Source organism: Lampetra fluviatilis, chromosome 3 (genome assembly GCF_964198595.1).
Source record: "Lampetra fluviatilis chromosome 3, kcLamFluv1.1, whole genome shotgun sequence".
Taxonomy (NCBI): domain Eukaryota; kingdom Metazoa; phylum Chordata; class Hyperoartia; order Petromyzontiformes; family Petromyzontidae; genus Lampetra; species Lampetra fluviatilis.
The window spans coordinates 27,464,232-27,536,320 of record NC_136277.1 but is presented as its reverse complement, the minus strand read 5'-3'; the positions used below and the strand labels follow the sequence as shown (position 1 = coordinate 27,536,320).

At 41.2% G+C, this 72,089-nt stretch overlaps 1 protein-coding gene across 8 annotated transcripts; it reads left to right on the top strand.

Moving 5' to 3' along the window:
- The first annotated feature begins 11,860 nt into the window (after window positions 1–11,860).
- On the top strand, window positions 11,861–33,614 carry LOC144955794 (histone-lysine N-methyltransferase SETDB1-B-like). Of its 8 annotated transcripts, none has more exons than XM_078885969.1 (27): window positions 11,861–11,902; window positions 13,419–13,931; window positions 14,446–14,633; window positions 14,926–14,987; window positions 15,340–15,469; window positions 16,539–16,781; window positions 16,915–17,116; window positions 17,895–17,968; window positions 18,166–18,356; window positions 19,181–19,295; window positions 19,456–19,837; window positions 19,988–20,134; window positions 20,855–20,996; window positions 21,950–22,141; window positions 22,321–22,673; window positions 24,440–24,556; window positions 24,740–24,909; window positions 25,236–25,341; window positions 26,347–26,477; window positions 28,209–28,423; window positions 29,255–29,362; window positions 29,572–29,603; window positions 31,493–31,520; window positions 31,849–32,044; window positions 32,788–33,080; window positions 33,229–33,317; window positions 33,478–33,614. In XM_078885969.1, exons 2-27 carry the CDS (start codon window positions 13,438–13,440, stop codon window positions 33,593–33,595), a joined length of 4,518 nt encoding a protein of 1,505 aa, XP_078742095.1. In that variant the 5' UTR covers window positions 11,861–11,902; window positions 13,419–13,437; the 3' UTR covers window positions 33,596–33,614. The 8 variants fall into 8 exon arrangements, with proteins under 8 accessions (XP_078742095.1, XP_078742089.1, XP_078742096.1 ...); XM_078885963.1 differs by having other exon boundaries at window positions 16,912–17,116; XM_078885964.1 differs by having other exon boundaries at window positions 11,877–11,902; window positions 13,416–13,931; window positions 16,912–17,116.
- The last annotated feature ends 38,475 nt before the right edge of the window (window positions 33,615–72,089 follow it).

The following is a 72,089-nucleotide window of genomic DNA, read 5'->3' as shown; positions in this document are numbered from 1 at the left end:
CTTGGGTGACTAAAGGCAATTATTATTACTACGTGATTTAATTACATAAAGCCTGATTTGGTCACAGTGCTAAAAGGTTCAATAGGCCCATTGTCACATAGAAATCCTTTAAACATTACTACAGTTGCTGTCTGGTTTGTGCTTAAATTACAATGACTGCATCGACACAAAAAGTGTGGAGCGATAACAGTCGTACGTGCACTGGACTATCAACCCGGTGGCCTAAATTTGGTTTCCCGGTCAACGCTAACACCGATGAGTGACATGATAACCAGTCCTGGCCTCCCCTCTTCAACTACGCAAGCTGTCCAGCGTGGCAAAGTCTGGTAAACACAACTACCACCATTGAAAATGGATGTGGAGACCTTCACCCAGCAGTAAGTTGTCAAAGGGTTGTAATTTATTATTTTTTAAGACTCCACAATTACTGTAGTTCCATTTTATTGATTATAATTGTGTGGGAGTGCTACCTGGATAGGATGTCACATGGCTGCCGGTGAGGGGCTCTCAGATGGATGACTGTCACGTGCTTTATTGCAAGAGGACAATTAGGGTATTGTAAGCGCTTTTAAAAAAAGTAATAAACCACAAAGGGAAATCCAATACACTTTGCATAATTGTGACGAAACGGAAACGTTACACAACCTTAACGCAGCAAGAGATTGTTGTCATATGCCTAAACTCATAAACCTGACAGCGTGTTCGTTGATACATACAATAACCTGCATTAGAGTTCTAACAACAGTACTACTTTCTTCATCAGATAATCTTTTCGACAGCTTCTGTGACTGAACTAAACGTCAATTGCATATTTATGATAATGTAAATATAAGGTGTGCAAATGTAAATATTGTGGTGAAACAGCAGAGGCAAACGTTTCACGTGATCGCAGATACCAGGTTTCCAATTAACGTTTTATTTCGAATAAGCACCAATGCCATTTGGAATATTGATACGATGGACAAAAAGTTTAAGTCCATCCAAAAAACACAACCTACTCACGACCAGGATAAACGCGTTTACCAACTTATTTTCAAACACCCTGTTTTGTTTCATCTAATATAATCTTCTTGCTTAATACTGGAAACCCAGTGTAGCGTAATCATAGAATGACCAATAGTAATTATGAAGATCAGGGTTCAAGTTTATATTGTTATCCAGGTGATAATTCAAGAGAACAGGGCAGTGTCACTTGCAAGAGTGACACTGGTTCATCAAAAGCAAAATAAAACTGTGCCAGATGAGAAATGGAAAATATTGCAAGAAGATAAATCGATGTTAAATCATATATCAATGTTAAAGAATAAATTCCCCTAAAGTGTAAGTCAGCTTAGGCAGATTATATTAACAATGATCAAAGTACCATCAAAAACATTATCAAGCCTCAGACACATTAAACAGAGATGTAGGATGACTATTGCATCCATACTTAAAACTGACACAATGTACAGGTATTGTAAATGCATCTTCCGATTTTTGTTTCATATGCATTTAGGATAGTGGTTCTTAACCTTTACTGCAGCCTTGCACCCATTTGGGTCTCATTCGTAAAAAGAATATAATGTTAACACATAGATTTGATGAAACAAAGTAGTTGTACATCCGTGCCCGTGCTTAATTTGTGTTTCGATGAGTTACCTTCTAAAAAAAATCTGGCATGTCTCGTACCCCCAGAAAGGGCATCTCGCACCCCCAGGGGGTGCGTGCACCCCCTTAACTTAAGAATCACTGATTTAGGGTCCGATACACACATTGGTGAATGGCCCTTTCCCCACTTTTGTTGGAAACATGCCTACTCCATCCATTAATAAGTGGAGAAAGTTGCCAACGGAATGCTTTTCAGGAGCTTGTGGTTTGGTCCGCTTGTGTATCCCGTGTACGGACGACCGAACATGACTGAGGACACATTAGGGGGCCATGCTGTCCTCAGTTCAGGCTCTTGAAAAGCAAACGCACGCATATGCAGTAGTCTGAGACTCACGACCTAAATGATACAAGTTAGCAGAAATATCCTCTTCTGTTAAAATTACGACGGAATCGGACTTTCTACAAATATTATGAATCGGGAACTCACTTTTAAGCTAGAAACCACTAACGGCAACAGCAAAACCATATGTACACGCACACACAAAGGTAGTCATTAAAGCAACAACAAAAAAACACTAAGTCTTGTCAAAGTGGAATTATCTACACTATACATCGACCAGCCGCATCGGAGCTAAATACGTTGACTCTACTCACCCGTCGAACTTTGGAATGCACTAAAGTGCTGTTCGGTGCTGGCGTCCAGGGTAAGCCCAAGTCCGGCTGGTCACTTCACGAGACACAGAATCCACCTTTGAAGCCAGCCGCTATGACCCAACGACGACGCGGGCACGCGGATCCAACCAGCGAACCTCCGCTTTGTCGTTTAATGAACAACCATGGCTCATTGTCGACCAAACCCTAGGCTAAACTCTCCACTGTATGCGGATTGTAAGGTGAGATAAGGGACTGAAAGAATGACTGTAAAAAGGACCTTTCTGAATAGGTTTAGACGGAGCGGCGGTGTAGCCCGACACTGACAATTGTTTAAACGCGCCCGTTCCCACTGCCGTTGTCACGAACGCAGAGAAGCCACCGTACGAATCGAACCAGTTGCGCAGTGGGGTTTTTAGCAGCTTGTAAAACTCAAACTCATTATCGTCACGGAATGTGATGACCGCAGTAAATACCTGCCTTCGGTGAGAGGGGGCACACAAACACACGCCCAACTATTTCGCCAAGAGATGTGAAATCAGAAACGCCCGCAACGCTCACCTTTTCCCCCCCTTGCAGACCCAAAGCATGGGTGTGTGCGTGGGGTACGGGGTATTTACTAGAACGCTGCTGCAAGAGCGTTGTATGGTCAAACAAGCCCCACCACCATGACCGGCACAGCGTGGGGAAGAACCCTTCATTCACAGAAGTTTATTTACTAAAAGGCTGTGCATCATTGTTACTTGTTATATTGTAAATGTCATTAAAATATGTAATTTAAACAGATGAGAACCCATTGAGATTGGCGTTACCTAGTTATATAAAGATGGTTGTTATTTTTTTCAATATATATAATTGTCGTGAGTAATTCGTAAATTTGGATTACGGTATTACATAGCAATGACGTTCTCATGCACTGCCCTACTTTTACATGTTGCAGAGAATTGAACATCGGAATTCTCGCGGTGTATGGGAAATTAACTCTTGAACGCAAATTTGCGAAATTTCTAAAATTCTGACATCACTGTTTAACTATGTGGGATGAAACTGTATACATTTTTTTTAAACTTACAAGCTAATGCAACTTTACCTCAAGCTGGGAGTTGCTAAATTACACAACTTTATGAAACTTCCACCAATTTGTTTTTGCTTCGAGTCTGCAAGTGCTGATATATAAAGCTGGTTGACTTGCAAAATGTTGCATCCAATAGTTAATGCATGTTTTTCCCACTGCTCCGTTAAATTGGGTCGTTGGTCCGGTAAAACTGAATAAATCTACCCATGGATAACACTGTTGGAAGGTCCACGTAAAAGTGAATCAACCTATAAGCCTTTAAGACTTCCTACATGCATCCTCTATGGTGTTTAAAATATTCTAAGCTACAATTACTTTTTTGCTGACATAACTTGTGAAAACCACACAACATTTTGTGGAATTTACCATTTGGGTATTTGGCTATGAACGCGAGATCGCATTAAAACGAGTTATTTTATTGAAATCAGCAACCCCACAAAAACTGATTAGATTGTTGTTGCAGTAGTTTATTTATGACATAATTATAATTTACAACTGTCACATAATATTCAGTATGGTATTTTTATATTTCTTGTGCTCAAATGCTATACCCAGTTCTGACTTCTGATAATTTTTCATACTCAAAAGGTCACGTAAATAAATTAACAAACCCTGCTTTTAAAATGCTACCATTAATTCTCATTTTCACCACAATGTAATAAGTGCATTTTTAAGAGTTTGCAGCATTGTGGTGCGATAATACTATTTTCCTTTACATTTTATATCGCCATTTCAAAAATCCTCCCGAAAATGACACCATCATTATATAATAAGGTATACATGTAATTACCACTGTAAAGTAGTACATGTAAACTCACCTTGGTCGGACTGCTCTTGTGAATACTGCTGCTTTGTAGTTAGTGGAACGTTGTCACCAAAAAACGAAGTTGCAGTGACTCCTGTTTTTTTATACCCAGCATCTGCACGCCTTTATGACCGGATGATGTGGGCGTTTGAAGGAAGATCTGAGTGTTTGAACATGATTTGGGTAAGAAGGAGGGCACTGGTTCAAAACTCATGCAGTACGAAACTGTCAAATTCACGTTCTTCTTTGTTGAAATAAAAAAGGCAAGAATGTTGCGGTTTCTTGGGAGATTTCACAACTGCTAATAACCGAGAACTTCCACATCAATAGCTGCAAAATGTCTTAAAAGTTAAAACGAAAGGGTACTACGGAGCCTTTGTGTCTAATTCAGTGAAAGTGCAATGATGCCTGAAGTCAAGCAAGGAAATACTGTAATTTCCAAAACTGGTTCGCAAGTAGTAAATTATATTTCTATTAAAAAAAACTGCATCTACCTATAATTCATGAGATTTAAATAGACAATGCTATCACCATAATTGGTTTCTTTAAGGTAAGATCTTATAAGTGTAAAGTCAATAGAGCTATATACATATATATACAATTGTTAACAATTTGGTTGCTTTCAACATAATGGTTTTCTGAAAAACAATCGGCTCATTTGCCCACGTGAGAACTTGATTTGTTTGGCTTCGTCAAGTGTTGGAGAGTTTATACAGTATTTCTCATCAACACGATACCTATATAATCTAACTAAAAACAACCTATTATGAATCAGTGCTATAACAACTATATTGATACTAAACCGTTAAACGATAATGAAAGCTTAGTCCAAATACTCGGATTAAAAAGAGAAAGGACAGTACAATGCAACGCACATTATTTCTTCCAATGCCAACGCATTACATCGGGCCAAGTCAAAGTTGAGAAAACACTGCATACAATGCAAATCAGAGAATGTTATGAGAACAACGGTCAAATTCGTCAGCACCAATGGCAAAAATGCACGTGGGTGCAGACACATGAATGCTTTGTGGTTTAAAGGCGACGAGGATATTACCTTTGCGTGTTACCTGTGACGTCCGCTACCTTGCTGGAATGTGGTTGGGTTAGCAGTTGATCCTGAGGGGATAACGTCCCACCACAACTAGGAACCGCAGAGGCTTCACTGTGGCCCCAGGGATGATTGTGGTGGCAGATAGCGAAGGTCTTTGTGGACCGTGTATCCTGTTTGTGTGGCCCCTTGCTGCTCTGTATAAGTGATTATTTTGTACAGATGCAAACATCAAAGAGATTTCGATTTAAAGCTTTCGTGACTGCAGGGATTCATCTTCTTGGTTCTTTCGGTAAAGTCACGTAGAATGGAAATAATAAAAAGAAAACATAATAAAATAATTCTCACGACGTTTCGGCCACAACGCAAGTAGCCGTCCTCAGGTGGAGAACAGGTCTGTCGAGGACGGCTGCTTGCATTGTGGCCGAAACGTCGTGAGAATGATTTTATTATGTTTTATTTTTATTATTTTATTATTTCTATTCTACGTAACCTTACCGAAAGAAACAAGAAGATCAAAGAGATTGTAATTACACTGAAGGCAGAGGGATGTGGGAAGGTGGGAGGGGGCATGGCAGCCACTCTTCAGCTTTCTGTATAATTGAACAAACATTTGTTGATATTGCGTTGGCAGTGGTTCAAAAGCACAAATAACCAAAAAATACTCAACACGTTAATTCATAATACTGCCTTAAAATAAAAAAAAGTAGGTGATGCTTTGGGCGATGTCCCTTCTTCATGACATGTTCTTTTAAACCAATGATATTGACGAACATGTTGCACTTTAAGAAAATGTCTCTCCACCAAATTGGTTCCCGCACCCTACTGGAGAGATTCGGTGCACTCCTCACCCGAGTTCCCATGGCGAGATGTTAACTATCTCACCTGGTATACAGGAGGTTGCGGGTTCAATCCCGACCCTGACAACTGTATATTTAGAGTTGGCATGTTCTCTCAGTGGTCACGTGGATTTTTCTTCGGGTCATCCGGATTTTCCCTCCACATTTAAAAACATGCGTTAGTGTATTTGGCTGCTATAAATTCCCACGTGATAAGCCACTTCATTGAGCTATAATTTGTGGCCAGATTGCTTCTAAAAAAAGAGCTATATAGCTCTGTGGGCCATACCTGGTAAAATAAAAATTAACCCGTAAAAACAAAGTTTTTCACTATAAATCCTTTATATGCGTGTTCAATGGGCCACAACCCAGCCCACATTGGTCTTTGAAACGGGCGGCTAGAGTCCTCTCGTCCTCTGGCTTGAGATGGCTGCCACCTATGGGTCAGATGATTGCCTGCCACCATTAAGCAATTGGTAATTAAATATAAAAAAATGTTTTCTAAAAAGTGTAAAATTTTGGAGAAAAAAAAATCACGAAAATAAATTGTCACGCACAACGAGTCTGTGTGCAAAATGTCAGCTCGATTGGATCACGGGAAGTGGGTTAAAAAACGACCGAAAGATTTGCACGGTCGTAAGCGCGCAAGCAAGCAAGCAAGTGAACTTAATATAAAGGATTTAAAAATGGTTCAGTTTAGAACAAATTGATATTGAAAGTGGAATGATTCTATGCAACACCCCTATCTCTTGTGATTGAACGACTTTTTGTGATTCAGAATAATAATTAAATTCAATAACTACTGATTGTTTTACAATGTTGAATGTAGCAGCATGCAGTTGCTGCGAGAGGTAAGTGAACCAACGCCATTAAAACACATTCGGATAAAAAATGAATTATTATGCACGAAATTTGATGCACTATCACGAGCCCAAGATCTGATATTGCAGTCGTTGATTAATCGATGAGCCATTAACCTGCGAGTGGATACCCCACCATGGCTGACCAAAACAATTATGGGCACGATATTAGTAACTAAATTCATATTGTTACATTTTCAGTAGAACTACCAATCCATTTCACATGTGCAACAGCTACAAGGTCAGTGATATTTTACTAAGCTTTTGTAAGTACTACATTGGATTGCACTTGACTCGCTGACTGAAGGTTGTAAGATAAAATCCTGGTGGGCATTCACTGCTAGATGAGTGTTTCCTTGCCGTGTCAATGATGGCGGTTATTTGACCATACTTGACCATGTTGGTCATTGCGGATGGGTGAAGGGGGGGGGGGAGTCCAAAACTGGTTCGAATAACACTAGCCACTGGTGTTAGTTAGCTATGGTTATCCCAGGTCACCGTGTTTGTAGCGCAGTGCACCAGCTACTATCTCACCACTTCACCTGCCCATCATCCCTCTTCAGTTGCTAAAACAGGTACCACTTTACAAGAAGCGACCAGTGGTTAGCTCATGGAGATACTGATCACTGCAGCAGAAATGCAGAATATTCAATGCTGCGTCAACAGGTTATTTTAGAAATGAAAATCATTGTGGTTGCATTTCGTGAACAGCTGTTTATCAGTAACCAACAGAAAAACCTCGTGAGTGAAGTTAAGAGATTGACGCAATCTTTAGAAATGTCAGCACAAAATAATTTGTATCATGGGTTTTTTCGGTGGATACTGTGACTCATTTGCATTTAATTCAAGTTTGACGCATGAAGAAAACATTTTTTGGTCACAAATAGTTTCCCCCCCCCCACACAGATGAAACTAAAATAGATGTACGTAATTTAAGCGTGAGTGTATACAAAACTTTAGAAAAGATCAGTGTGCGGTTAGGATTTTCGGTTTTGCATCTCCAAAACTTTAACCTGTTCATTAGCGATGGTGAGCGATAACCTTAATCAGCTTCACCTGTTGAGTGTTCTGAACATGAACTGTCATAAAACAACTCACATGGTTGAATAATACTGCCTTAAATAGAAAAAAAAATCTATAATAGACGTTTAGGGCAATGCCTCTTCTTCGTAGCAAGTCATAAGACTGGTCAAATAGCGTCAGCAATCCCCCCAAAAATGTGCCATTTTTTCGAGCCAGTCTAATGAAAAAATTAAGCCAAGCATACATGTCACTCATTACCTGAACTGTCTTATGTGCAAGTAAAAACAAAGGCCTTTGTTTAGCACTATGCACTCTAGATGTATGCACACATCCGGCAATGCTAATAAGACGCAGCCACACCGGACGCCCACCAGATTTACAGGCGGCCATATGCATTCCTCGAATGCTTAGAATGTACATTGCGAAAGTCATCATCTTTTGTGTTCCACCTGTAAGTAGCGTGAACAAAATCAATGTCCAAAATCATTATACAAAGGTGAACATTTGAAGTCATTAACATCAGTTCAACCAGTGGCATGGACTTACTGTAACAGTCTACACTTTTCAAATTAGAGGAATGGAAACCAAAACTGACCTGCAGGGTTCCATGTCTGGATCAGGGACGTGCGGGCAGGGGAGGCAGGGGAGGCAGAGCCTCGGCTGTCATACTCCAATGAAAATAGCTGTTATGAAAAGTAAAAAAAAAAGAATAATCAAATCAAATAAATGTTAAGATTTTCCCACTGATCTGTGTTATAAATGTAATTTATGTACGATTCCAATCATTTTAATAGTCAAGATCGCCAAATTTGCGGAGCTCCGCTGCAAATACAGGGAGAGACGAGAGGTGAGGCATCGATGAGCTCAGCCTCCCCTCTGATTGCGCAACCCCTCAGTAACTGGATGGAGGGCGGGCAATCAGCGCGTGCCTGTTACTATCTCAGTATGTCACCAATGTAATGTTTGTAGACCCCTTCATTTCATGTCCTCGCCTTCCATACTCCAGGTAACTTATTTCATGTATGTGTATAAAGATATTTAGGCTCGCTGGTCTCGTCATAAAACTGCAATGAAAAAGCACCAGGGGAGGCAGCTATCACATCTGCCTCATTGAGGGGGACTTGTCTAACACGCCCCCCTCAGCGAGGCCACACCTCCTCAGCGAAGCCACGCCTCCTCAGTGTGTGAATCTGGCTCTGACACGAGCCAGTCCCTCCCCAGCCATTGACCTCACCGCACGTCACTGGTCTGGTAATCATTGAACAGTCACTGGACGACTCGTTACAGTTGTATTTGCAACTTGGGAAACCCCCATAACATATTCGTGTTATGCTATCTCAATAATTGCCAAAGGAAAACAGACGTGTTTTCTTCTAGTTAAAGAGGTGATATGCAGGGGATTGTACATACCATGAGTTTTGGTTTTCTTATATATATTTCGTTTTTTTATGATTAGCCACTGATTGTATTAACAGCGTCTAGGCATCACCGATCGATTGGCTGCTAAAAATGCGTTTCATTTTTATTTCGTTGGCTAATATGTCATGGTGCGTTTCTATGGTTATTGGCTAAACCAGGGGTGGTGAACCTTTGTTTCTGCCAAGGTCCATTTGGATATTTATAGCATCATTCGCGGGCCATACAAAATTATCAACTTAAAATTTGCCTGTTATATTTGGTCAAACATTTAATTAACTCACCCCTAATGTGATGGCTGGAACGGCTTCGCTTTGGCGAGGCGTGTGATGTTAGCTGTTAGCTGATGATGTTGCTACTCGCAACTGCTTTTCCAGGTTTGCTCCGAGATTGATTGAATTTCGAGTCCCGCCTGCGGTTGCCTTGGCAGGGCCACACCAAATGATTTCGCGGGCCGTATCCGGACGTTCCCTACCCCTGGACTAAACAGTTCCAGCATCTTCAGCCATGAACCACTGCCTCCCCCCAGGATGTCGCTGTCAGTCTCTCACGCATATCATTGCTCCATTTTCGTGAATTATTTACGAAAATGAAGCAGCTGCACTTCGACCGTATGAAGTATACATTTACATGCAATGCACGTCATGCTCGCGGTCAATTTCATTTTAAATATATTGAACAATAATTTCCAGCTCTTTGTCAATCCACTCCTGCATGAAGGCATCTGGTCCATCATATGCGATGTCAGTTGTGGTTTCTTTTACTATACTTCACTACAATTGTCAGTCTTGGTTTGGCGATTTGGCCCGAGGGTGGCGAGGGAGATAGGATGTTAAGGATCGATTCAGATATCACTCGGCACTAACGTTTCGCATGGCCAGGAATCGAACTCGGGTTTCCATATTCCACTCCCCCTTACTCCCTAACGTTAAAAATAGGAGGTTGTACAAGTAGTGGATGCACACCAGCTCATTTCATCGCTCCATCTCCACAGTGGACGTAACACAGAGGAGTTATTTCCCTTGGTTGCCACTACCATTCATTTAAAGAATAAAACATCGCATTACATTCGCACTAAACTAAAATATCGATTCACACACGTGTAGGGTCTCGAAATGACTCACACCGACATGGAGTAACAGGTCACCTGCTTACACTTTATTCATCCTACTCTCGTACCCGTTGTCGGCACTCCTACGACTGCCTTCCACCGTCACCACACACACCGCTTCTCCAACTACCCGCTCTCACCTTCTCTCTCCTATCTCACCGCTGCCCTCTCCTACGCTGCCCGTACCCACTAACCCGTCTGCCCCAGGCGGGGGGTTCAGCCAACACCCGCCCAGCGACGGCATGAGGGGGGCACGGTCCCGTTGCCGGCTCATGACACGCCAACAGCGAGATGTCTTCTCTCTTGGTCCCCAAACTACTCCACTTTGCTCACGCACACTCCCGCTTGTATACCCCTCCTCATTCCGAGTCCTCACGTGCTCCCCACTTAAGCTGTCGCCTGCACGGCACCTCTCGCACTCATTAATCCCTAATCATCGCCCCCATCTCCCGGCTCTCCGGCACCAACCTCATGCTCCAACGCGCACACCTGCTCGTCCTCGATTGCACCCGCTCAACTGCGCGCACTGCGTACATCTCTACTCTACACACGCACTACTTACACATACACAGGTTTTGGCAGCGTAATCAAATTCATTGACGTTTAATTGATCAATATCTTCCAAGCCTAAATACCGGTATTTTGATACACAAATTGGGGGTGCATCTTATTCTCCAGTGCGTCTTGTAGTCAGGATAGATATGCAGAAACTGTCTCCACCATTATATCTGACTGCACATAAACAAATATATTGTTTACACAACACATCGGCCCAATGGCCTTTTGGGAGTGCATCATATAAGCAGCATCGATTCAACTATTGGAGAATGTATTATTGGTTCTTTCGGTAAAGTCACGTAGAAGGGAAATAATAAAATACTAAAAATAAAACAATAAAATTCTCACGACGTTTGGATTGCAACACAAGCAATCATCACAGCAAGAACATTTCCTTGCTGTGACTTTACCGAAAGAACCAAGAATATGAATCCCTGCAGTCACGAAAGTTTTAAATCAAGACAATTCGTTTGTTTAAAAAATAACAAATACGTGGAGAGACAAGTGTGTGAATGAGACAAATTGTCTACGTATCTATTTTGTTATTTATATTCTCGACCACGACGCTAATGATGAGTATTTTGTTGATAATCGGCAGTACATTATTAAGGAAGTTTTTTTTTTATCGAGCGCTCGACAATTTCAAAATTTCTACACTCCCGATTACGGTCCCATGCGAGGGGGCGGGGTCAACATAGGAGGCGGGGTCTACAGAGGGGGCGTGGTTAAAGCTACCTTTGGATTCCATACAGCGCATAGACAGCGAACTCCACTGGCACCGCTCATGATTGGTTCAGAGTTTCGGCTCGTGCCAAATCTTGCCAATCGCGCGCCAACCCCGGCCAGGGTCTCTCCTATACGTTGTACGATTTGTGAACGTGTTTTCGTCGAGAGGGCCGAACAAAGGCGGGAAACCCCAGGCCGCGGTATTTTGTTGTACGCGCTCGGGAATTATAGTTTCGTGTTCTTTGTTATTTATCATCGTAGCACGCAATGTTAGAGCGGGAGGAGGGGGGTGTGTGTTACGAGACGGGTATTTAGCGTCGTAACGACTGCCCCTCCCCGGCTTTGATTTTGCCCGAAAGCAGGTTTGTTGGCCCGACCCGGCCTCTTCAGGTCTTCCGTTCTCGGTAGGGATTCTAGGCAAGCCCCACGCTGTGACCTCGGGCCTACTTGCCCCACTCACCTCCTCCGGCAACGTGAAAATTTAATCATTTGTGCCCTCAGATCGGTGCTGTAATGTGGCAAAAATGCGTGTTGTTATTTGTGACCGATGTCCCATTTATCGACAGGCGTTGCGTGGGAATGTGTTGAATTCAGTGAGTCCAGCTAGGGGGATAGAATGTATTTTGCACGATTGTATATTCAGTATTGTACTGTGTTACTGTGTTTGTACGTGGCCTTGAAGTGCACGTAGCCTGGCACAAGCGCGCTGTGGTGGCTTCACCGCTTGGTGGCGAATTGCGATTAATCTACGTTGTGGGATAAGTACGCGTGGTATTTATTCATGCGATGTACACGTGTTTGTTTTGAGAATGCCCAATCTGTATGTGCACGTGTACCTAATGAGTTGTGCGCCTTTTGGCGTCATCTGGTCCAACACCATGTGAGACTAGGCTCTAAGGAAAGCTGTCTAGGGTGTGGACCAATCAATTTCAAGGACAGTGCATACATTATCAGAGTTATGTTTTTTGTTTGCATTATGACTGCAGGTATTGTGGTCTATGCAAACATAACTCCTTGTAAAAAAAAGGTGTCAGTTTTGTTGTCAGATAAAGGGGTAAAAAAACTATTATCAATGTGTGTCTAATTTAACACACGTGTGGGCATGGCCGAGGGGCTGCGTTCTAATTACGCAGAAAGGACAGAAAGCTGGGACTCGGCGTAAATAATGGAGCCTATGCATATAGCTAAATTAATGTCTGTCCATACGTAGGCGTGAGATGAAACTGCAAACATTGCAGGACAATGCGATGATGGTTTCAGGAGACATTCAGCTCGCTGACAACATAACCAAGAGGATAATAAACTACTACATTGTCTTGCACTCCTGTTTGCAATTCAAATTTCATCAGTATAAACGTAACTACATTCATGTATTTGCTGTTATGTGTTTTATTTCCGGTATGTATAAGGGAAACCGAGTGTTTTGCGTTAGATACTGATGCAACGCGAAAATGTGTTTTTGGTTACCATTTTTTGTTTTGGAACAAAGAGAGACTTATCCAGAAAGGGCAACATTTCGACTTACACCAGGAAAGTCCTCTGGAAAAGTTGGCATATTGTTTTGTTCCTCGGTGATGATTTCTTCGACGTGATTATGAAAATATTGGGTTGTGTATGCAGATGGTGTGCTTTAAGTGTCCATGAGTATACGTTGAATCAACGGCACGTTTGTTGTGTGTTCTGTTGGGATCTCTTAATTTGTATGTTGTGAAGCAGGTTGTTGATAAACTTTACCATGGCCTTGGAGGACGAGACTGGTAAGGATGTCATGGAAGAAGCGTTGGAAATGGCTGACAAGGGTGAGGATACGGAGACGTCGTTGGCTGAACCTCAAGCTGAGAGTTCGCAGCCAAACATGAACGCAAGCCCTTGCACTCCTGAAATTGGTGACGTTCCTCATGGCAGTCCCATGCAAGTAGAGGAACAATCGATGTCGGCAAAAAGTGACATATGTGAGAGGATTGAGGATGATAACGCCGACGAAGCTGCAGAAGCCGCAGCAGGGACTCAAAATGGCGAGAGGACAGAGACGGAAGAGGATCCCGACAACGGGTTAGGGGAGGACCTTGTGGTGTCTATGGAGGAGATGGAGTTACTCGTGGACAAACACCTTGCGGAATACGCCGATTTCCACAAGCAATGCATGACGTTGCAGGAGGTGCAGCTTTTGCTGTCCCAGCGAGAGGAGAATGTGGCTAACATTGACCACATCTTCAGTGGCTTTAAAATGTAAGAATAGCGTTGAATTGTGTGTTATTTCCCTTTGCTCGATCAGAACTTGGCGGCCACATGCCTTTTGCATGCCTACGCTTCATGGATGCTCACCATTGTATGTTGGATAGGCGCGTTTGCAGATGAGTACTCATACCTGTCAATCCATATGGTTTACCCGTATTCTTGTACAGGGAAATTGAGTTTTCAGGTCCATACGGTGTACAGTCGTTTCAATACGGCCACATTTTTTTGTCTATTTGTTTGTGTTTCTCCGTTGTGATGAAACTGTAGGATGAACGTTGAGATTTATAAGGGCACGGGGTGACCAGTATTTGGTCTGATAAGAAAGCCACTGATAATGGGTTGACAGGTAGGTATGAGTACTTCTGGCATCAAACTTGGCTGACTGTTGGACAGTTGTATGAGTGATCCAACAGGAGAAGCCCCATTGCACCAATGGACATACGTTAAATATACATATTATATCTTAATGTCGACTGCTTGCTAAGACATATATTTTGATCTTTAGGACTGTGAACCATATACAAGGACAAGTGAGAGAGCTGTATATAAAACTAGGGCTTAATTTTGACGAAGTGGAATCCCTTGCTGATGCTGCCATTGAAATAGCTACCACAACTGGCAAAGAGACATCGAATGACATCATTGAAATCCTGGATGATGAGGATGAGGATGCTGAGGCTAACAGTGAAACAGGTTGGTCACTGCATGCATGTTTATTTTGTTACAATTTATAGTTTTTGTTCTTTACGCATTATTTTTTCCTGTACCTCTGACTCGTTTTGTTCTGATATTCCACTTTAATGTTCTGTGCTGATGCACCACGGATCTCCCTTGCAGGCTAGCTGGGTCACTGGATAAACGGAACTTTCAGTTTAAACAAATAAACAGATTTTTTTTAGATTGTGCTAATAATGGCATGAACGTGAAAGACACTGCAATGTACAGACACTTAATAGTATATTATTTATGTACGGTTTGTATACAGGAGGCTCAAATGTTAAGGACTCCAATCGGGGCAAAACTATCAAGGATCTGAATGAAGAGGAGGTATTTATTTTATTTTTGCCTCAGATATGCATAAATGCATATCATGTGAAACATTGTGCAGTATTTGTCGGCAATTAAAATGCTCAGTCATTAATCAGTACAGTCGTGTTTTGTGACAAAGCGTGTATCTAGTAATTTAGTATTTTTTGTAAACGAACCAATGTGTAATTAAAATGTAATTGTGTAACCTCATTTTTTAGTTCCACAGTCAACATTCAGTTGCAATCTGCAGTCAGTTGTATGATTTTAATTTACATTACTTGATGCAATTATCTTTTTGTACATTTATATTAAAAAAAATCATATTTATGAGCTCTTAACTACAGTTGTAACGTTTGGAATATTTCCACAGGTGAAAGCCATTATGATGGTCATTAGAGATTCTATGAAGGAGGTACAATGTTGCCTCTCCACTATAAAGGAAATGCGTGTAAAAGAAGATGCCCATTCTTCCATGTGGCGAGATTCCACGCAAAAAAAAGGTACATATGCTTTTTAGAGCTCTTCATCAATCATGTCTGACCATACTTCATCATACTCGTCACTGCATAGTATATTAAATATACTATTCTTTTTGATGTTGGATAAAAGGTGAAGTAACAGCCCAGCAATACCTTGCTCAAGCCACTGCTTGAGCAATATCGCTGCACTCGGAGGTCTACAGACTACTACCCACGTTTCCCTGACTTGTCAATGTATTGTGTACCGATTCGTACTGCTTGGGTGGACAGAGGCAAGGGGGATTTTTTTTAAGTTGCCCAGTGTTTCAACTGCTATGCCAGGATATCGAACTGACGAGCACTATAATAGAGGTTTTTTTGGGGTTAGATCGCGTCGTTGAAACCCGCCACCACCCGTTCGGATAGCTATCGACTTAGTGCTGCGTGGAAGCGAATCCTCAAATAAAACATTGTTTAAATGCATGCCTATACAAGGCACCATAATTAAATAGGGATTACCGTTGGTACGGCTATTTTAATATACACATGGGACAAGAAGGACAGATCAAAGGGCTCGTATAATGCGCATGCATAATGTACATTGGCTCATTAATCCCCTCCCCCACTTTGCGCAAGAGCGCAGAAGTGTGGTCACCACATCTACGCCTCTATAAGGAACGAAACAGGTGGACTTCTCCAGGAAACTGGCTGTCGCCTGATGAAGCTAGTTGTAATTACTGGCGAAACGTCATACTCAGATTGTAAATGTTGTGGCTTGGCTCTCCAACACACTGGTGTGCTGTACTAGTGACGAATTGGCAGGTGCTGTTTATGTGACAACCCTTACTAGTTGGCTGTGTCGGGTGTTGGTGGGTTTTACGCGATCTAACCCAAAAAAGCCTCGATTATGGATGATATTGGTCGCGAAAGCCTACGTGTTAAATTGACGACCACTATATTGCAAGTCCATTGCGCTAAACAGTACACCATGGCAGATGATTGCTCATACTTCACATGGTATATTCAATCGAATGTCCATTTGCAAATCTTTTCACTTGTGATGTCATTCCATTTCTTAAAGGGCAGATGTTTTCGTTGGTTTTGTTTTCAGCTAATGCCGACACTCAACTCGAGGTAAACAGTGCTGCTTCCTTGACGGGGAGCCAGTCTCAGCCTTCATCGCCCACGGAGCCCGGAGCAGATAACGAAGCTGGCAGCATCCGACCAGAGCAGCGCTTCGAGTCTGGGCAGCCCACGGCAGTTGGTGATGAGATTTTGCTGGGCATGCGCGTCCTTGGCAAGAAGCGGACGAAGACATGGCATCGTGGCATTCTTGTAGCCATCGTCTCATCCGGTATCTATCCCAACACTTCAGTTTGATTAAGTACAATTGAAAAAGCACTTCAAAATGTGTAATTCGTTTTGCATGAATTGTGCTTGATTTACAGTTAATCACTTTTTTGTTTGCTTTATGTCAATACGAGAAGCCAGCGGCTTCAAGTACAAAGTTAAATTTGACAGCAAGGGGAAGAGCTTGCTGTCAGGAAATCACATAGCGTACGATCGTCATCCGGAATCCGAGAGCCTTGTTGTCGGCAGTAGAGTTGTGGCAAAATACAAAGACGGCACCTCGGTGTGGCTGTACGCGGGCATTGTGGCTGAGACGCCGCACAGAACCAACAAGTACAGGTAATTATAATCAATCGGCTTGTGTTTTGCATGGTTAACAATGGTAATGCTGGAATACCTCTGCTGTTGCAGAGTGGTAGAATATTGCATGTATTATTCGAAGAGTTTGTAAGTGTACAATGAATGCATCAAATCACGTGTCTTAGAATCTAAATGTTTTTTTTCAAGTTGTGTATATTGTATACAATGCGTAAATCCTCCCAACTGCTTGAAGTCATTTTCAGCACTCTTAAAAAAGTGGTGCGTATTCAATCACAACTGCCCTTAATTACAACAATTGATTGAATTGAGGGGGCAAATTGTTACCCTTGCTCTGGGAAATGTGATTGTAATATGAAACGTAATACAGTATACATTTAACGTTTACAAAGTAATGAGTGACGTTCTGTTTTGCAAGCTAATCACAGCATTGGTTGGATATATTTTATTGACAGTGCACATCGACTTGGAATTGACGCGACTGCACAGCACGACACGCATCTTTTATGCGGATGGCACACCAGATTTCAGTTTTTTTCATTTTGCGGCCAGTGAAATTGTTTTATAAATGTCAGCAGAATCAGTAAGCAAAAGGGGATGAGCACAAGTTTTGTTTATTGTAACAGAAACTCGGTGATGTGATATAAATGCAATTAATGGTGAATTGGACTGTTTAATGTGTAAATAGTTTAGATCTTTAGAATCTAAACAATGCAAATATTCAATACAATCAAAAATTTGCAATGTTTGTGCATTTTCTGGATGTGAAGTTTAATTGTATATTCATACATTGTTACAGGTTTCTCATTTTTTTCGATGATGGATATGCAAGCTACGTCACACTTTTAGAATTATACGAAGTATGCAGACAGTGTAAGTTCTATCATGCTTGACAATCAACACTAACATTATCTTTCTATATGCCTCTGCATCAACCTTTATCACATGTCATTCTTACAACTAAAAGTGTCATCTCTATCACATTGTTGACTGGTGATTTCTGAGAGATGATTGTACCTTTTTTCTTGTTTTGTGGTGTTGCGATAATGAATCTTGAATTTCACATGTAGTAACCAACAGTTGGGAAGACGTGGATGATCGTGCAAGCAGGGAATTTATGGAGGATTACATCAAGTCATACCCAAACCGCCCCATGGTTCTCCTGAAGCCTGGACAGAACATCAAGACTGAGTGGGAGGGCACATGGTGGAAGTCTCGTATTGAAGAGGTTGATGGCAGCCTCGTTAAAATCGTATTCCTGGTGAGAATTGCAAGCTGGAAGACCTCGCTATGCCATGGATATGGTTTTAGCGTACTTTATCTGACTGATATTCTTGGTTCTTTCGGTAAAGTTACGTAGAAGGGAAATAATAAAATAATATTGTTGTTTTATATTTATATTTTTTCCCTTCTACGTGACTTTACCGAAAGAACCAAGAATATTAATCCCTGCAGTCACGAAAGCTTTAAATCAAAATTTATCTGACTGGTTAATGAGATTGCTGGTGAGGGGTGGGCCCAGGAACGGATAAGGTGGTATTACATGTCATCTATACTGTATTAGTTGTGACTGGGAAATCAAACTTCGGCCGGTTCATAGCGCAGTGCTATAACCACTGCACCACTGCTCTTCTGTTTGCTAATATTAAGTGATTACCATGGTCATATATATTTTATCATGTACAGTCGACCCTCAATATTTGTGGGGATTTTATAATTGCGGTTTTGTGTATTCACGGCAAATTTATTGGAGTGTTATTGGAAATTTGCGGGGTTGTGTTTTAATTATTCACGGCCGTGAAATACCTGACAAGTTGTACTGTACAAATGCATGAGAGCGGTGTGGATCATGAAAGCGGCGTGAGGTGCCATGGTGACGAGATGTTAACTCCCTCGCCTGGTATGCAGGAGGTCATGGATTCGATCCCAACCCTGATGCATGTATGTTTGGAGTTTTGATGTTCTCATTTACATTGTCCAGTTCAGCCTTTTTTATTTTTATATATCTTAAATGTGTACGTGCAATGAAGATTGAACGTGAAAATACTTGGCAGAAACTCTCAAGTTCGTGTCATTTCTTTCTAGATTGATGAGCGCTGCGAATGGATCTACAGAGGCTCCACAAGGCTGGAGCCCATGCATACCCTTAAACACTACCACACTGAAAAGAAACCCGGACAACGGATGAGACCCACTACTGGTCAGTCCCAGAAACTTCACTGGCCACCAAAGCCATTCCAAAATAATGATTGTTGGTATAATTTGCTCACGATTTACAATTAGTAGTTTCAATTACAGCATTGAATGTTGAGCTAGATTTGTAACTGTGCACATGGTTAATGCATTGTTTTTTTTTGCAGCTGGACGAAACAAGGGTGGTCCTGTTGTTCAGTACCCTCAGCAGGAGCCCCAGCAGCAGCACACCAAACCCCAAACTCCAGCTAGTGCTTTGGGTTCCCCAATCCAGGCACCTTTCATATCTCATACGGTGTCGCTGAGCTCCCAATTTGCAATACAGGATGCACAAACGTGGATACCTCCAATAGACAAAACAAGTCCTCCACAGAGACTGGGAAGACCACCTTTATTCCCATCTTCCACGAATTTTAATTTTTCAATGCCCAGTCCTTCAGCCCAGTTCCCCACAAGTCCCAGCAGCTCTGCAGTGCTTCAACCCGGTGCCCAGATGTCACAGAGTGGCGGTTTCCAACCATATGGAAAGCCTACCTTGAGCAGGCAGAGGTGCGCTAATACAGTTCTTATTGGTTGCTACCGGTTACAGTTTTTTTTACTTAATCTAATATAACATTGCAATTGTGCAAAATAATACATTGTAATTATGCAATCGTTAAATACCTGTCATATGATTGCTCTGTTTGATTTGTCTTATAGCTCCAGCCATTCGGAATCGTCTTTGAATTCGGCCAACCGTAAGCAGGTGGCCAAGAAAAGCACTACCTTCCGCCAGGTGACCACATCCACCAGAATTACTGACTCCGATATCAGCTGGCCTGCCACAAACTACAGCTACATGCCACGGTGAGTTACTCACATCTGTGACCATAGCTATCAAAATATTGAGTCAGATTTTTAATAGTTTTTTACTGTTACGCTACATGCATGTATTGTATATGGGAGGAGCAGTGATACAATGATTAATGCAATGGATTGTGAACTTGGTGACCTGATTTCGACTGGGCCACAGCTAACATCAGTGGTGAATTATATCTGAACATAATTCTAGGTTTTTGTTTTCGCTACATTGACCCCACCTGAAGAAGGACGCTTGTATTGCGCCCGAAACGTCGTGATTTTATTTTAGTTGTTTTCATTCTATTTTATTTCATTCATTAATTTTTTTACCTACGTGATTTTACCAAAAAAAAAAACAAAGTATGATATCTGAACAGTTCTTAAAGCCCAACTATAACTGACCGGCAAGTTGTGGAAGTATTTTACAAACGAACATCAAGACCGACATGGCACGGGGAGGTTGTCATTCATTTGATTAATAAATGAATGTATATATGGGATATATTTGAGTCAAATGACCTTGGGAACCACTTGTGCTACATTCACCACAATGAAAAAAAACATTACTTTTGAATTTACCCGCAACCAAGACTTGTAACAATTCATAAAATCGAGAGTTGGTTCGGTGAGCAAATCGTTACTTGGGAGCTCATGTTGCACTCTGCCTGCCTGTCAAAACAAATGACTTCAGATGTATCGTTCTAAGGCCGTTCTCATATTTTGCAGCCCAGTGGATTTAACAGGACCCCCTGCCCGTAGCTCTGCAGGGGAGCGTGTTGTTCGCGGGCATTCCGAGTACGTGCAGGAAGACATCTCGCATAATGTGGGAGAGTCGCAGATGTACATGCCCACCAATAGCAAAATGGAAGTGAGTATTCTATTATTTTTTTAATATTTTACCTACGTGACTTTACCAAAAAAACCTAATAGTATGGATCCTTGCAGTCACGAAAGCTTCAAATCTAGAATGAGTATTTTTTGTTTCGTTAGCTATAAACTAAAATGTATATTACATGAAATCGTCCTGCAACGCACCTGATCTTGTCAGATCTTGGGAGCAAAGTGTGCTTGGATAGTGTTGGATTGGCAACTACTGGACATAACAGGTTTCATAGGATACTGTGGGGCTACGTTGTGGGTAGCAGAGGGCAGTTAAGATTAAGTATGGTCTAACAACTCCCACGACTCACATGGTGCATCGAGGCCCTCGCTCAGCATTGGATTGACAAAAGGCTTGTACTGTACATGTTTATATTACTTGAAACCTGAAATGTGTGCGTTACGTACGTATATGAATGTGTATGTGCTTCAGTATTCGCGGGGACACGTTCATGGAGAATGGTGGGAATTTCTTATAAATAAATATGAATACTTAAAGAGAAAAATAAAAATAGAGTTAGGCGGCATAACATATTATGTTTAAACGTCAACATATAAACTATATATTCATGAATACATATATTGTACAGTAATACCTCGTATACAAAAGAATATGTTTTTGCCTTTCTGTCAATAGGTGTTAAGATGGTCAAACACCAAGTAGATACCTTTTGAAAGGAATCGGGTCTGCATTAACAATGTGCATTTGTGGTAAAACATGCAAACAAACATGCTCTGGTAATATATGTATAGTTTTTTTACTGATAGGCCTACACTAGAGACAGCCGAAAAAAATCTAATAGCGCGGCAATAAATTTGTCGCCAATGTGTCAAACCCTGATTAGAAAGCCCGCAAATATTGAGAGTTTACTGTATTCTTGATTAGGGGTTAAAAGTACATCTTCACTGATGTCGTGGTTTCCTTCTATCGTGTCTCTTCAGGCTCTGGCAACATACCCAATATACAAGGCGCCGAAAGAGAAGCTGTTGTACGTTCCACACGCATGTGGCCAGAGCTGCTTGAGGAGTTTACGGCCAGCCAACCTCGACAAGTACAAGGGCAGGAACCCACTCCTAGTTCCACTCCTTTATGACTTTAGGCGACTCAGCGCACGCCGGAAGATCAACCGCAAGGTTTGGAATGCAATTTTGCAGTGACTCATCCTCAGTTATTTCCTCCACTAACAGTTACTTGTTGGCTTATTTACTGCTCGTTGACTATATTACGATCCATGTATTTGTAAGACTGCGTCGCTGTTGTTGCAAAGAGCCGCTCTTGGTGGCCACGTGTCTAACTTTCCATTTTTACACAGGCGCCGTTCCACATGATGTACAAGGCGCCGTGTGGCCGCAGCCTGCGCTGCATGATGGAGGTGCAGCGCTACCTGTTTGAGACGTACGCCAACTTCCTCTTCCTCGAGCAGTTTTGCTTCGACCCGTACGTGATGGCAGAGCGGCGCATCAGCACCGTGAAGCCGCTGTACTGCGTTCGCGACATCACAAACGGCGTGGAGGATGTGCCCGTGTCGTGCGTGAACGAGATCGATTCGGAGCCGCCGCCGGACGCCGCGTACAGCAAAGTGCGCATCCCCGAGCATGGAGTCTTCATCAACACGAGCTCCGAGTTCCTCGTGTGCTGCAGCTGCACCGACGGCTGTCAAGACAAGTGAGCACCCCGCACTACACACTTGTTGTTGTTGCATTGTGCAAACAATTAGTCACTCAAATGTGCATGCATGAACAACAGCCCTTTCAAATCACATTATTTGTGCATACTGTGGTGTTGCTGTGTGGTTTGTACACAATTGATAATTTGCAAGTCATTTTCATACTTAGCAAATGTGGACTGTGACGTCTGCAAACTTAGCTTGCTAATTTTCTAATAACGTTATGGGCTTCTTTATAATCTATAGTGAAGTAGAGGAGGGGGGGGGGTTGTTTACATACCCACCATATCAACCAGGGGAGTTGCTGGCTTTGAACCACAAACCTTTGCAAAAAACGACGACCAATGCCCTACTGCTTGGTAGCCCCTTTTTCAGTTGCTTGCTGGATGAGGGCCTGCGCATGCCATACTTGTCATGGGCTTAGTTGGACCATTAACCATGCTGGTCACTGCGGGTTAGTGAAGGCTCGGAGCATACAAGTCCAGTATAACAATGGATTTTGCAGCACTTCCCCCTCCTGCCTACCACTTAACCCCATAGCCTTTAATACCTGCTTTGCATGGTGGTTTCATATCCCATCACTGTCTAGGCCTTACCCTGTCTCTATTTGTCTATTTAAGATATCAATTGATTCACATTTTCAATCTCATTTTGCATTTACTTGAAGCCAGTCAAGAGGACATTGAGACGAAGTCTATCAAGGGAGACCTATGTCACAAAACAATATACAGGCAGACCTCGCTTAGCGCAACCCTGTAGAATGCTGATTCGTAATAGTGCTCTTTGTCCTGGTGAACATGTTTTCAAAATATTAAAACAAATCTATTAAGTGCTTATGAGTGAGAACATGCAGCAGTGCTGGCCGAGGAAACGCACCCATTCCCATCATTCACTCAGCCAATGAGAGTGATGTATGCTCAGAGCCTCACCCCCTTTGATACGATTATCACGATTCGTAGTCATGATTACATACAAAACATTTTTTTATTTTCAACGTAATTACAGTACAAGTGAAAACTCATGAGACCAGAGTAGTTTCAGGCTCCACCTAAAATTAACCTCATGACAGAAATGTAGACTAAAGGCATCACTAAGATCACAGAAGTCCTGGAACCCTTGCCTGAGTGACCCGGATTGGGAGTGCAGCATTTCCTACTTCGTCTCCCACCGCTAATTCGATGAGCGCTCACTTCTCCAGGAACGCATCTTGAGCGCTAAGTGAGGTCTGCCTCTCGTACATTTGATTAAATATCGAAAAGGGTATACAGCAGCAACATTAACAAATACAAAACAAACTTTTTACTTTTACGTAACATCAAGAAATGAAAATAAGCAGTAGAACGTTTTAAATGTAACTTAACCTATGGTCATATAAAATAAGAAATGAGGTATGAGGCATTATTCAAACGCACTTATATTCAGATTGTCCAAGCAGTGAGTCCAATTGTTCATTTAAAATCTGGTTCCGAGGGTTTGTTTTATAAATTTGAGGTTCCTGAGTGTTGTTACCTTCATGCCTTTTTCAGGCTCAGACTTTTAATGGATTACATTGTCACAAGTGACCAGTACATTTAATGTGAAAATTGTGTTTAGTTTGGCTTTAGGAATATCATATCGGCTGTATCCAAAGCTTCTGCTTGCTTGAACTTGTTGGTGAAATATTTGTTCAAATAGATAATTTAATTTTCTTGCACTGTTATTTGTTGGCAAGATCAGAGCTGTGCCCTTTGCCAGGTGATCTTGTAACCTGTTATTTTGGCATCAGGTCCAAGTGTGCATGCCAGCAGCTCACGATGGATGCAACTGGCTGCAGCCCAGGAGGCCAGACCAACCCGGATGCTGGATACCACAACAAGAGGCTTGAAGAGTGCTTGCCAACAGGGTAATAAAGCATGAGCACCCTGCCATGGGAATGTTATGTTTTATGCCTACTTGCGGGTGCGGTGTCATCACACAAGTGATTTGTACGTATGTGCGATACCTTGTGCCCCTGACAGGATGCATAGCGGACCTCTGCACAGTTGCACTTTAATGTTACCCCCCCTTATGTGCCTTTATGCGTCAGGATTTATGAGTGCAACAAGCAGTGCAAGTGCAACGTGCGGATGTGCCAGAACCGCCTGGTACAGCATGGCCTGCAGGTGCGGCTGCAGCTCTTTAAGACTCAAAACAAGGGCTGGGGCATCCGCTGCTTGGATGACATCAGCAAAGGATCCTACGTTTGCATCTATGCAGGTATATATTTGGTGATTTCCTTGAGTCTTTTTGCTGTCATGAGAATATAAGCTTGTGTTTTTTTTACATTTGCTGTCTGAAAGATGAGTTGTTTTGGGTTTTTAATAACAATTGGTTGTTACCACTTAATTTCCTTTTTAATACATGAATCGTATACTGCAAATCGGATCAACGTAGTGCAAATTTTGAGATTTTAATTTCGCCTTGCTGTTTATCAGAATGTATGGTGTGAAATTGTCACATTTCACTGCTTGGAAATGGATTTGGGTGCATGAACTGAGCCAAAGCAGGAATTGTTATTCATATTTTTGTATTGTCCTTTGAAGGCAAGATCCTTACAGACGACACTGCCGACAAAGAGGGGCTGGAGATGGGTGACGAGTATTTTGCCAACCTTGACTACATTGAGAGTGTGGAGCGACACAAGGATGGGTACGCATAGCTATGGCTTTCGGTACTAATAACGTATCAGAGAGGTACCAGCCCACTATAGTCTTGCAAAATATTGCAACACATGTAGGTTTGCTCTTTATTACGGCATGTCTTGAATCTTGACATGGAAATACATTTCATACCTAGTCACAAAGGTATTTTAGTGCCTTTATAAATCCTACTGAATTTGATTTCAGAGGTTAAACTTCATAACCGAATGTTGACGTCTATTTTGAGTACATCTGCCATTAATTAAAACAGGAAAACAGTGTAACTTTAATATTTGAGATGTTAGGGGCAGATAGTAGGGTTACATAAATTTTTACTTACTTAAAAATAACCAATGTTGCCTTGTAAACTGAAAAAATGTATATCAAACTAATGTTGTGTACAGTGACTTAAGAATCGTGGCAATGGTGTTTGAGGAGAGGTCATTTCCCTAATGTCAGCTTATTACACGTGTTTAGTTTCACATGGCAGTGCTTGTCAATAAAGATGATGATCTTAAATATTATGATCAAAGCTTAAACGTGTCAGGATGTAAAATGACACTAAATTTAAAAGCTTGTGTATTGCATAAAAATTGCTTGTGGGAAAAAATCATGTAATGCAGATTAAAGTGAGCTCAATTTGACTGCAATAGTTGCTATCAATTGTCACTGGCAATTATTTCTGCCACCATTTTATATTGCAAAACATTCCTCGAGTCAGTAACTGGAATGGTAACTTCTACTCGCAACAGAGAGCACATGACGACACGAGGTTGTGTGCTTTTGCAGCGAAAATACATTGCTCATCAAACTTTACAAACAGTTTTTATTGACCGAATAGAAATCCATCGCTCTATGCCATTGCCATACCAGGTTCACAGCAGCTTGTACTTAATGTGCTGCTGCCAGTGATGATTGCTGGAAACGATTGCCCCAAATATGCCAGAGCGGGTCATGACCCTATTAAGGTTTGGACACCCCAAAGTACGGAGAGGTGACATCTTCGCGTGTGCAGGTACGAGAGTGAGGCGCTGGCATCCAGTGAAAGCAGCGGCGTCAATGTGAAGGGGGGCGACGATGATGAGGGCAGTGACGACAGCGAGAGCTTCTGCAGTAACGACCACCCTGAGTACAGGAGCCCCAGGGGTATGTTGCATGGCACCTTGCCACCAGACCTGATGTTTACTTGTGGCTATCGCTATCAAGCTGGACTGCATACTCGTTTTAAAATCTTTACTCAACATGTTAAGCACGTATCACATCACATTTACACCATATATTTTGTTGTTGAAAAGTTCATCATCTCTTGAGCGTTGATCAAACACTGCTACTCAATCTTAATGCTATTTATTTAGGAAGTTGTCACTCCGTCTCTGTACTTATTTTCAGAAGGGTCCCATATTGGGATATTTGGCCATTACCACTGAGTGTTTTGCATGTGGGATGACACTGAAGTCCTGAAAGAAAACCGCCACATATAATGGGTTAACACTCAAAGGTCTGTACAGTTCATTGATGTAATGCCATTTTCTGGCTACCTGAGGTCAACAGGTTTGAGAATTTCTAAAATTAGCATAATCTTTCCAAGCCTTTTTTCTAGTTTGCGAAATTAGAGGCATTTGTTACTCTCCTTGCTTTGTGGGAAATTAAATAGGGGTCATCCCCACGGAGAGATGAACAGCTTTTACACAATAGAATATGGATTTACATCGCGCGTGAATGCAGCTGCATCCCATGATGCTGTATAAATCCATTGGGATGAAGATGTTCAACCACTGGCTCAGTGCTGCCAAATGAGTTGAGTGCCACTCCATTAGTAGTTTGATAACTAATTCGCCTTATAGTGTGCAACATTTGCATACGGCAACATAATTTGAGCTACGTATATCAGCATTTGCAACGTCCTGTTTGCTTATACTGTCTTAAAAAATATTTACATCCTTTTGTCAATCTACTGTTGGATGAGTAGTTCCATGTCAGTCAAGTTGGGGTTATTTGATCATACTTAAACGTGCTGATTAGTGCAAATTTGGATCTCATTGCTGTTAATGATGATATTTGATTATCTTTATTCATTTCCGTATTAAACACTTCTCTCCACTCATCTTATAAGTTTAAGCTGACTTTGAATTTTAAACATTAACTTCATCCTGTTTTAGAGTTGTGTTTTTCCATTCTCCATCCATGAATATTTTCCCTATTGTATTCACCCTCCGCCCCGCCTCTCAGCTCTATATATATAAGGACTTGTTTCAGCAGCCTGTTTGTCTATCCCACCTGAGGACGATTGCTTGTGTGGCGATCGAAACGTCGTGATCTATTTTTTTTTCTACCTACGTGACTTTACCGAAAGAACCAAAGAGTATGGATTCCTGCAGTCACGAAAGCTTCAAATCAAGATTCACCCTCATATCTTCAATAACCTTTACCCAAGCTGCCTACCTCATCAATCGTAATGAAAAAAAATGTAATTGTGAAAACTTGAATGTGAAATCTAAATCTCGGATTATTCATATATTTGTGTTGATATTTACATTTTCTGTAATGCCTATGAAAAATTACTAGGAATGTGCCCAATCTTGTCAGATCTCAGAAGCAAATTTCTGTTTAGCCTGAAAAGTACATAGATTGTGACCATTGTGCACATCAGGCTGTAGGCTGCTGCCAGGCTACGTTATAGACAGCAGAGGGCAATGCAGTAAAATCCATTGTGCTGCACTTTCTATGCCCCCGCATCTATGCTGCTCCTGTTTTTACTGATCCGCAATGACCAATTCCCCTTGAGCTGCACAGCATGAGAAGGCCCTCACCCAGCAGTGTATTGATTAAAAGGGGCTACACACATGTAATTGTCCATTGTCTTGGCAATATGAACAGCCCGTGACAAAGAACGTGAGCGCGACCGGGACCGGGTTGGTCGAAACAGCAGCGGTGGCTCCAGCAACGTCCCAATGGCATTTGTGCGGAAGCTGCAGAAGAAGCAAAAGCAGAGCACGACAACACCGCCGGACGGCTCGGACGCCACGCCATTTTGCAGCTCGTCGCCCGCACCCCCAACGCCGCCCGTAAACTCGGAGACAGCCAAGCACAAGGTGGGAGTCCACATTGTGTGCAGTGTCTAGTAATTTTTTTAATTTTACCAGATAAGGCCCATGGAGCTATATCGCTCTTTTTTTCAGAAGTAACCTGGCCGCAAATGATAGCTCAACAAAGCGACTTGGTACGTGGAAATTTATAGCAGGCACTTACTTCATCTTAAACGCATGTTGATTCTAAATGTGGAGGGTAAAACCGGAGGATCCGGAGAAAAATCCACGCGGCCACGGGGAGAAGATGCAAACTCCAAATATACAGGTGTCGGGGTCAGGATCGAACCCACGACATCCTGCATACCAGGGGAGGGAGTGAACATCTCGCCACCATGGCACTGCATTTCGTAGCATGCCAATGTGGCGAGTGGTGGGTGGCAGGATAAAATATATAAATAACCATCTTTGCTTAAAGAGAACGCATGCTGTGGATTGAAGCTACACTGTCCATGTTGAGCTGTTTTGTCAGCCCACTGCTGGATGAGGCCCTCCCATCCGGATCATGGTGTTTATTTCACCATACCTCACCACGTTGGTTAATGTGGGTTGGTGAAAGTGAGATGCTAAGACGTTAGAGCACAGTATTGTTGTATAACAGTTGATTTCGTCAAACTAAAATAAGTCGCTTGCAAAGAGAGAACGCTTTCCAACTTTTGCCTGATATGGCAACAACCTAATTTGTTATACTAATTTCTAAATATTGGTATTGATTAATTCGTGTGTGGCGGTATATACTGTCAATTGGGCGTTGAATGTATTTTGTTTATTTTCTTTGCTGTTTATAGTTGTGAGATTTAAATATGTATTTAGAGTGTGGTGTGTTCTCTTCTGTAGGTAGCGTCGTGGCTAAGTGCCAACCAACTTGATGCTCTGACGGTGCAAGACTCTGACAGTCGTTCTTCCTTCAAAAATGTAGAAGACTTAACCAAGGATTCCAGCAAGGTCAGTCCCCTATGGGTGTTTAGTTCTTAAACAAATTTTGATCAAATCTCTTGATTTTGTGATAATAGGAGAGTATGGGGTTGCTGAAAATGTGAGTTACTCTTGGGTTATAATAAACAAAAATCCTTAAGGGTCATTTTACCATTGGTGGTAGTGTTGTAATTACAGTTTGGCTGTGTTCTTTAATTGCTTTTCATCTCTGATTTCAGACTGCCGAACCGAAACAACTTTCTGCTCCACAGTAAGTATTTGGTGTTAGAAATATAATTTCAAAATGAAACGGTGCATTGAGAACTCGTTGCTGACAGCTTATTCATTGCATCATTAATGTAGATAAAATAATAATTGCAGACCTTTGTCAGTCGACTTCTGGATGAAGGTCTACCCATGCCTTTGAGCCATTGTAGATGTTTGACCATTTTTAAATCCTTTATATTAAGTTCGCTTGCTTGCTTAGGACCGTGCAAATCTTTCGGTCGTTTTTTAACCCACTTCCCGTGATCCAATCGAGCTGACATTTTCCACACAGACTCGTTGTGCGTGACAATTAATGTTTGTGAAAATTTTTTTCCAAAATGTTACACTTTTTAGGACAAAAATATTATATTTAATTACCAATTGCTTAATGGTGCAATGCAATAATCTGACCCATAGGTGGCAGCCATTTCAAGCCAGAGGACGAGAGGACTCTAGCCGCCACGCATATAAAGGATTTATAGTGAAAAACTTTGTTTTTACGGGTTATACTTATTCACCACTCTGGTCAGTGCGGGTTGGTGAAGAGGAGCCGGGACCCGTTCAGATATTGCATGTTACTAATATTAGCCGTGGCTGGGAATGAAACACAGATCCACCAGGTTTATAGCGAATTGCACGAACCCCTTAACACTTACTGATATTATTTAGGCTTGTTAGATATAACAACAATAACATCATTTGGATTAAATTATTCGTATAATTATAATTAACAGTGGGAAAAGGATATTTAAGTCATGTAATCTATTGTAACATTCTGTGTTCATGTTCTTAGCTTTGTTGTGCTATAAAAAATGCACGCGTTTGAAAGATGCAGTAAATTTTAATGTTAATCAGGAAACGGTTAAATACAAACACCATTGAATAAGCCCTTTGTAAATTGTACATTTTAAGGTCTCATTTGAATACCATTATTGAACTGGTCCTGGGTCACCTAGGTCTATGCAGCCTCAAATGAGCACATGGTGTGGTGTGTAAACATCACCACTTCGGAGACAAAGGCGGTCGGGCTTGGTGTTGGCCACCCACCCCCTCATGTGCCGTGCCTACCTTCATAGGTTCTCGCTTAACAGCACTTGCCCCAACAGTCTGTCAAGTCCATATGGGGGGAGCTTTGCCTTTGTAACTGATAGACAACGTATGGCTTCACGGTGGCACCACCATACTGCTTAATTTGAATAATCATCTCATTGAAACATTTGTTTAGGGTTTCAGCTTGTCCATAAATATTGGTTTGTTATGTGTCTTGTTTTATGAAGTGACTTATGCTGGATTAAATTTCGATTTAAAGCTTTCGTGACTGCAGGGATTCATCTTCTTGGTTCTTTCGGTAAAGTCACGTAGAAGGGAAGTAATAAAATAATAAAAACAAAACATAATAAAATAATTCTCACGACGTTTCGGCCACAACGCAAGCAGCCGTCCTCAGGTGAAGAAGAGGTCTGTCGGAAAGACAGCGTCCATTCAGACCATTCAGACGCTGTCTTTCTGACAGACCTGTTCTTCACCTGAGGACGGCTGCTTGCGTTGTGGCCGAAACGTCGTGAGAATTATTTTATTATGTTTTGTTTTTATTATTTTATTACTTCCCTTATGCTGGCTTGTTTATTTATTGTGATGGTTCCGTGAGGGTGTAACAAATCAGAAGTCAATGGCATCTTAAGACCACAGTGCAGGTTGGAATATATATATGAGGTCATAATTTTGATATGCTTAATGGGAATTATAATATACAATAGAAAATATAATAGGCCGCCAGTGGATTATAAACAGATTATACGATGGTGATGAATGGTGTTTTTTCACTTTGTGTTGAATATAATTTTGAACAAATGTTTTGTATAGCTGACTGACACGTTTTTTTGTATTTCTCAGCTACAGAGCAGTGGATCCCAAAGATGATGTGAGAAATTGTATTTTAATTGTCTTTGTCTCAATTATGTTTACATGATTACACTCTGATGAGGATGAAAGCTTTCATGACATTGCAGTTGCATTAATCTACTGTACAGTTATTGTCAAGGCCAAGAGGTCACCACATTCGTAGATTAATGTCTCATCACGTATGCCAGAATGTTGTCACATTTTTCATGAACCACACCACTAAACTTCTTTGACATTTTATTAACTCTTGCATTCTTAAAACGCATGCACACAGAGTGCGCACATTGGAAATTCACATGCTGCAAGTTAATTAAGTTCCAATTTCTGGCCCATGTGACGTGATGCAGGAGATTATGATTCTGTCGAGCAGCTCTGAGTGTGAATTTCAAGGAAGCGTTGGAGTGAACAGGACTCAGCGGGCAGGAGGGGGCGGTATTACACCACTATCCAATGGTCTCCTGCAGAAGGGCTCCACCAATGCTGTGCCAACTTTAAACAGTGATGATGTGCAGACAATCTCATCTGGCACAGACAGTGACTTGGGTGAGTTGATGTTGGGAGAGGTGGGGGTAATGTCTAATGGTTTCTGTGCTGGTGTGGTCTGCATACTTATTGCCGTCTTCAGAACGTGCATCGGCTGTTGGACTAAAATATTATTTTTATGTGATGAAATGGACCCCTGTCTATTTTGTGACCAAATGGACTGACATTGCTTTACTTATCTACCATTATATTTTGTGCATCGGAAAACTGTCTTGGCCGTGAGAGCATATTGTTCTCCCTTTATTTGTTTATTTGTAATATATGCAGATCTTGGTAATGTAACATTACATTTGTTTACTCAAAACGCCTTGATCTGATTTTCAATACTTTCAAAAGTTTGACCAGTTCCTTTTTTCAATGCAATTTTTTTCGTATCGAATAGGGATTGAATTTATTCACCTACTTCATGGCTAATGGGTGTGCACCTCTGATTAGCACCGTTGGCTACGTATGGTGCGAAAGAAGTTCAACATACATATGTACCCAGAGCACTGGGTTCGATCAAATTGAATATGCTTTGTGGGAAATCGACAATTATTCTCTTATAGAAAATGTCCCCTGCATTAGATAATTTCCACCACCAGCCGAAGGTTGCCAACATAGATAATTATATATATATATAATTGCCCGTCACCCCATGTTTGTTCGCGCAAAGCACCACCGACTTGGACTTTGAAAGTAACATCAGCCGTAATTTATTGTTCACCAATTGAGTCTCATTTAAATTTTCTCTTTGCCGGCAGATCGTCCGCTGAAGCGGCAGGTCGCCGTGAAGCGAGGGTTTGCGTTCAAGACGACGGCACGCGGTGTCGCCGTCAAGTCTACGGGGATGCGACGTGAGCTGGGGCGGGGGCCGGTGTTGACACAGGCCGGGCCCGGGCAGAAGGGGGGCGGCCCTTCCGGTGGCGGGGGCTCCGGCACGGGCGAAGGCGGCAACCAGCCGGAGAAGAAGAGCACGCGCGAGTTTTTTGATGGCGAGGACTCGTGCTACATCATCGATGCGAAACTCATTGGAAATCTTGGCCGATACCTCAATGTTAGCACACGTTGTGTTGCATTTTACATTTTGTGGATGCGTTGAAACCTTGCGTTGTCACCTTGCGTTGTCTTGTTACGTGTTTTTATGCTCGGTCATATTTGGAATGTGTTCCAGTATTAATTAGTTGTATTTTTTTGCCTTCCAGCATAGCTGCAGTCCAAACCTTTTTGTACAAAATGTATTTGTGGACACCCATGATCTGCGCTTCCCCTGGGTTGCCTTCTTTGCCAGCAAGTAAGTAGACATCGCCATCTGCAGCACTTTAATGCAGCCTTTATTCTCCGATTCTCTTAAATTATGTAAAATGCCTTATCATGGCCAGGCCTGCTGCTTTTCTGTTACAATAAAAAAAATTTTTAATCCTTTTTTTCTTCCATTGTGTTCCACGATACAGGCGCATTCGGGCAGGCACAGAGCTGACATGGGATTACAGCTATGAAGTGGGCAGCGTGCCAGGTAAAGAGCTCCTCTGCTACTGTGGCTCCACTGAATGCAGAGGAAGGCTGTTGTAATGCTTGAAAAAAACCCCAAGCTCGTCTCACAGACAACCACAATGGCCCCTGTAAGTATGGGGGCCCATGCTGTTTAATTTTCTTCCTTTCAACCTCGACTCTCGGTGCCACTGTTCTGACATCGCTTTCTCTCCACGGTTGTGATTGCTTGACATAACTGTAAACTATTACAATAGAACAAATGAAATGCTTAAGAACCGTTAAAGTTTCCCATTTTTTTATACCTTGGTTATTTCGACAAACACATGCATCATGTCTGCATACTTTACTTTTGAGCACATTAAATCTTTGGACACCTGTTACCATTTCAGAACTGAAGTAAACCTTGGAACACATTTGACATGTTTTATGAATATTTAAATTCCTGTAAATGTTGTGTTTTGACCTAGTTTTAAAATTTTTAATGCTGTATAATGCTTGTGCAGCTATTGGATTGAGTGATTTTTTTTTATTATTTCTTTTGTAATGAGATGTAAAACCCCAAAAAGAAGTTGTTATTTGTTATGCATTGCCAATGAAATCTAATTGGGTATTGACACGGCTGTTGCATATATTATGGTAAATTAATTATTCCACTTGAAACGTGACTTTTGGTTTTATAATTTGTAGTTACGATGTACGGAAATGTTGCTTGAAATAAACGTTTAACGTCCAGTATTTTTTTACAGTTGGGTGTTCATTTTTTTATTTTCTTTATTATGCCTTGGAATGTTGTGGAAATGTGTACTTTAGTATTATAAGGTAATCCATCTGTACAGAGCTTTCATTGACATGTTATGCATTTTGTATAAAAAACTAACGTGAGAATTGGGATTTGTTTTAGAGTTTTTTTTAATTAAGTTTAAGCTCAAATCCTTTATTGTAATTTTTTTTCTTTTTCCTCTTTGACATCGGTGAATTTTCAGTTTTCCTTCTTGCAATGTTACATTCACGAATGTGCAAAATCTTATTCATGAACCTAGCAGCTGATCTTTATTCATCGGCGCATTTCTAATGCAGACTGCAAAGTGCAAAACAAATTGCTTCCATTAAACATACGTCGCGAACACAGAAATATGAGTCGGCCAATGATAAAAAGTCATGCACAGTTTTTTTAATATTGCTCTTTGGTGTTAGAAATACACCAATATCAGAATCCCAGTTGTGTATCCGTCAACTGCTATGATATTGACGACATTTTCTGTTCAAGTGAATACTCTATATGATTGCTGATGTGAAAATGTTTATCATTAGTTGTAAAGCCTAAGCCATCTTTAAAATACTTTTAGAGTCATTCCTCTCGCATGCCTTTTTTGGGATCGGGCTAAAGGTCTTAAAGCATCCCCCCTCAATATTGCGGCACTGGTATAGTTCTAGGATGTGCGAATGTCCCACCTAATACCAATGCCTCCAAAAAAACATCTGATTGAAGACCCCCCCAAAAAACACCCTTCAGGTCTTACCCCAGAAACAATGGTCCCCATTGAACCATTTCGGAACATTGCATGAGAGATGCGGTCATCTTTTACACCCCTGGAAGATGGGAACGCACACAATGTGACCGCGGACACTAATCAAACTGGACCATGTTGTAAATCAGTGCCCATTTCTATCGTTTGCTGGTGGCATTGCAGACCTACAACAAGCCACTTCATAAGCTGTCCACGTGTTCATTAATCTTGACTTGGTTATTTTATTGTTGCCAATCACCTCTACTTATGCAAGTAGAAGAAGACCTGTGTAACAAACTACCGTAATTAAAATAACAGTACTTTTTTTTAAGACTGATCACGTGCCTCTTATCCAATATTTACAGCACATTTTTTTGTCCCGTTTATACGTTTCATTTATATTTATGCACAGTTCACTTTGTGTTGTACAGATTAAACAAAAAAAAATATCCAAATGTGAAAAAAATGTTAAACTCTGATGTTTTCCTGGATAAATTGGATTTGTTGGCAGTTGACTTCAATGGGCTTTCATGTGATTATAATGTAAGTGTACTGTAAAGGTATATGCTTTTGCAAGCTTAAAAATATAGAAATTACTTAGACAACCATAGTTTGTTATATAACCAAAATCTGCTGTGTTCAGTAAAAAAATACTGAACAGATGTACATGCTGAGACCAGTATTTAAATTGAGACTTTTACCGTACAACACTACAGTGTACTCTTAACATTTTGTAACCCACCAGCGTTTTTAATTATATTGCTTGATTAATCCATGTTCACGTGATTAATCAAATACAAGTGCCATTGTGCGCTAGCCATTAAAACACCTCAAGCACAAAGCCTGGCACTTGTCCCAAATGAAGTGGCGTTGGGGATTTGTGCAATTATGACTTGGGCCAGTGATAGTGTGCCACGTGGGTGCTAAAAGATGATAAATACTCTGCAGTGAAATATAAAAGGTTGTTATGATTGGTTTTGCCCCTGATGGGCAGAGCTGAGATGTATGGATTTTTTTTCCTTCTCTTTCCAACTGCTGGATCCCAGGAGTAGCTAGTTTTTACTTTTCTGCCCCATCAGAACTCAATCCCATTTACTCTGTTTGAAATGTAAAATTTTAAGGGTTATAGAATTGATCTAACCACTCACTTGGTGCTCCTAGAGCCGGTGTGGTAATATCTAACAATGCTCTATTGCTGATTGTGTGCTGATAATGTACATACTGTAACTTATATCTTTTTCAGTAAATAACTTGGAAGGATTTTGTGTGTACATGAATTTTATTTGATTTAATATATAGTTTATTTCATGAGTTTGTGTTGGGATTTAAATTACTCCGTTTTCATGGTATATCTTGCAGTGAAAATTGTAAGCATTCAATCGAACTTTTCTAATTGTAAGGTAATGTTTATGTAGTTTTTTTTAAAGGATAAAGGAATCCTGGTGATGGCCTGATTCTCCCAACTTGTTACAAATAAATTTTGATTTAAAGCTTTCGTGACTGCAGGGATTCATATTCTTGGTTCTTTCGGTAAAGTCACGTAGAAGGGACTTTACCGAAAGAACCAAGAATATTGTTACAAATAGTTTATTAAAAGTAGTGATTTCCTCCAAGTGGAAAGTGACTAACTCCATGGAGATTTGCAAAGTTTGCTTGGTAATTATTGCCCTTCTACTATGGGGGATTCCCACCGCATATTCTCACCACAGTTTATTTTCCTGGATACATCTGGTGCAGGGCTAAGATTTCTGTTTCACATCTGCCACCTCGGAGTGGCGGCATTGGCATTTTGGGCGACAGATTGTCAAATTAATCTTAATTTTAGAACTTTCGTGACTGCAGGAATTATTATTTGGTTCTTTCGGTTAAGTCACGTCTAAAGATAAAATAATAAATTAAATTAAATAATAGAATACGACGTTTCGATTGCAACACAAGCAATCATCATCAGGTATAATGAAATAGCGACATAAAATCTAACCAGAAAACTATAGACAGACATATTAGCAGACAGATATCACCAAGATACATAGAGAGAGCAACACAGGTAACAGAGAGAGGTGGTCGTCTCTGTGGGGTGGCCTTAAATAGACAGAGGAGGGCGGATGCAGAGAGAGGGAGGGGGGTTAGAGAAAAAATTAGCATATCAATGAGTGGACAACAAAACGTGGTGCTGCAAGTGCGATGACACGGCAAGCAAGCCTGAAAATCAGGAGAAGGACACACTAAAATTAAATAACCTAGTAAAATATCGAAATGTAATGTAATACAACACAGAGAAGACCCTCTGTGTTGTATTACATTACATTTCGATATTTTACTAGGTTATTTAATTTTAGTGTGTCCTCCTGATTTTCAGGCTTGCTTGCCGTGTCATCGCACTTGCAGCACCACGTTTTGTTGTCCACTCATTGATATGCTAATTTTTTCTCTAACCCCCCTCCCTCTCTCTGCATCCGCCCTCCTCTGTCTATTTAAGGCCACCCCACAGAGACGACCACCTCTCTCTGTTACCTGTGTTGCTCTCTCTATGTATCTTGGTGATATCTGTCTGCTAATATGTCTGTCTATAGTTTTCTGGTTAGATTTTATGTCGCTATTTCATTATACCTGATGATGATTGCTTGTGTTGCAATCGAAACGTCGTATTCTATTATTTAATTTAATTTATTATTTTATCTTTAGACGTGACTTAACCGAAAGAACCAAATAATAATGTCAAATTAATGTTCAGCATTGGGCGATTTGTGACCCAAGGTTAACACTGGTCAACACACTTTTTCTGGAATAAGGTATTCCAACTGTTTTAAGGTAATTTTGGGGTGCTGATTCCAAATCTGGCATCAGTTTTTGTCTATCACATCAGGTTTTTGAGATATCAAACATTGCATTTTCAATAAAAACTGCAGAAGAAAAAAATTAAATAAATGTGGATATCTACATAAATGATATTATAAACACACTATCCTAAAAATACAGCACCATATTTTAACACTAAAGCAGTCACTGACTCGCAACAACTTGCAATCATAAGTGACAGTTAATTTCGGGTAAAATCGATGAAAATGGGGTATGCCGATAGGATAAAAATGAGAAGTGATAGAGCAAATCTGAGATCAGATTTGGAATCAGCACCCTGAAATTAGTCTAAAACAGCTGCAAAAGTCCAGGCCAGAATCTTTTTTGTTGTTGTTGACCAGTGTAATAGAATCTTCAGGTGGCGACATTGGAATCGTTGTGTACAGCACTGAACTAATGTTTGCTGCTATGCGGGAGGGTGGTAGATAGTTGTTTTTGGGAAGAGACGGATGACGAAATGCGATTCTCATTCAGAGCTGTATTTGCCAGTACAGTGGTAAGTGAATTTTAATTACTTGCCTAATACTTGCATATCTTTGTGGTGGATGCAAGACATTGTGTATTATGAAGATGTACTCATTTGGGTCTTTCGAATGTGGTACAACCCGAAGACAAATAGTTTTTATAGCACAACTGCAACAACCTACGCAGTATTTAAACATGTTTTTGCGCCATATTGGTTCACTGGCCATGAGCTGGCCAAATATTTGGATCGGCAAGAACAGAAAATCCTGCTGTGGTGTAACACGAGCACCTATCTGCCCTGTGCAGCCCTTGTTGCAGCCACATTTTTTTCCGCCTGACACTTTGTCATCTGCATTTCCAGCCACAATTGAATTTCCCCTTTAGATCCACTTCTAATTTACGATTGTGGCAATGTAAATGTGTGGGGGGAAATCTGCGAAATGGTTAATGTGTTGGATTTCATAATATATGATAGGCAAGCAATTCTTCCATTTAAAATAAATGTGCTTGAATCGCATGGTTGCTAGGGTGAGCAGACTTACACATTTAAGAAGTGCATTGCTAAAAATTTGTGTTGGTAATATGTGGAAAACTGGATGTTAATAATGGTTACATGGCTGGGTGTGTTATCTATCAGGCAATGGTAAATAGTGCAAAAAAATCAGCTGCGAACACATTGAAAGCCACATACAATAGACAGACACATCTGGTTAGGAAAAAAACTGCCATTCTGGAGGCGCATGATTAATGTTGCTGGTTTGTTTTGCAAGTCACTGCAATAGAAAATGTATTTATACTATTCATGTTTTATTGCAACTTGCAAGAGATTTTATACAATTATTTCTGAAAAGGTCGTACTAGTATGCAATTCAAATTTTCCACAATTTATGCAAATTCCCATTCGTTGCAGAGGTTGAGCCTGGTAATACACATACAGCAAACCATTCCCTATCGCGTGTTTAGCTATCGCGGTTTCGCGTCGAATTTATTAAGGTACAGTTCGCTAATCTCACCCTTATGGCCCGACCATTCGCTGTTGACCGTATATGAACCACCCAGCCCCACCCCTCCCACCCCCCACCCAGCCCCTGCCCACCCTCTCCACCCAGCCCCTACCCACCCTCCCCACCCAGCCCCTACCCACCCTCCCCACCCAGCCCCTCCCCACCCTCCCCTCCCTACCCAGCCTCTCCCTGCACGACGGACACAATAAACCCTGTGGGCTGGTGTAACCAGGAGGTTCCTACCAGTATCAGAATCTTTATAAATGGAGGAATCCGATGAGCTATGAAGCTCTTTTTCACTGATGCACAGGAAATGAGCCTGCCGGTCATCACAGGGACACGCGTGTAATGCCACCGCTCTGATGTATAGCTGTGCAGTCTGTTGTGTAAGACTGGGTGCATAAAAATGAATGATGGTCAATGCAATTCAGCATAATGTGCACGCGCCTTTCTGCTCTGCTAACTAAAATAAATTGCTGTCATTGCCATGCATTCGTTACAAATCCTGGTGAAATTTACATTATTTCAAAAAAAAAGTCCTTGAAGATGTTCATTGTCCGAGGAAAAATTAGGCTCTTTTAAATAGGTATATATTGATCTAATTGTATATTACATACGTGAAGAAAAGCATTTTGACATTTAATGTCATCGTTTTTTTAAGTGCATGAGCCGAACAATTTTTGCTGTATTTTAGTGTTCTACAGTTTTTTTGTTAAACAAAGCTGTTGAATCATACCCTATGTACAAATAATATTTTGAGCAATGTAAATTACCTTCTACATCATGTGACCTCCTTTGCCAGTACCAAAATATGAGAATAGGTTTTCCCTTTTCTGGTAACAAAACAGGTGTTAAGATGTTAAAACACCAAACTGAAACCTTTTTACAAGGAATCATGTCTGCATTAACCACAATATTTGTGGTCAGAATGCAAACAAAAAACGTACTCTGATAATATATGCATTGTCCTTGAAAATGATTGGCCCACACCAGAGACAGCTTTCTTTGCAGCCTCATCTCAAAACGGTGTTAGACCAGAGGACACCAAAATGGTGAGACGTGACATCACAACAGTCTAATCCTAATGTTAATTTAAGCTGAGATATTCCTCTAAGTATGGCTTCTCATGTGTATTTCAGTTAAAACAATTAAGCAGGGAGAGTGAGTTTGAGACAATGATAGACAGCAGACAGGCAAGCGAAGATGAAGGTGCAGGGGAGGGGGAGGAGCTTGGACCTCGCCCAAATCAGCCAAATATTAATGTCATACCTAGTCAAACCCTTTCAAATAGGACACTCTACTTTCAGGAGAAATTGTTTAAAGATTATACTTGGCTCCATTACAGCCCCTCCTTAAAGGGGGCCCTCTGTTTCTATTGTGCTAAATACTTTGCAACACAAAAGCTTGCGGCGAAAGCAGATTCAGCTTTTGTCAAGACTGGCTTTAAAAATTTGAAGAAGGCACTGGAGAAATGTAGTGCGCATGAAGACAGCCAGTGTCACAAATTAGCTGTGATGACTCGGATTCAGGAACCAAAACCTGTTAATGTGCAACTTTCACGTGAGCTTGAAAGACAGCAGCAACAAGTGAGAAGAAATGTTATGAAGATTGTTGGGGGTGTGAAGTACTTGGTACGGCAAGGTCTGGCTTTTCGATGCGTTGATAAGGAGAGTGGGAATTTCAGCCAGCTTCTAAAGTACAAGGCAGAGGGTGATGCAGAGTGGACCACCTGGCTGAAAGGTCACTTTTATTTCACCAGTGCCCAAATGCAAAACGAAATATGAAGCTGGTGGGCAGTACAATCGTTAAAGAAATTGTGTCGGAAATAACATCACTACCAGTGGTCCAGTTCGCACTTATCATTGATGGCACCCAGGATATATCAGGCGTTGAGCAGAAGTAAATATGTTTGCGCTTGGTAGATGCAGATCAACAACCAAAGGAATAATTCCTGGGACTCTACGAAGTGTCATCAACGACGGAAAAATATAGCCAAGATGGCATGTGATGTGATGATGCGTCTTGGCCTTCCTCTGTCCCATCTTCGAGGACAAACTTATGACGGTGCCGCAAATATGGCTGGACGATTGCAGGGGGTGCAAGCCATTTTAAAGAAAGAACAACCGCTGGCTATGTATTGTCACTGTGGTCCACACTGCGTGAACTTAGTTGCACATGCTGCCTGTGTAGCCTCTCCACTGGTAAGAGAATCAATGGGTCTGGTGCATGAATTTAATCAATCTGGCAAGTTCAAGGTGGTTTTTCAGGAAATCGCAAAATCAGCATTGTTTCACCTCGTTGAAACCTCTCTGTCCCACCTCTCTGACCCCTCTCCCAAGAAGTGGGGGTCATATCCAGTGCCGGATGAAGCTAGTGCGGGGCCTGTAGCATATGTTATAAAGGGGCCCTAAATTGAAAAAAAATATTAAAACACATTTTTAAGCTTGATTTGAAGCTTTCGTGACAGCAAGAATCCATACTCTGGTTCTTTCGGTAAAGTCACGTAGATAGAAAATCAATAGATCACGACGTTTCGATCGCAACACGAGCAACCGTCATCAGGTGAAACAAACACAGCAGGAGGACTGCTGACGTAGGAGAAAGAGCTGCTGCAACAAGAGTTTATATAGGATTTTTGGTGGGCCCAACCCAAGGGTAAGTGGGCGGAGCTAGAGAAGGAATTTGTACGTCAATCTTGATTAGGAGCTGTAAATATGAGAGATTAGCAGAGGTGGGACAAAGTCATTGTTATGCAAGTCCAAGTCGAGTCGCAAGTCATCAAATTCATGACTCGAGTCTGACTCGAGTCCAAGTCACATGACTCGAGTCCACATCTCATAGGTGGGACAAAGTCATTGTTATGCAAGTCCAAGTCGAGTCGCAAGTCATCAAATTCATGACTCGAGTCTGACTCGAGTCCAAGTCACATGACTCGAGTCCACACCTCTGGAGATTAGCATGTCAATGTGAGACGGCCCAGCCACTAGAGGCGTGCCAATGAGAATATTATCATGTCAATGTCAGAGAGCCGGGCAACAGGCACAAAAAAAACCCTAAGAGCAAGAGGTACACATGATAAGAGAGAGACACACGGAGAGTCGGAAATAACAGCTGACATCGGCAAGTAGGATGGAAACATCACAGTCAGTTAAGACTTTACTTGGTTAATAACGTCCTTCCAATGATTTCTCAGTTTGTACCCATCTTCTCGGTTGAAGTTGTGTCTGTGTTTATATATCTGGATGGCTTCATGAACCAATCTTTGATGATAGCCGGTGGATTTGCACAGTATTTTCGTCTTGGAAAAATCAATTTCGTGTGTGCCCACAGCGTTAAAACAATGATCCGCAACGGCCGATGTATTGGTCCTACTGTGCTTCAGATCTGCCTTGTGTTCGCGACATCACGTAACGCCAAGATTGGAGCCAATTGTGAAAAACAAAAAATGGAATGGCCTTTCGTCTCCTTGAGTTCTTTTACACAATGATGCGTTGGTGCCAACTGGATTTTCATTAGCACCAATATTGTGAATAGTGGTTTTTACTCGTAAGTTCTGACATATGTAAGTATGCATGGTGCTGAGGACATACGAGCCCAGCGCTGTTGCATCGTTCTTGGCTACAAGCCGCAGAATCTTGTTTTCATTATTTCACTTACAGAGCTGCAGAGCCTGTAACGGAGAATACGACCGGGGCTGGTTGTAAACGGATTTCGATCAGATGTTGTTTCTCAGCAAATATGACATAGTACAAACCGGCAAGTTTAATATGTTATCAACTTTCTGTTAGGATGTTTTTTTATTACTTTAAAAACCTTTTTTTCAAACTTGAGAAATGTATATTCTTTGGGTCTTTCGGTAAAGTCACGGAGATAGGTTCAAAGAAAATAACAAAAAACTATGAAGTTTCGATCGCAACACAAGCGTCCGTCATCAGATAGATGAGGTTAGCTTCTAAAGGCAACTGTTTATTAAGGTTTGAAATGGGCGTAGGAAAAGGATGGCAAGCTACCATTCTTGGATGTTTTAATCGAAAGGAGACCAGATGGCTCAATGGGACACTGTCTACAGGAAAGCCACCCATACGGATGCATATCTAAATCCTGACTCCCACCACCATCCTTCTCAGAATAATTCCCTCATCAAAACTCTGCACCATAGAGCTCGATGTATTTCCGACCATCATCACCTAGCCAGTGAACTGGAACACGTACACCAAGTCCTCAAGATGAATGGATATTCAGACTACGCAATCCGTAAAACTATCACCCCAACAGTTGGGAAAGAACCATCAGAGGACACAATCAAAACCATCATACATAGCAGGGGTCACCAAAAAGATCTCCAAAATAATGAGCAAACACAACATCCAGGTTCGATTTAACACAGTACATCAGATTTGTGATCTGATCCCATCTGTGAAGGATGTGATCCCTGACATGCAATTACCCCGGCGTCTGCAAACTAAGCTGTGTCTGCGGCAGTAGTTACATTGGGGAAACTAAGCGACATGTCTCGGACCGTGTTCGTGAACACAAGGCGGATCTGAAACACGGTAGGACCAATACCTCGGCCGTGGCTGTTCATTGTTTTAATGCGGTGGGCTCACACAAAATGTATTTCTCTAAGACGAAGGTTCTTTGCAAACCCACTGGCTATCAGCAAGGATTCGTTCATGAAGCCATCCATATATATAGACACAGACACAATTTCAATCGAGAAGATGGGTATAAACTGAGCAATCATTGGCAGGACGTTATCAACCAGTTTAAGTCATAACTGGCTGTGATGTTCCCATCCTACCATCTTCCGATGTTAGTTATTTTTCGCTCTCTGATTTTACATTCACAGGTTAAATTTCTCACACTAACACAGCCACCTCGCTCGCCGAGCTCGAGGTTGCTGCTCTGTGATCTCCCATTAACACGCTCATCTCTCACATTAACATGCTCATCTCTCACATTAACATTCTCATCTCTCACATTAACATGCTCATCTCTCACATTAACATGCTAATCTCTCACATTAACATGCTCATCTCTCACATTAACACTCATCTCTCACATTAACAGGTTAATCTCTCACATTAACATGCTCATCTCTCACATTAACATGCTCATCTCTCACATTAACATGCTCATCTCTCACATTAACATGCTCATCTCTCACATTAACATGCTCATCTCTCACTTTAACAGGCTAATCTCTCACATTAACATGCTAATCTCTCACATTAACATGCTAACCTCTCACATTAACTTGCTAATCTCTCACATTAACATGCTAATCTCTCACATTAACATGCTCATCGCTCACATTAACATAGCCACCTCGGCGATCTCCCATTAACATGCTAATCTCTCACATTAACATTCTCATCTCTCACTTTAACAGGCTAATCTCTTACATTAACATGCTCATCTCTCACATTAACACGCTCATCTCTCACATTAACACGCTCATCTCTCACATTAACATAGCCACCTCGGCGATCTCCCATTAACATGCTAATCTCTCACATTAACATGCTCATCTCTCACATTAACATGCTCATCTCTCACATTAACATTCTCATCTCTCACTTTAACAGGCTAATCTCTTACATTAACATGCTCATCTCTCACATTAACATGCTAATATCTCACATTAACATGCTCATCTCTCACATTAACATGCTCATCTCTCACATTAATAGGCTAATCTCTCACATTAACATGCTAATCTCTCACATTAACATGCTCATCTCTCACATTAACATGCTAATATCTCACATTAACATGCTCATCTCTCACATTAACATGCTCATCTCTCACATTAACATTCTCATCTCTCACATTAACAGGCTAATCTCTCACATTAACATGTTAATCTCTCACATTAACATGCTCATCTCTCACATTAACATGCTAATATCTCACATTAACATGCTCATCTCTCACATTAACATGCTAATCTCTCACATTAACATGCTCATCTCTCACATTAACATGCTCATCTCTCACATTAACATTCTCATCTCTCACATTAACAGGCTAATCTCTCACATTAACATGTTAATCTCTCACATTAACATGCTCATCTCTCACATTAACATTCTCATCTCTCACATTAACATGCTCATCTCTCACATTAACATTCTCATCTCTCACATTAACATGCTAATCTCTCACATTAACGTGCTCATCTCACATTAACATGCTCATCTCTCACATTAACATGCTCATCTCTCACATTAACATGCTCATCTCTCACATTAACATGCTCATCTCTCACATTAACATGCTCATCTCTCACATTAACATGCTCATCTCTCACATTAACATGCTCATCTCTCACATTAACATGCTCATCTCTCACATTAACATTCTCATCTCTCACTTTAACAGGCTAATCTCTTACATTAACATGCTCATCTCTCACATTAACATGCTCATCTCTCACATTAACATGCTCATCTCTCACATTAACATGCTCATCTCTCACATTAACATGCTCATCTCTCACATTAACATGCTAATATCTCACATTAACATGCTCATCTCTCACATTAACATGCTAATCTCTCACATTAACATGCTCATCTCTCACATTAACATGCTCATCTCTCACATTAACATGCTAATATCTCACATTAACATGCTCATCTCTCACATTAACATGCTCATCTCTCACATTAACATGCTCATCTCTCACATTAACATGCTAATCTCTCACATTAACATGCTCATCTCTCACATTAACATGCTCATCTCTCACATTAACATGCTCATCTCTCACATTAACATGCTAATCTCTCACATTAACATGCTCATCTCTCACATTAACATTCTCATCTCTCACATTAACATGCTCATCTCTCACATTAACATGCTCATCTCTCACATTAACATTCTCATCTCTCACATTAACATTCTCATCTCTCACATTAACATGCTCATCTCTCACATTAACATTCTCATCTCTCACATTAACATAGCCACCTCAGGGCGCTGGCCGTGGAGTCCGCTCAACGATCTCACATTAACATGCTAATTGTTACTTGGCAGCCCTTTGCTTGGTGGAAAACCCACCACCGTCGCGGTCGCTGCCCACCATTTACATTCAAATTGGCTGCTGACATTTGGGCTATGCCCATGTCAAACCTTTATAAACAGTTTGCCTTTAGAAGCTAACCCCCTCTTCCTGATGACGAACGCTTGTGTTGCGATGGAAACGTCGTAGTTTTTTGTTATTGCCTTTTAACCTATCTACGTGACTTTACCGAAAGACCCGAAGAATATTAATTCCTGCAGTCATGAAAGCTTTAAGTCAAGATTGAGAAATGTAATTCAATTCGAGTCCCTTATGGGGCCTTATATTTTAAGCAGCATATAATTGGAATGTAAATTTAGTGAAACATTTTAATCTGCTCTATTGATGTCAAGAAACCGCAATGAATATTGAAAGTATATTTTACCACGTAAAACAGTGCAATTATATTTTGTTATGCTTCATTGCCTGCTGTGAATTTTTGAATATTAGCTTAGAGAAAGTGCTCAACTGAAGTGAGTTGAAAATAAAATCTGACTTTAAGCTGATAGATTGCACCACTTGCTTGCTTTTCGGTCAACCAAGTGGGCATTGCGAATCTGAGATTAGAATACAGGGTGCAGGGGCTTGTTCCCATCTGCATCCATTTGTAAGACAGACCAGCCCGCCAGAAAAATAACTATGTACCGCTTATACCATTAATTGCTGATTATAGAATCATTGGTGTAAGCAGAAGTTTTACACTGTGCCTGCGATGCGCGTTTGTTGCCCACATGGGATGACTATTATTTACAAGTCCTGGACGTGCACCATGGCGCTAAGCTGTGCCACTGTCTGGTTGGTGATTAGTGTTGGGCTGGGGAATCGGAGCTGAAAAATCTGTTCACAAGCTGATAAGCAAAAGGGAAGCAATTTGTAACAACGAGACAGTCTTTAATTATACACACTGAACAGCACAGTTAGGGTGAATAATTCACATTTTAACACAGTACCGTTTTGTGGAAAGTCAAGTGTAGCAGTCCTTTGAATATACTGGGCCCTGTCAAGGGAACGCGGAATTTCCACCAGTGGTATTACAACCACCAATAAAGACATACATCAACGCATTGCCCATAGGAGCAATTAAGGGAATTTAAACTGGAAAATAACTGCGGATTTGATTTGATTATTGTACAAAAATACTTCATTACAGCCTCCGCAGCATATTGCTTGGCTGATATAACATTTTTTAAATTAAGTTTGTTGACAAAGTGAATGTGGCTTTAGTCATCTTGGCTGGTAATGGAATCTGTGAGATCTGTGTTACGTTAGGCATGGGTATTCCCGATAAAAATGATAATTTCTAACGTGTGAATTATGCCAACTTAAACATATTGTAGATGTGGATTACAGTCAGACCATTTTCTTTATCACATGATATTGCTGTAAGAGCTAATGTATGAATGGTTTTTTGCACGTACATTTTTTTTAAATATATATCTGCATTTATTTTGTCAAAATACAATATTTAAAAAATGCTTATTCCGTATGGAACACATTGTAATTAGCATATCTGCAGTTGTGTATAATCTTAGCTCGAGCAATGTGCATTTATTTATTTTGTGTCTTTCGTGGTTAGATTAAAATGACACTAAAACCCATTTAATAACCTCCAGCCACATCCTTGACATAGCATAAATATTAGTGGGATTTATTACTTTGTCTTACAATTTACACATCCCCTTCACAGTTATAACTGTAATTATGACAGAAGTAAGCCTTGCCCTGGCCTGCCTTAACTGTCTGCACAATGACACTGTTGACATGCTGTATCCATATTCATTTTAATTCATTGGGTTACTCTGAGCCAAGCGACGCTTCCCAATTATGTCACGTATTGTTGTGACGAGGCTTCCCAATTATGCTTCTTTGTTACATGACGTGTTATTTACTCCAGTGGTAAAGATCCAATTAGGTGTTTGCTTCTCTTGCCGAGGTGCACTGACCTAGCCTTCTTGGCTGTGTGCTGGTGTGCACACAAATAATGGACTTGAACTGACCCCTCCCGTTGTCAAGCCAAGGGACTTGTTTTCCTCATTACCATTAATTAGGCATCATTACAAGATGTGCTGTGATTATAGCCAGCCCAAACGTGTACAGCTGGCAAAGTGAAACTATAATCAATGTATGCAATGCAAATAAGCGAGTTTTGGCCTCGGATGATGTGCCTGCGATATGTTTAGAATTAACATCTCTCGATTGTGCAATGCTCAATGCTAGACCATGTTCATATGCTTGGGTCTTTTAGTAAAGTCACGTAGATTGGTTCAAAGAAAATGATCAAAAATAACAGAAAACTTCGATGTTTCGATCGCAACAAAAGCGACTGCTTGCATTGTGATTGCTCGCGTTGCGATCGAAACATTGTAATTTTCTGTTATTTTTATTATTATTTTCTTTGAACCTATCTACGTGACTTTACCGAAAGACCCTAGAATATGAATTCCTGCAGTCACGAAAGCTTTGAGTCAAGATCTAGACCATGTTCACTTATCTTTTAGTCAGCCCTGACATTTCCTTAACAATGGCTACATTTTGTTTATTTTTGTATAATTCCGTGTACTCAATCAAAACAGTTTCCTCATTGTCTTTAATATCCTTGTTGAATGGTAAAAGCAAGGTTTGTAGTTTATAAAACAAATCAGAGAAATAAAAAAAAAACAAGGTGAATCAATTTTGATTTGAAGCTTTCGTGACTGCAGGAATCCATACTCTTAGGTTCTTTCGGTAAAGTCACGTTGGTAGGAAAAAAAATAGATCACAACGTTTCGATCGCAACAACAAGCGACTGAACAAGGTGAATGTGCTTGCCACTAGAATGTTCTAGAAGGATATAGGGAAAGTAACGTGGAAGTTGATCACTCCTAATTACTTGAAAGTGTTGGGGGATGCAATCGGGGAAAAGGGAGGTTACGATGGGTGGGATTTATATTTATGTGTTGGATGGAGGAGGGCATCTTACCGAGACATGCAGGTTTCAGATTGCGCACCCAGAGTTTGGCGACCAAGGAGAAAAAACCCCAAAAGCAGACGTTGAAGGGTTGCCATCGTCTTTACAACATCGATAGGATCTAGGAGAAGTAAGGGAGTCAGTAAGCAAGGACAGGGTGTGGTGCAATCCAATGGCATGCGCTATGACAACATTTTGACCTTGAAAAAATAGGCACGAATGCTTAGTTATTAACGAGTGCCATCGCTTGTTCTTGTACTTTGGGCCGAGTGGATGAGAAATTGCCTCCCGTCATGCGTCTCGCGAAATCGGTGGAATGACTAGAATCCAAAATGAATTGTGGTACAAGAAAAAAACCCAATTCTACTTCTGCTTTCGTCCTATCATACGGGACCTTCCTGTATATTTTCTAACTGTTTGGAATGATAATTAAGTACAGTATTTGTTGCTTAAATGTGTATTAATTTATTTTAAATTTCAGTGGAGATTTTTCACTCTAGTTTGAGGTCGTTATTTTCCTGTGCTGCTTGTATTTCTGTTTTCTGGTTTATTGGCTTCCCACCTCAACCCATGCTTTTCTAATAAATATAATATAAGCAACATGAACAAGATAAATACAAGGCTAATACTTCACTGCCTGTGCAGTCGGTTAGCCACTGTATACCCTTTATATAATGTAAATTAAACAGAATATGACAAATTATCCCATTTCTTATGGCATTAGATTGCAGGCAAAGCAGCAGGTCATAACTTAAAGCATAAAGTCATTGCGGAACAATCCTTCAACAGGACCAGATTTTCATCTTAGACTAATGCAATTGCCTGGTAGAAGCCACCGCTGCTGCATTCGCTAATCAAGCCTAGGCACAGTCAAATCATTCCGCCAGAGATACCAGTGGAGCCTCACTGCTTTTATTCAATTGTACCACTGTAGGGAGAATGGCAAGATCTGACAGCTTTGATTTGAAGTCGTCTCTTGGAGGATGCTGTCACGGTGTCATGGTTCGCGCACTGGACTTGCAATTTTAAAAAAAGTATTTTCTCACAACCCCAGTGCCCGACGCAGCACGGGCAGGACTTCATGCAGCAGTGAATTGAAACAGGACTATAAATTAAATAAAATGTTGGACCACAGTCAAAGCCAGTGGTTCTTAACATTTACTTGCAGCCTTGCAGCCATTTGGTTCTCAATCGTAAAACAATGTTTAATCTTAATAAACACATAGGTTTGATGACACGTATTAATTAAGCACGTGACCGTGCTTAATTTGTGTTATCGATTATTTACCTTTTAAAAAAAATCTGGCATGTCTAGCACCCCCAGAAAGGGCATCTCGCACCTCCAGGGGCGGTTTCTTCATTAGGGCGATTGGGCGACGCACCACCAATGTCATTCAACCACAGAGTCACGCTAGCCGTCACTGTGCTTCTGGATATAGTCCAATCAGCGTCATGTCCCGTTCTGTGGAGTACCGCCTCTTTTTGGGCGATTTCACTCCGGCTGAGAATCGCCCAGAGTGTTCCCATAGACTTACATTCAAAGATGTTTTTTTTCGAACGGGGGGCGCTGCAATGCATTCTCTATGGCTTCCGGGAGGGTTCGCACTAATGTGCTTACGTCATCATACGTGCTTACGTCATCATACGTAAGCACGTTGCATCCAACAATATTATTTGTCGCCACCTAGTGGAATCTTTAATAAAAGAAACTTGAGTGGATTGTATTAATAGTGAGTATAGAAACAAACAAGATGTATTGTAAGAGTCACTTTATTTTTCATTAATATTAAAGAAGTGAAGTTGCCTTTACATGCTTAAGCTGTTAATTTATCCTTTGCATGGGTGGACCTTATCCTTATCAATCATCCAGACATTTGCCCCCCCTGAGAGATTTTGCAGGAGCCGCCACTGCTCGCACCTCCAGGGGGTGTGTGCACCCGAGGTTAAGAACCACTGGTCGAAGGCATTAACCTAACCCCTTGAGCGAGTTCTGACCCTAATACTAGTCTTAAGCACAATTATAACCCCTAACACTAGTTTTAACGTAATTATTAGCAGTAACCCGAGCCTTTACCCAAACTTAACCCCCAATTCAAAGGGAATCTAAAACCTAACTAAGTAGAAATCTAACCTAGCCTGAGCCTTGACCCATTTTTTTTTACCCCACCCATAACTGTAGCCCTAACCCCTACCTATGAGTAACCCCAGTTCTAGTTCTTGTCACATTTTTCACCATAAACTTTAACCCTGACAAGCGGTTTGTGCAAAGGAATGTGATCCACTTATTTTTTTCCACGATCACGGCGTGCGGAAGGATTCATGTTACCGGTTCTTTTCTGCCTCTAAAGGTCACATTCTATTCCATGCAATTAACCTTCATTATCCTCTTTGTTCTTGTCGTTTCCAAACGTGACGGCAATAAATAGACTTTCTCTGGAATCTCTGACGGTGAGACTTTTCCCACGCAATGAGGTCTATTGGCATAGCGAATTTCTTCAATTACATAATGCGTGATTAATGTAGAGCTTTGTGGATACCTTTATTAATTCCTTTCGGGAAGCAAGCCATGCTAAATAAAACGAAGTCACGTTTATTGAAATGCGAAATTGTATGGAGGGAAGGACCATCCTTTCTCGTTAGAATTTACAAGGCGCAGCTAAATCGCACACTTTATTTCGTCAATTTGTCCTCATTTAATTGTTAAAGGCCATTCCAATTAAAATGTTGACATGGATGGATTGTTGCTTTAGTCATTTAAAAAAATTAACCAAAATTCTGTTTTGTTAATTAATTGGGAATATAAATTTGCCTGCAGGCCAGAGGATGAGAATCGATATAATGGTCCAGTCTTACAGTTGTAAGTAATAAAAGGGAGGACATCCATTTGTTAAATTGACACAATATAGATTGATTCAATTGAATTTCAAATTGTGGCCACTTCGTGGGAACATTGTGTTGAGTCGTATCTGACGGCTGTTATGCATGAAAAGTGCCACGGAAAATAATAACTGTAATCATAATAATCAGAACCATAATGATGGCATTTATTTGAAGCCAAACAAAAATAATGGACTGTTTATGTGGTGATGTGCTAGCGTGAATTGTTAATTCGCAAACCTTTGTCAGTAACATGGCTTTAAACATGTATATTTTTGTTAAATAATTTATCATAAGCTTTTCATCGTAATATTTTGTAATGGTTACATTTGTATTCGAATGCTGCAGAAGTGGGGCTAAAGAATAACACGCACAAAGATCAAACATAACCAAATAATTGACCATTTAGAAGGCCAACCAACCACACAAACAAAGGTGGCTTCACAAAATGGGTTTTTTTTTATAATTTACCACATAAATACTGCCACTCAGATTTTCGGAAAGAGACATTAATATGAAATTCCACTTACGCCTGGCTCTTATGGAAATGCAGTGCAAACTGATGCAGCCATCCAAGGTCTTGCCAACAAAGAGCTAAGTAAAAAAAAATTAAAGGTTATTGGAGCGACGCAACCGCAACGCAATGTAGCATGTACACCTCGGGAATTTATCGCACACGGTCCAAGATCGAGATGAAATGGAGATGCGAGCATGAGTAAAATGAAGTGAAGTTTTTTTAAATGTCGTGTGATAACAAAATCAATGTGCTAAATATACTCCTACGAAGAGAGTTTTAACTCATAGCATATTACCTACCATCACGTTTTGATCAGAAACGTGGACTCGGGACAAAGAACTTAAAATAAAAACCTGAAAAGCACGCAAAAAGCATGGAGAGAAGAACGCTGGGAATTACACTGCGAGGGAGAATGACACATGGGATTAAAGAACAAATGCAATTAGAAGTATCGTGATTACTTAAGCATGCTTAGTCGGATTAAACGCGACACATTGCTTGAAGGGATGGTGGCTGATGAACGACACTGGTGATCTTCTTCGCTCTTTCGGCAAAGTCACGTAGAAGGGAAATAATAAAATAAGAAAAATAAAACATAATAAAATAATTTAATCAAATAAAAGTATTTTTTTATGCTTTATTTGTATTATTTTATTATTTCCCTTCTACGTGACTTTGCCGAAAAAAAAAACAATTGAATAAAAGAAAGTAATTTATTATGTTTTATTTTTTTATTTTATTATTTCCCTTCTACGTGACTTTACCGAAAGAACCAAGAAGATGAATCCCTGCAGTCACGAAAGCTTTAAATCGAGACACTGGTGATGTAATGGCTGCGATCGGGGAGGGGGGCGGCGGGGGGGGGGGTGACACGGCTGAGAGGATGACCGCCGCAGAGATGGGATAGGGCATCGTGGCACCATGAGGGAAGGCAATGATGTTGGGAGGCCCTCACCCAGCAGTATATGGATAATGGCTGAAGATAAATTGCAGCCATTTGTCAGTCGACGACTGCATCCGCATACTACGTCGCTCATGGCGGATCTTTGATTGTACTTCAACCCCGCTGGGCAATGCGGGTTTTTGGAAGGGAAGGGTCCCTGGATGGTTGAGCTATCACTCGCCACGTGTTAATCGTGGCCGCTAATCAATCTAAAGGTTGCACAATGTGGCAACCCAATACAACAATTCTTTACCCCAACAAATGTTCAGTAGACATATTCTCGCTGATGGCCAGCTGCATATTTTTTCAGTACTGTTTTAAGGCAGTGTTAATTTAAAAAAAGTTACAGTTTTTGTGAGTTGTATTAATAGCAACTTAGTTGCATTGTGATTCAAATAATAAACAATAATGTTCACTCCATTGGAACCTCATTTGCCAGTAAAAAATATGATAATTGGTTTTTTACCCTTCTATCTGGCAATAAAACTGACACCTTTTTTTACAAGGAGTCATGTTTGCATAGACCACAATACTTGCAGTCAGAATGCAAAAAAACAACATAACTCTGATAATGTATGCACTGTCCTTGAAGTTGAGACAGCTAAAGCTGTCTCGGGTGTGGACCAATCAACTTCAAGGACAGTGCATACATTAGCAGAGTTATGTTTTTTGTTTGCATTATGACTGCAGGTATTGTGGTCTATGCAAACATGACTCCTTGTAAAAAAGGTGTCAGTTTTGTTGCCAGATAGAAGGGTAAAAAAACTATTATCAATAATGTTCACTCTTTATATGACTAGCTCCAGCTTTGCAATCTGACCATATTCCATAAAATGTACTCACGGAATTGTAGCGCGCTTGAATTAATAATGCGTTTTAATGACAGATGCAATTTTAAATTAAACTTGCAAGTGATCGATATGGAATGCACGTATTTAACTCCTCTGTTAATTGCAAATACAAATGCAATATGTTAATTCTATTTCCACTATGAAAAATAAGAATAAGTTTTTGATATTTTGATACTGGTTAAAAGGTCCCATTTTGTAGCTAATCAATTTCCACTAAAACAAAAAAGAACTTTTCGTACTGGTTTTTACATACAGCACAGGAAATGTATTTCTTTAAACATGCCTAACTCTTGTATGTATGTTGAACTTCTTTCGCACTGTACGTAACCAACTGTGATGATCGGAGGTCCTGGGGAAGGACACAACTCTTGATGTCGTCGGTTCGTGTGTAGGTGCTGGATGGATTGTTCCATCGCAGGATGGTGAGAGGTGGTGGCGGCTTGGACGATATCTTCTTTCAGCAACGAAATGACGACGGATGATGATGATGATGAATGTGCAGGCTCTATGAATGTATTCATTTTGGAAGTCCCGTCTGGATTGTTTGCGGAGTGCCGAGGACCGATGGGATTTTTGGTATCTGGTGCCAAGTTGGAAAAAGGGGCAGTGTAATGTAAATGCAACAACACGTGGGCCTTTGAGTAAACCAGATAAGCTATTGTTGGTTGGCCTCCCAACTCCCAGGGTAGTTGGGCAGATGGGGAATTCTAATCGCGTTGTATCTTTGGCGACGCTGCACTCCTCGTTGTGGGAGCGCTGCCTGTGGAGGTGGCTTGTTGGCTTGCAGGACTGATTCAGCTCTGACGATGAGAATATCGGCACTATCCCCGGGTACAACCCACTTTAAATAATGTTTTTCCTTCTGCAGTGAGGTTATTATCGGCCCAGTAAACAACATTTATGCAAAGATACCCTATCATCAATCATCATCAGAATTTGGCACCTATGAACAAATCACCCGGGAATGTGTCTTACCTCGTCAAATCCTGGAAACTCAGCAGGATTGGTCCTGAGTAGTGCTTGGATGGGGTGACTACCAAACGAAAAAAAACTGATTGTTGAAGAGCTGGAGAAAAAACGGTATGGGCATAATAGGTTATGCAGCAAAATCCATTGTTATATTGTACTGCTATGGCTCCACGTCTATGCTCCCAACCTTCTGAAACCTGCACTGACCACAGCACGGTGAAGGTAAAGGTCAAATAACCCTCACGACCTGCATGGGACGTGGGGAGGCCATAAACCAGCAGTGGATTTGCAAAAGGCCTGTGCATGTTACATACATTTGATAACTGTGCTTACATTCTTTTTTTATCAGACCAGGTGTGAGGACCTAAAAACGTGTCAGACAGGCGCAGACAGAGCCACTTATCTGCACAACAGAAAAGTTGGCACGGGAGATCTTTGAAGGCTATTGGCCATGGCTTAGTGATGACTTCTGGCATTTCGCCCGGCGTGACATACGACTGTGCTTGTTTGAGGATTCAGGAATGGAAATTGCTTTGCTCTGTGCTTTGATGAATATAATTAGGGCACAGATCGGAGCAAAGATATCAAATTTCGCACACAAAAGACACCCCCCTTGTGTTCTTGCACATGTCTTTGTCCATTTTCCCCCTTCTGCTCCCCTCCCCCCCAAGGAAATCTGCATCTCATTGGGCTCATACTTGGTTAAAAAAAAAAACAGCGTGCAACTTCTGCAAACGACTGCTAACGCAATTTTTATGCTGCAAGTAATTACACATGAATGTACGAAAAAACAAATCAATGATTGAGAACCTGCATAGTGTGCGTGGAAAGTGCGGTCAGCTTGCGTCGACAGTGTTGTGGCTGGCAGGGGGCGCAATGCGAGATGGGCGGAGCCAGCTGCGCACACGACGACGATTGTTCCGTTCGCCCGGACGTCAGCGCATTATTCAACATTCGCATTTTTGGCCAAGAAGACCCGACAGATCATTTGTCATGGGAATACGGCACAGTATACGTACGTGTACAACCATTTCGACAGTCTCCTTCTGGACGAGATCCTCCTGACGCCGTGGAGAGCAATCGACAACATTGAACAGTTTGGTACTAAGTTGTTAGATTGTAAAGTGTACCAAATTGATAAATGTTGGGGGTCGCTCTCGAACGTACCGGTGTGCTGGGGCGATCATAATTTTGTGCATTTGTTCACGTGACTTAATTTGGCTGTGTCGGGTGGAGGAGGGGGTGTATGACACACATTGGCAGTTGTATCCATTGTGGTCACTCATCCAAGCACTATCCAACCTCAAGCCTGTTTGCTTCCGAGATCCGACGAGATGTTGCGCATTCCACTTCCATGTGATTTACATTATTTGCATACATTATACATCATAGAATCTCACGTGCAATTATTTGATGTATGTATTGTAAGTATAATAATCTATTCATAATAAAGGTTTTTAGGTTAGATCGCGTTATTTATAAAGGTGTCGCAACCCTCCACCACCCGACACAGCCAATCAGCAAAAATGTGTCACGTTGACAAAAGACAAATAGTTCACTACTTTAGCCCACCGGTGTGTTGAAGAGTGAATCCACAACATTAAAAAATTTTGAGTGCGACGTTTAGCTGGTAATTACATCCAGCATCATCGAGCAATCTGCCAGAATAGTGAAAGCCTACGTGTTAAACTGATAATTATAATGTTAGCAATTTTTTTATTTATCGAAACATACCTAACGTGTCAATATAAAATGAGCAAATGTACTGTGGTGTACAGATGCATGAACAACATATACACATATGCACGTGCACACAGAAAGAAATTAATGCACGTCATACAAATGGAAACATTTCAAAATATGGTTCTCTATGTAATCCCAGCAGAGAAGACACATTAAAAAGCGAAGCATATATATATTTTACCGGTTTATCGCTGAAGGCCTAAAGCACCGACTGCCGATGGGTTTTCATTCCATCAGTCTCTGAATCAATGACACGTTGGGTTGTTAAGGTTTGGAATGAGGCCCTCTGCGGTTCAATACCCAAGGAACCCAGTGGAGTGACCCCCTGCGACCCCAATGGACACAATTTACAAATGTGCTGTTTAAGCCAGGTTTATGTCCTCGCCCATCGCGACAAGCCTTTGGGAATAGTGTTCATTTTCTTCTCCGATGGCATTGTCAAGATGAGTTTCTTGAAACACCAGAAATTTACTACCGTGGAGGCAATTGTAATATAAAATTGTTATACCAAACTCCGTGCAGTGGGGTCACTGGTACTGTCAACATTACATTGGCTTGCACGGTAATACATAAACGCAGATTGTTGGCATGTCTATGGTACTATTTATGTTAGGTATTTGTTAATGTCATGTGCATAGGTTTTCTAAAGAGCTACTGGCCGACTGTACGTAATAATGATATGCGGTAGTTGTACATTTATTTTGAAATTTAAGATGTTTTTTTAATTTACAGTACAATGTCACATATTTTATCATGACACATCCATCCTGACCAACCAATTAACAGCCCACAGCCAGTGCAGTATTTGTAGATGCACGGTGTAACTTATTTTCTATAGATGTGCACATACCCGACCTTGTCACTTATCCGGCTATACCTCAGTCCTGAGCGAGTCGAATACACGGTATTTTATTGTACTGTATGAGTAGACTAGTTTTGAACGTTACACAATCGTTTTCGCTATTAGCTCATATAATTGTGATATACTGTGCGACTGCAATTCACTTTAATCAAATATCCAGCACAATATAGATACGCTTTAAAGTCATCAAAAAATAGTAACCGATGATAAAAATTTGTTAAGGTATGTTTCGGCATGAAGGTGAGATGTTAACGGTGGCGAGATGTTAACTCCCTCGCCTGGTATACAGGAGGTTGTGGGTTCGATTCCCACCCCTGACGCCTATATATTTGGAGTTTGCATGTGTCTCCCCATGATCGCGTGGATTTTACTTCGGGTCCTCCAGTTTTTCCGTACGCATTTATAAACATGCGTTTAGAATATTTTGCTGCTATATATTTCCACGTGATAAGCCACTTCGTTGAGCTATCATTTGTGGCCAAGTCGCTTCTGAAAAATAGCTACATAGCTCAGTGGGCCTTACCTGGTAAAATAAAAAAAGCGTTTAAAATAACGTTTAATAGTACAGTAAAAGCACATTCGAGAATATGTTGTACAAATATCGTACTTGCATGTCCATATTTATAATGTAAAGATGTAAACATGCTACGCATTGGCAATGCTTGATTCTCTCTACGCATGATAAAGCCTACATTAATGTAATTCCAGCAAATTAGTGCACACCACCCCACTGCGTGCCTTTTAATATCATACAGGCATAATTAAGACCAACACTAATATATGCATAGTTCGAATAATTGATGCAAAAGAAACACAGCAGTGCAAATGATTAAGAATGTATGCTCCCATGCAAGGCACACATCCTTGTACCAGCGTAAAACAATATTAAAACACGTTTAATTTTAGTTGAAGAGGAAACGTGGTCTTTTCTCGCGTTTTCATCACTTTTTTCCTTCAGAAAAAAAAACCGATTTTGAGAAAGGTAATGAAACGGAACCATCACAACAATAACTGATGTCCTTGTCCGTGTGAGTGCCAAGCACACTTTGGCGTGTCAAAAGCTTCTTACCCAACCCACGTTCTGTCGCTCAGCCTTTTGTGTGGCACAGTTCCCAATCAGGGTTATATATTCTTTACGCACGTTACCCGGAGAGCTGGCACTCCGCGTACGTCTAGGGTCATTGGTGTTTCGATGCCCAAAACAACCATCTTTACACCTACCTTCTTGGCACGTCCCTCGTAAAACACAAAGCACTCTACGCTCTACGCGCTTTGCTGAAATATATATAACAAATTTTCACTCAGCTAACACACCACCTGACTAAATTATGAAAATGTATTTCTCATTCATACTTTTTTTTCATTGCATGACTCTCATTGGTGGCATTTATACATGCACACAAATTAAATTCAGTTGGCGATCGATTATCCGGCGCGCGATTATTCGGCTTCCAGCATTATCCGGCAGCGACGGGTCAGATCATACTTTGTTTTCATTGCATGACTCTCATTGGTGGCATTTATACATGCACACAAATTAAATTCAGTTGGCGATCGATTATCCGGCGCGCGATTATTCGGCTTCCAGCATTATCCGGCAGCGACGGGTCAGATCTGGCGAAACCGGCAAAACGACGGTCGGCACCACGTGCGTGACGAAAAAAAAAATAGCCATGCTTGATTTCAGTGTCAAAAATATACAGAACATTATACACGAGATTCAACAACTTCAACAAAGAAAATACTGCACATATATGCATTTTTCATGACGAATAACTGCAGTCATTAGACAGAAAATATGCAGTGCGATCCGGCGAAAAGTGCGTGTAATTCGGAATTCGCCCGAGCATCAGTCCGTCCCATCGTCAAACACAAGTTGTTGAAACAAGAGCCTCAGTACGACGTACATCATCACCCCATGCGGAGTCTTCGAGATTGTCGTGGTAAGGACGGTACAGTAAATACGTTCACTTTTGACAGCAGGATATTCATATTTTGTCTATTTGTTTATTTATGTCAATTTCAAATAGTAAACAGATTAAAAACACGAAAACAAACATATGCGCGTCGCATGAAAACATAGTTTTATACAAGAATGTAAAAAATATCCGGCGTTTTTTTAAAAATCCTGCGCCCCCTCCCCCCGCCCCCAAAGCTGCCGGATAATTGATAACCTCCTGGAGTGCCTTTGACCAAACCACTCAAGAATGTTCCCAGTGTCATCGCGTCTCGATAAGCTTAGCAGAGTTCAGCCTGGATAGTGCGTTGATGAGCGATCATCTCGCACACGCATGTCAGCAGGTTGGCATCGGCTGCTGCTGCTGTTGCGGTGCTGTTACTCAAGTTACGGGCGACGGAGCAGACTCCGTCGTTGTGAACGTTTCTGGTCTCCTCCCATGCCTCCGAGCTGCCCACCTTTACCAACCCGCAACTGAGCGGTGCGGTAAGGTATGGTCAAGTTATGGGGATGCCCTCCTCAAGCATGCTGTGTGTGTGCGCGTCTGTGCATTGTGGTGAGCGGTGGTGTAGCGGTTAGCGCGCTGCATTATGAACCTGAGCGACCTGGGTTCGATTCCCGCTCACGGCCAACACCAGTGACGATTATCTGAACCGGTCCTGGGCCTCCCCTAGGTCGACTCAGCCTGAAATTAGTACGCGGTGTGTAAACATCGCTACTAGGGAGACAAAGGCGGTCGGGCGTGGTGCTGGCCACCCACCCCCTCGTGTACCGTTCTGGCGTTCATAGGTGCTCGCTAACAGCACTTGCCCCTACAGTCTGTTAAGGCTATACGGGGGATATTTGTCTCTATTTGTTTTGCTCAGTGCAAGTGTTGCTTTGGTCAGGTTGATGTGTTATTTTTTGTCAGAGGAGGAAACGACTGCTTGGCATGCTGGCCACTTTTTGCCGGCCGCATTCGTCATGGTTTCGTGATCAGTATTTTGTGGGACACTTATTTTTGTTTGGTCATGACATGGCCTGTTCTCACAATGTTACAGGAAGTTTTTTTCGTCGACACCATTTCGCAGAAGTAATCATGAAATACGGAAATTATGAGAAAACCCCATTATAGTAGATTATTGCAGGCCGGAAAAAAATCGGTTCAAACAATGTACACCAACTTTTAAAAAAATAATAATATGTTTGATTCCACATCCTCCCTCACATCTTACATTGCAACATCCTGACGTTTCGGATGGTATTACCAGGGGCATCGACGATGTACACCAACTTTTAGAAAGCACACCGCCTTGTGCGCATGCAAAAAGCATCAGCGTTTATTGAAGAAGTGCATACTGTGGTCCTCTTGGTTATTTATTCCTACAAATGCATTTTACACAAATGCGTGTTGTTTGAAAGTTAGCAGTAATTTTGAATATTATATTTGCAAAAAAAAAATCGTGTTTTAGCTGCTGCAAGGAAATGTAGTAAACATGACCTAAGTAAATACATATTTAAAATAATACAACTATTGTATGCATGATGCAGGTTTTTTTGGGCTAGATCGCGTAAATATATAAGTGTCTCGTTAAACCCGCCACCACCCGACACAGCCAATTAAGAATGGCTTGTGATTAATGTCTTAGTATTATTTTGAAGATGCATTTTTATTATTTAATTTTAACAATGCCATTGTTTTTAACTCAGCGTATGCAATCTCACCGAGCAAAGCGCTAGTTTTGTACCAAATGCTCCACAATCTTACGACATCATCTTTTCTTCCACACCATGAAAAATTCATAGCTCAGCCACCTTCAACCAATTTCAACCAGTGCTGTCTCAGACATGCTGAGCCCAGCATTTGTCTTGCTCAGTCAATGGCATGTGCAGCTGTGCCAGACTGGGTGGTTTCAAAAGAGGAACGAGCAAATGGAATCCGAATGACATTCAATGTAACCTCTTGTGTATAACCACGCTGATTTTGAACGAGTTAGCGAGTTCTTTGCACGAGTTCTTTAATCTATGTATTCTTGCAGCAGCTGCTAAGCCCCCTTGGATGCCACACCATTTTTCGGTAAAGTCACGTAGGTAAAAATCAAAATTAATGAAAATAAAATAAAATAAAACAAAAATCACGACGTTTCGGAGGCAACACAAGTCTCCGTCACGTCGTGATTTTTGTGTTATTTTATTTTATTTTCATTAATTTTGATGTTTTACCTACGTGACTTTACCGAAAAAACCTAAGAATATGATTCCTTGCAGTCACGAAAGCTTCAAATCTAGAATTAATGCCACACCATTGCTAAAATAAATTAAACACCTTGGATCGTTTATTGCGCTTTGCTTGCAAGCAAAATCACATATGTACACGTATGACGGGACAAAGCTGCAACACAAAACGGACGAGTTTACAAAGAAGCATTTTGCGAGTGCTGGGAATTACACCGAGAGACAACGAGGAACACGGATCAAGAACATAACGCAAGTTAGAGATATCATATTGACCGCAAGTAAGCACGTGGACTTGGGCATGGCAACATTTCGAGATGGGCGAAGGTCGATCAACTAAAAACCTGGTGACCGAGTGGCAGCCAAGAAAGAGAAAACACACTCTCGAGGGCGACCGATACAGAGACGGATCGATGAGATTATCTCACGTGCAGGACTCTGTTGTATTGTGGCATACAGTGCTATAAACGTCTGAAACCAACGTAAACCAAAGACGTAAAGTAAGTATAATTTACAAAGGTCAATACTTACATTTTAATATTTAAGTATGTTTGAACATTTTAAATCCATTCAAGTTTGCCAATAAGTTACAAGGTCAATACTTACATTTTAATATTTAAGTATGTTTGAACATTTCCAATCCATTCAAGTTTGCCAATAAGTTTCAATCTATAAAGTGGCATTCAAGAATCACGAAAGAGATTAGGCGTGTCATAAATGGCCTGTCAACCCTGACAATTTTGATAAATCGTCATGATTTGGGGTCACAGATTCAAGGAGTGATTGCTTTTCATCTGATTTTACCATCTGATTTTACCATCTGATTTTACCATCTGATTTTACCATCTGATTTGCACCGTTCCGATGATTTACGTCTCAGGTTGCACAGTCCTGTTCATTTAATTTGTCTAAATTCAACATTAGGATAGGTAACGCGCATTAAATTTGTATAAAATTGCATGTAGACGCGTCATCAGATGTCTGATAAATAATAAAGCGTGCTTCTGGGAACTACAGCAGCAAAAAAGTGCCGGCCTCAGACTATATTTCGATTTGAAGCTTTCGTGACTGCAGGGATTCATCTTCTTGGTTCTTTCCGTAAAGTCACGTAGAATGGAAATAATACAATTATAAAAATAAAACATAATAAAAGGTAACGCGCATTAAATGTGTCACGTAGAATGGAAATAATAATAAAAATAAAACATAATATTTTATTGTTTTATTTTTATTATTTTATTATTTCCATTCTACGTGACTTTACCGAAAGAACCAAGAAGAGGCCTCAGACTAGTTTCGGCAATGGGCAGTGAAAACCTCGCCACTTTCCCTCAGTGGATTGAGAGAAATCCAGCGAGTTTCTCTTCGAGGGGTTAAAAAAAATTGTGACTACGTGGTTGTCAGTCGATAACCCACATGCGTGATCGATGCATGTGCTGTATGCGTAAGAAGTTATTTGAAGCAATGCATCCATGCGTTGCTAGAAACAAAAACCGTTAACCGTGAAATTCAATATCACGACATGTAAATGAGGTATCATACTTTAAAGATTATTAAACGATATTTCGTATTTCAGAATGTAGCTAAGAAGGGGCGAGTCATGTTTCACAATGCCCCTATTTTCTTGTTAAATTAGCAATTCTTTAACAAGCAAGGCAGTATTTTGAAATCCGTCTTGTAAATGAAGGGTGGCCAATTTAATTTATTTTAAATGCCATAGGGAAAAAAAACCATAAGAACTGTGAATCCAGCAATTATAGTTAATGCATTAAATTTTGCAAACATTCATTTGATAATGTGATTTTTTAACGTAAGTTATGGCTCGTATTAATTTTTAATGTGCATTACTATTTCCATTCAGGCTTTTAGTGCTAATGTTAAAATACACGTTACATTATTGAAAAGGTCCTCATACACACATATGCATACACTGGGGCATTTTTAAATTTTATTTTCTGCGAATTCAATGCTAATTTAGTGTTAGAGCAATATCTGATTGGTCCTGCCCCTCCCCCTTCACCAACCCACACTAACCGATCTCGTTAAGTATGGTCGATAATCCCCACCGACATGGAGGAGGGGGGGGCGGGCAATGTGGGGGGGGGGGGGGGGAGACTTCATCCACTCGTGGATTGATAAAGGGCAGTAAATTATTATTGTTCGAGCAACTGGACATTTGCATAATATTATTTCATCACAGTCCATAGGCTATTTTAATCATTGTCCAACATTGGCAATTAGGAAGATGGAATGATCAACATTTGTTCTCCCCGTGGTCGCGTGGATTTTTCTCCGGGTCCTCTGGTTTTTCCCTCCACATTTAGCATCAAACGCGCGTTTAGAGTATTTGGCTGCTGTACATTCCCACGTGATAAGCCACTTCGCTGAGCCGTCATTTGTGGCCAGGTCATTTCTGAAAAAGAGCTATATATCTCTGTGCCCCTTACCTGCTAAAATAAAAAATAGTTTAGTTTTATCTTCTTGGTTATTTCGGTAAAGTAACGTAGAATGGAAATAATAAAATAATAAAATAAAACATAATAAAATAATTCTCACGACGTTTCGGCCACAACGCAAGCAGCCGTTCTCACGTGAAGACCAGGTCTGTCGGGGAGACCTGGTCTTCACCTGAGGATGGCTACCTGAGGACGGCTGCTTGCGTTGTGGCCGAAACGTCGTGAGAATTATTTATTTATGTTTTATTTTATTATTTTATTATTTCCATTCTACGTGACTTTACCGAAAGAACCAAGAAGATGAATCCCTGCAGTCACGAAAGCTTTAAATCGAAATTTAGTTTAGTTTTAGTTTATACCACTTTGCGCTTCAGTGTAACTATGGCAATACCTGTGCTGCAGTGATGCTCTATTATAGTACTAGTGAATTAACTTTATATGAAATAAACAAATATATTGTGTACCTAAAACAAATGACCTACGCATGTGCACTACATCGAACCAGTGCAAGTCAATACCTCGCACAAATGGATGCGTCGCCCCATTCAGTTCCTTTTCGCTTTGATCACTGGAGGGTCCTTACAGTGTACGCAAAAAGTAGCCATCTAACATCAAAGCCTCCCACGCATCGAATGCTCCATCACATTTTTATTCCACATCATACTCTGCGCAAGGTACAGGAAATAGCCTCACCGGCGTGTGGGCTAAGGCAGTTTATGTACCCCGTGTCATGGACCACTCGCAAGACCAAAGCAAGTATATTTCTGTGCCAAACAAACACATGAGGGCATTGAAGACCCGAGTAAGTGCACTGGATAGGGGTACCCATACCGGTCAGGCACTCAATAATATGAGGCAACACAAACCCAACTAACCCTCACTGACCAGCGTGATGAAGTAAAGTCAAACAATTCCTATGAATTACATGCCTCAACCATGCCCCCACCACCCAGTCCCCTACAACTCCGGATCCACCAACTGTGGTGTCGCTTGGCACCGTGAAGGAGTAGGGGGTGCTAAATAGTCACCGCGTACGAACAGAGGATGTCTTATGAAAACTGAAAAAACTAAACTATTTTTTATTTTACCAGGCAAGGCCCACTGAGCTATACAGCTCTTTTTCAGAAGCGATCTGGTCACAAAATAATAGCTCAACGAAGTGTCTCATCACGTGCAAATGTTTAGCAGCTACACATTCTCAACACACGTTTCTAAATGTGGAGGTAATAACCGGAGGAACATCGCCATGACTGCTGGGAGAGACATGCAAACTCCAAAAAATACAGCGTCGGGATCGAACCCAGGGCCTCTACCGTCGCTACGTACAACACACGTACTCGAATTGGTGAAGCACACCTTGTTGTACCGGAAGCAGATTTGACAGAGATAAACTGGGATATCGCTTCGCTCTGTGAGGTGAGCAGAAGAGAAAGATAACCAAACACATGTGAAATAGTGACGACCTTATTTTATCAAAGAGATAAAAGAAGACAAAGTACAGAGAAGCGTGTTTCTTAATCTCTGTAGGAATCAACCAAATGTTTTTTTCAGATAGCGATTCCCAACATACATTACGACTCCCAAATCACTACAAGATTAAGCCAATTTAAATATCTGCGACAACAATAATTACCTGGGGAAAACCCGTGTGTACTAAAGGGTATAAACGCTTAATGCTCCACCCAGATGGATTCAAGAATCTATTGCCAAACTGCCATTTCCTGCCGAGCTCACGTGGAAAGCCTGAACGGCTATTCATGGGCAAGTCTCACATCCAAGCGCTAATCAGGATCATGTCCACTCAACCCTGCTTAGCTTCCATTTCTGTTCACTTGTTTATGAGATAAATAACAATTCCCAGCATTCAATACCCCCCACACTAAAAGTGGCTGCTTGAATCTCTGTACCCCGGTGCGATTCCACGAAAAAGAGCTTCATCGCTCAACAGATTCTTCCAGCACAAATAACGATTCTGATTCTGTTCCCGAGATCAACTTTGGTGTAATACACTTGTCGTTTTGCAGTATAGACTTCACCGTCACTTGCATCTAAATAATTATGTATTTCTAACAGCGGCCTCTGCTAGCATTTTTTTTTACATGATTTCAAAACATTTGTCAGGGATCCCGTGTGACAGGCAGACGAAATTGGCTGTTCTGACTTAGAGACAGTTTCCAGCATCGTCAACGTGACCATGTCAGCGGGCGATGCTGAAGACGCCGTTGTCGCGCCGTGATAATTACCACGTCCTCAGTCTTGTCTTAATTTCCACGAGGACTGCTTTCCCCTGTAACTTCAAATGATTTCTGCCCCTCAGTACTTCCCACTCGTATCCCCGGAGCCGCTCGCCTATGAATAGCTCCTCGTGCCCACCGGGGATTCTCCGTATTCTTTTTACCTAAATGGTTGTGCAGGACTGGCCTTCAGGATTTATGTCCCAATTCCCTTTCGTCCCCATCCTCCTCCGCTCCCCCCCCACCCCCGTATGTTTTTTTTATTTTCTTTTCCCCATTTAGACGTGGCTTTTGGCAATGTAAAAAAAACAGAGTCACGGGTCATTGAACTGAAATGTGACTCGGTGGGAGATGTTCGGATTGTTTGGTTTATTGTGTTGCTTTAATAAAGGAGTAAAATAAAGGTTTCCGGGGGTTCTCAATACCTCTGTTGATCATTTCAAAACTTCAAGGTATGCTAATATAGATTAGAGACAAAGCATTGAAAGATGCACGTCAAAAACAGGGCATGCATTTCTGCTGTGTGTGCAAGATGCACGCGTACATGTTTGTGATTTTTTTTGTTTGTTTCTAAATATACGAACGAAAATGAATGGGTAATTTAAAACACGTGGCTTGTTTGAAGCATTCAAACGTGCTCATTTTAAATGTGAATTGCACAGATCAGCGGGTACCAGCGCAGCGTGTGAGCTCCTTTTGTTGTGCGGACACTTAATACTTGATGCTGACCATGCAAAGACGAAGCTTTCCGACTTGTGTTCGGGGTTGTACTGTGCTTTTGTTCGGCATGACGCCTGACATTTCGCCCGACATTTCACCCCACGTGATGACCCCTTCTTTATTCAGTTCCTGAAGAAGCTCCTAGCATGGGGAGCAACGCATCAGAGAGCGTTATTTCACAAACAAGAACAAAATACGTAAATACGTAATGCGACAGAATCTTGATTTGTGTGTGTGTGTGTATTGTTGAGTGGAGTGAGACCATCTGCTCGCTACACTCAAGGACCTGCTTTAATCGTGGGCAGCCGAAGCTGAGATTCAAACTCAGCGATTCCAGCTCATTGCTTTGACCCCTGAGCTACTCAGTATAGACACGTGAATCCAAGTTAATCAAGTGTAGCCAGAGATAATATGGAAGTTGATTGATTTAATCAATAAAGCAATACCTATCACAATGACTTAAAGCATTCGTGACTGCAGGAATTCATATTATTTGGGTCTTTCGGTAAAGCCACGTAGATAGGAAAACATTTTTTATCACGGCGTTTCGATCGCAACACAAGCAATCGTCATCAGGCGATATTTGAATACTTTTGTTTTTTTCCCAATTATCTTTCTTCTATCTACGTGGCTTTACCGAAAGACCCAAACAATATGGATACCTATCACAATTAGACGAATTTAAATAAAGAATCAAAAGTCGACTTAGGCTCATGAGTAATACATTTTCTCAGTGTTAATCAGGGCACATTTTGAGCCCCAAATTTCCGTGGTCAAGCTTTGGAAAATGTTTTACCCTCACCCTGCCGCTGACTAGAAAGGGGGTACAGATGGGTGGGGAGAGAGAGGAGTGTGGTCTAAGGGGCTATCGGTTGGAGAGCCTTAGAACGTTTTCCATGAGAAAATTATGCGCTAATGATGCGCACGTTATGATGCAGCATTTGTTGATGGTCGCGGCGGCGGTGGCAATGCATGTTAAATTAAAATGTAGTACAGAATTGCCTTTGTTAAAGTTGGCAAATGGACAATTCGACTCGGGGAGGCGATTGCTTAATTGGTGATTAAGTGTCCGATAGGGGGCCTTGGAAGTTCTGAGTACTTTGGCACAAATGCTCCGCTTTAGCTCGCACCAGAGACTGCATCCTTGGCAGTTGCCTTCCTCCATAAAAGGTCGCCACGCGAGAGAAGGGATGTAAAGAATAGTCCTGATATCAGCGTGCATTTTCAGTGTCACGATGAGCGTGTTGACCTTCCTCAGAGCAGACATCTGATCCTTATGGCGGTACCCCGGGGTGCTATGGTACTATGGGACCCCGGGGTACCGCAGTAAGGTTCATATGGCTTTTGAGTGCACAAAACAGAAGCGACAATACGTTTGGCGTGGGACAAAAAAGGATTGAATTAAAGCATTTCCTATGCACACAGCAATTTTAATTGAAAGCGTCATTGTCGTATGCAGACCATCTCAGGATAGTAAGAGGTGGTGGCGGCTTGGGGAAGCATTTATCCAGATGTGAATTGATCATTGCTCATGATGATGATGATAACCCTAACCTAATCCTAACCCTAGGGTTAGGGTTTGGTTAGAGCTATGGTTAATTTATGGTTAGGTTAGGGTTGGGTTAGGGTTAGGATATGGTTAGGTTAGGGTTAGGTTAGGGTTAGGTTAGGGTTAGGTTAGGGCTAGGTTAGATTAGGGTTAGGTTAGGGTTGGGTTCGGGTTAAAGTTTGGTTTAGGTTAAGGTTAGTTTAGGGTTAGGTAGGGTTATGTTAGGGTTATGTTAGGGTTAGGGTTATTTTACAGTTAGGTAGGGTTAACACTAACTTAACCCTAACCTAACCCTAACCCCACCTAACCCTAAACTAATCTAACCCTAGCCTATCCCTAACCTAACCGTAAACCTAACCTAACCATAACCTTAACTCTAACATAACCTTAACCTAATCCTAACCGTAACCTAACCCTAATCCTAACCTAACCCTACCCTAACGCTACCTAACCTAACCTATAACCCTAACCTAACCCAAACCTAAAGTTAACCCTAACCTAACCCTAAGCCTAACCCTAATGTAAGCCTAACCCTTACCTAACCCAACCTTACCCCTTAACCGTATCTAACCCTAACCTAACCATACCCTACTTTCAAGGGCCCCGCGCTAGATGCTTTCAAGCTATCAATACCGGTTCAGTGATTCTGCACTTGCTCTATTGCTATAGTACTATACCGCCTTCAACTTTTATGAACGACTGGGTGTTTAAGGTTAGCGATTTGTAGTATTATCTGGCTGTATAGCAAATGAAAAAATACAATTACTTTACTATGCAAGTAAAAAATGTCTCTAGCTCCGCCTACTTACCCTTGGGTTGGACCCACCAAAAGCCTCTTTAACCTCTTGTTGCAGCAGCAGCTGTCTCTCCTACGTCAGCAGTTCTGCTGCTGTGTTTGTTTCACCTGATGACGGTTGCTTGTGTTGCGATCGAAACGTCCTCATTTATTAATTTTCTATCTACGTGACTTTACCGAAAGAACCAAAGAATATGGATCCATGCAGTCACGAAAACTTCAAATCTAGATTTTACCGAAAGAAACAAAAATTATGGATTCTTGCAGTCACGAAAGTTTCAAATCAAGATAAAAAATGTGTGTTTGAATATATGTTTTCAATTTAGGGCCCCTTTATAACAACATATGCTACAGGCCCCGCGCTAGCTTCATCCGGCACTGGATATTGGGAGAGGGGTCGTACGCACGAGTACTCCGCGGAGAGTGTGAGATCGACTAGAGAAATCGTGAGACCAGACTCGGTAGTCACAGGTGGGAAAGTGCTAGGCAGTGTTGGTGAGTGCTGCCATCAATGCTATTTATTCTAATCAGAATCAGGATATTTATTTATGCCGGAGGAGGAATTCGATGAGCTACAAATGGTATTATTTACATATGTCCAGTCGGGACGAGTCAGAACGCTACAACAACAAACAATAGCTGGGGATGAAAGTTTGCTATGTCCCCGATGTAAAATGTATTATAGAATTTCAGGGCTGCACTTTAAACCGCAATTACATTTACATTCAACCACAGTGCCTGATTATTTAACTCTGACGACTGCATTCTGCGATTATTTGATAAACAAACCACACATTTTTCTTCGATTCACTGCCCATTTTTTTCTTTTGTCTATTAACAGATGTTCGTCATTATTGTCTGATTATAATCACATTCAAAGCTAGGAAATTCATGGCAAATAAGAATAGCTTTGCCAATCAACAGCGAATGCAGCTCCACGTGGCTTCTGCCACAGGCACTGTTTCCGTGTTCCTCGTGTGTCATGCCGTCATTACGACACAAAAGGCCAAGCTGGTATCGAGTATGGCCTGAGAACTTGTTTGTTACAACTCTGCTTACATGTTGCATGCAGTTTTTTTCATGTATACATCCACACACACTTCTTCCATTTAAGGATGCTTGGCTCCCATGTTTCGTGCGAGTCTTCTGTGTAGTCTTGCAGGAAGCACATTATTTACATATTCTACCAAGACAGTTCGTATGGAATAAACAATTCAAATCTTGCTAAAGCAGGCCTTGAGCAGTGCCCTGTAGCGTGACCTTTTTTTAAAGGAGGGCCATACAAAACCTCAGGGGGCTGGGTACAATAGGTCAATGTTGAATACATCTTTGAATAAATGTTAAATGTTGGAGGGCACAGTCGTCCGTCCGTTGCAGGAGTGGCTCATCCACCTTCAGCCTCCTCGACGCTGCAGCGTTGCCACTGCCGCATGTTGCAGTGATTGCCCTGTCGGGCTCTCCGGCGTACATTTCGGGTTGCAGCATGGAGTGCAGGCCGGAAAACCCTCGGGAGAATTAACAAGTAAACCCGTAAAAACAAAGTTTTTCACTATAAATCCTTTATATGCGTGGCATCGGGTCGGCTAGAATCCTCTCGTCCTCTGGCTTGAGATGGCTGCCACCTATGGGTCAGATGATTGTCTGGCAGCATTAAACAATTGGTAATTAAATAAAAAAAAATTCACTAAACAGTGTAAAATTTTGGAATTTTTTTTCACGAAAATGCATTGTCACGCACAACGAGTCTGTTTGCAAAATGTCAGCTCGATTGGATCACGGGAAGTGGGTTAAACAACGACCGAAAGATTTGTTTGGAAACTGTTTCTGAAAGCAGTCCGCCAGTTTGCCTGTGCAGTAATAAGCCAAACGCCAACATTAAAGTTTATCTCCAAATGCATTACTCGAAATTCCAAAAATATGTTGGAAAATAACCACAGCTGTAGGATCTCAGCCTGCTTGAATAACAAAGTGAAGGTGCTTCACAGGCTTTGCCTCATTAAGTCCTCTCACATTTTAAGCAAGAAAATTAGCT

What these genes read in the sequence shown, in the direction of transcription:
- LOC144955794 (XM_078885963.1), top strand. Translation starts at nt 13,438, where the DNA reads ATGGCCTTGGAGGACGAGACTGGTAAGGATGTCATGGAAGAAGCGTTG. An exon ending in CCTACCTTGAGCAGGCAGAG is followed by an intron (nt 19,838 to 19,987) that starts GTGCGCTAATAC and finishes TTTGTCTTATAG; the next exon opens with CTCCAGCCATTCGGAATCGT. An exon ending in GTGGAGCGACACAAGGATGG is followed by an intron (nt 25,342 to 26,346) that starts GTACGCATAGCT and finishes TCGCGTGTGCAG; the next exon opens with GTACGAGAGTGAGGCGCTGG.